At 41.6% G+C, this 60,826-nt stretch overlaps 1 protein-coding gene and 2 long non-coding RNA genes across 8 annotated transcripts; 1 reads left to right on the plus strand and 2 right to left on the minus strand.

The window, feature by feature from the left end:
* Positions 1-10,693: 10,693 nt before the first annotated feature.
* Positions 10,694-19,445, minus strand: HMGB1 (high mobility group box 1). The gene is made up of 5 exons (XM_057410398.1): positions 19,263-19,445; positions 16,273-16,435; positions 15,821-15,966; positions 14,676-14,850; positions 10,694-12,703 (listed from the first exon to the last, which is right to left on the minus strand). Exons 2-5 carry the CDS (start codon positions 16,420-16,422, stop codon positions 12,527-12,529), a joined length of 648 nt encoding a protein of 215 aa, XP_057266381.1. The 5' UTR covers positions 16,423-16,435; positions 19,263-19,445; the 3' UTR covers positions 10,694-12,526.
* A 4,185-nt stretch (positions 19,446-23,630) lies between these two features.
* On the plus strand, positions 23,631-26,579 carry LOC130599711 (uncharacterized). 2 transcript variants are annotated; one of them, XR_008972291.1, is made up of 3 exons: positions 23,631-24,266; positions 25,327-25,405; positions 26,328-26,579. It is a non-coding gene; the product is annotated as an uncharacterized LOC130599711 (long non-coding RNA). The 2 variants fall into 2 exon arrangements; XR_008972290.1 differs by lacking the exon at positions 23,631-24,266 and having other exon boundaries at positions 25,306-25,405.
* A 2,933-nt stretch (positions 26,580-29,512) lies between these two features.
* Positions 29,513-51,127, minus strand: LOC130599709 (uncharacterized). Of its 5 annotated transcripts, none has more exons than XR_008972289.1 (5): positions 50,951-51,127; positions 49,126-49,191; positions 48,736-48,806; positions 43,849-43,992; positions 29,513-30,302 (listed from the first exon to the last, which is right to left on the minus strand). It is a non-coding gene; the product is annotated as an uncharacterized LOC130599709 (long non-coding RNA). The 5 variants fall into 5 exon arrangements; XR_008972286.1 differs by having other exon boundaries at positions 49,126-49,212; XR_008972285.1 differs by having other exon boundaries at positions 49,126-49,215.
* Positions 51,128-60,826: the final 9,699 nt, after the last annotated feature.

Below are 60,826 nucleotides of genomic sequence, written 5' to 3' on the forward strand. Positions count from 1 at the left end.
TGAACGCGGCATTGCGTGGTGCTCCCCACACTGATTTCTTTGGAAGCCTGGGCCCATAATGTGGCGCAGCCCTAGCAGCAGGGAGGTACTCTATCTTTCAGGGTGACATCATCTATTCTTGCCATGGCTTTAAATCACAGCCAATATCTCTTCCTGATTTCCCAGGCAATCAGAAGTCAGAGAATCAATGTTGTGCTTGGGAACAGCAGCATTGCGAGGTGTGAACATGCCTGCCCTGCCGCTGGTGTCGGGGGTCCTTTGGGAACAAGCCCTACCTCTGTTTTGGTGAATGCCCTGTCTTTCCTTCAGGAGCACCTACAAGCACTCGGCAGTGTGGTGCCACACTGGGACATGATGGATCCATCCTCCCCCCATGCACTTTGGGGTTGGAAGCTATTTTGGGGGCTTTGATGCTTTTGTCCCCATTCCCCTGGAGAAGGCAGGGCCAGTGGGAGGGAAGGTTGGGTTCCAGTGGCACCGGAGTATCCCTCGGGGTATTGGTGGTTCATGGGCATCCCTTGGGGTACCAGCAGTACTAGGGCACCCTTTGTTGTGCTTTCCGCTCCCCTTTTCCTGTGCCACTCACGCACTCCCATTTTTGGAAGGTGGCATACCTGAAAGCAAAGGTCAGGAGCAGCCCTGAGAGGTGCAGGGCTCTGCATCCCATTAGGGCTGCCCAGAGGAAGCCGGACAGAGCTTTTACTAAATCAGGCTCTGAGTAAATGCTTAAAAAAGGGCTTTTTGAACTAGGAGCTGAACCTCATGTTTGGTGCCCTGCCAAGCTCAGGATAGCGCAAGGAGGAAAAGGAGATGTATTTTTGGACTGCATGTCTGCGAACAGGCTGTTAGATGAAATTAAAGAGGCTGTTTATAAAGAATCCTCTGGTGGTGAAGCAGATGTGGGGGCCCGGGTTTATGACAAGATATATTTCTGGTGTTGGCATGAACAATCATTTTCACTCGGGGCTTTCCTCATGCTGCAATAATTTGTTGGTTTGGGGTTGTTGGGTTTTTATTACTATTATTCTATTATTAACCGAAACTGGCACTTTACCCTCATCACTTGTGATGAGCTTGTTTTTTTACTTACGTAGTGGTAACCAGAGAGCTGGGCTCAGGCTCTGCTTCCTCGGATGCTGGTTGTTACCTACCAGAGCACTCAGGGCCATCTGACCCATGTAGTGAAACACAAAACCAGCGTTTTCCTATTTCTTGCCATGTTGCTGGTGGATGATGAAGACTTCGTCTTCTGCAGGCCACTGAGCGGGTGCCCATAGGACTTCCTCTTCCTCAAACCCTGAGGCACAAGGACGCCCAGACCCGCTTGTGCCTAGCCTAACACAAAAGCAATACAGTTTTGCAGGGGGCTATGGAGTTACTTTATAGAATCACAGATTGTTGGGGTGGGAAGGGGCCTTTAAAGATCACCCAGTCCAACCCCCTGCCATAGCAGGGCCAGCCCCAGCAAACCCAACCTTGACTGTTTCCAGGGATGAGGCACCACAGCCTCTCTGGGCAGATTCCCAGAGCAAAACAGGAGCCGAGTTTTCTTCTGAACCAATGTCATTCTTCACTGAGCTATGTTTAGCATCCAAGAAAATACTTCGGTTTACGCTTAATGTGATATAAATACACGGGACGTGTTTAATAGCTACTCCTGCAGCTCTACATGTGTTTTAAACCGCGCTGCTTTCCCGAGTGTTGCAGGCAGCAAAGGCATTGCTGTGCTTTTATAAGACAAACCAAGAGCGCAAGCGCACATTTTTAAGTGGAGACACATTATCATTAATTATACATGGCTTGGGTTAGTGCTGACTTGCCATCCTCCTTGGATCCTGCACCGAGCCCTGGCTTTCTTATGGCAGATAATAACTTAAAAGAAAGAAGACCAACAGAATTGCCGTGATCTGTATCTACAGCAGGGCATCGCATGTGGAAGACGTAATCTTTGATGGTAAATTTTTGCTTTGACATTATAGTAGAAGTTAAGCAAAAAGGTGTCATCCTTGGCCTAGAGTTTCACAAGTGCCACAGGCAGAACACGCTTCTCTGGACTCTTTTAAACCTTCTCCTCCACTTCCAAAAGGAGAAACTCACAATCTGCACTCAATTGAACCTTAAAGCCATAAAATTCCAGGTTCTAATAAATCTTCATTCTATAAAAACACATCCAGCACATATCAAAACAGAGACTGTAAAAGAAATTAAACATGTGTGGGTCACCTACACTGATGGATGCTCCTTAGCAGGATTGCAAAATGGATGGAATAACGAGGTGCAGTTTTGCTGTGAAGTTTCGGTACCTCCCTGTAGCACCATGGGGCTGCCCAGGGAGCAAAATGTGCAGCGGCTCTGCTGCCACATCCCTTCCACGAGCCGTGTTCTAGCCAGCATCCCCATGGGCCCAATGCTTGCTTGGCTTCGGATTCTTCAGTGATGGGATGCACCCGCTGCAGGATGCGGCCCACAGACGTCCCACACCACTTCCCTTCAGGATGGGTCTGGCAAAGCAAGGCCTTCTCCCCAGTGAGTGCTGAGGCCGCGGTGAGCAAAGGCACTGTAAATCAAAGGGAGAGCAAAGTAAAGCAGTGTTTGGGGGAGGATTTGCCTAAAAAGTCAAAATGCGAAGCAAAACCGAAAGCAGCTGGGACCGCACTGCAGAGGAACGGCCCTTAACAAGCACTCCAAAAGAACTCTGCCTGTGATGTAATCTGGACATTTCCTGGCTTACTGGTGGTTTCCTCGGATCAAACACCCGGAATGCTGGGGAGCCGTCACCACCGCACAGCTCCTATCACTCACACAGTCACAAGGGACGCAGGAGAGGAGCGGGGTGCCAGGCAGCTGGGATGTGGGGCAGGAACTTGCATCCCTCTGCCTGCACTCTTCTCACCCCAGTGGGGTGAGACACTGAGCACGCACCTTCCCTTGAATTACCCTTAGTTTGAGGGGTGAGGTTTAAGGCTCCTGGCTGGGGTCCTACACCCCGCAGCCTTGGCAGGGAGGCTGAAGCCTGTGAGACCTGCAGGGACAGAGCCCCAGCCTTTGTGACAAGATAGAATCCATTTTATTTTTTAAGCTATTGTATTATGGATACTTTTTGAAGTTCTGGTGACTTGCTAGAGCAGTCGTGACTGAGTACACAAAGCAGGCAAAGCCCTATAGGCTTCAGGAGCCTTCTCATGAAGATTCATTGAGTTTCTGCTAACAGGGTGCTCAAACCAGAAAGCTGGGAGTAAAGGGAGAAAAACCCCAGCACACTTTCTAGATTAGCATTCTACAGAAGTGTTTCTGATCATATTCAGAGCACATTTAACATCTCCCATTCCCATGAATTCAAGTGACCCCTGGAAAAATGCCTGTGAAAGCACTGGGATGTCTGTCTGGGAGGTCGAAACCATGGGACCCAGCAGCTCTTACTCATTATGGCATGCAACATGTTTGCTATGGAATAATAACACTGGGATGAGCAGCAGGCAGGCAGGCAGCACATCCCGGGTTTCCAAAAGGAGCATAGATGCCAAGAGCACCTGTCTGTACCTGCCACCCATGGGGACATGAGGATAATGGAGCTGTGGGGACAATGGGGTCTTAGGGACGGCAGGGACGCAGAGGGCAGAGGCGCAGGAACTGGTTTGTTTCTCATTGTCATCTCTTTGCAGGCTCCTCAGTACCCAGCACCATCAACACCCATGGAAAAGGCACAGGTTCTAAATCTTCCTGAAGGAGCGGAGGGGTTTGGTTTTTATAGGGATGAACTATTCAGACAACCTCAGTATTTCACTGCCTTGAGGAACTGCAGCTTTTGGGAAGAGCATCTTTTGAACTGCGTTGACAGCAGCAGGGTCAAGAGGGAGCCCAGCAGGGCACAGCAGCAACCCCCATTCTGACCTGAGCTCATCCAACCTCCACTGTAGCAGGTGGAAGGAGAAGAAAAACAGACCCTTCCCAAAGTTTATTATCTGGATCCCCAAAGACTGTCCAAATTTGGGTTGCTCAGGAGCTCTCTATTACCAGTTACCCTAAAATACGTAAAATCAAAGGCAGGCAATGAAGGACCCATCTGGGAAGCACTCATACCATGACCAGAGACCCCAGGCGGCTCTTCCTCACCTCTTTCTCCTCACCAGGGAATTACTGGCATATCAAGCGTTGGAGATATGTTACCTGGAGTGGCAGGGGCTCGGAGTGGTGGGAGCCACAGGGGTCTCCCAGCCAGGGGTACCTGCCTTTGCTGTGTTTAAATTATACCTCTCGAAAGGTATTTAGAAAGGGCATTTAAAAGGGTATCACTGACTGATTTAATGCAGCACCAGCGTGGCCTTAGCAGTAGTATTAAAAATATATATTCTCATATTAAAAAGTATACATATTTCTTTGTGATTTCTGTGCAAGCAGTGTAAATAATCGATGGAGGCTATTGCAACCCGGCCAGCCCTGCAAAGCAGAAAGAGAAAGCAAAGCTGCGAAACCCTTGGGCAAGGGGAAGGCAAGGCCAGGATGAGCCCTCAGCAGGGCTCGGTGGTCCCAGCAGGGCAGAGGCTTGGTAGCAGGGTTATGGCAGGGATGAGTTCAGCAGCACCAGAGCTTTGGCGATCTCGACTTTGATTCGCATAATCCTCCAAGTCTTCCATTAACACGCATTGGTTTGGTTTGGGTTTTATCTTAATTGTACCACATGCTCCAGCTTTTTTACTCACTTACAGGCACATCCTGGTATTTTCAGGCTTAGGTTACTTCAGTTTTATTATTGCAGGTGGCCCAAATAAATTTTCATTAACTTCTTCATGTCTGTTTCCTAAAGAGAGCTATAAAATGAGCAATTCTGAGGTTTGCCTGGATTTGCGAGTGAGGACCGGGAGCAATGTCTCTATCAGCTTTACTGTGTTCTCTGCTTCACCTCAGCCCTCACATTGAATGCCAGAAATGCATTAAAGGCCAGAAAAGTCAGCAGCAGCTCCCTGTCAGGTGCAGATATTCAGATAACAGAAACCAGCTTTTCATTAAAGACATTTCAGGCGGTTTGAGCTGTGTCACCCATCCCCGTTTTCATGTTTCTTCCCAAAGTTTTGCTTCACTGAAGACCTTCACTGAACTGCATGGGGGCAATCGGCCTCACACAAACAGCCTGCTTGAGGACCAAGGTTAACTTATTACTAATTAACTTGGGGTGCTCAACACCTTTGCACAGGCTGGTGTGAACACTCTACATGTGCAGCTGAAAGCCAAATACAGGCACGGGTCTGATTTAAAAAAAAACCCAAACAAATGAGGAATGGGATCAGTGCTTGGACACCAACCCAAAGGCAAAGAGAAAAGGGGAGTGAGCCTAACGCCCACAACCTCTAGCGGGAGCAAAGCTACGCAACCGTGCAGGACAGGAGCTTGTCTGTGAAGCATTTTTAGAAGCCTTCTGTAGGATGGTGGAGTTATCCCAAACTTTTATTGTTTTAACACAGAAAAATGGGAAAAAAAGGGAGTTTCCTCCTCAAGAGTCACAGGCTGACGGTTAAGCATCTGGGATATCACCTTGAACTCAAGTTTGGAGAGTGCTGAACAGGAAAATCCACATAAAATCCACATTTTGCATGTTGGCCTTTGAAACTCTGCCGGTGGAGTCTCCTCTGCCTTTTGCCTGTTGTCATTGGACCCGGGAGGCCTCGCTGCTGTGGGGTTTCTGCAGGCAGTGGGTACGAGCCATTGCTCAGAGCACTGCTCTGGGACTTGCAGTCCCCGTGTTTATATTTCAGTGCTACGTGTGATTAATCCTCCATTTCATTCATTGTCTTTCTACTTCTCTGCTACTGGGAACAGTAAATAAGAGGGAAGTTGTAACAAGAGCCTCCCTCTTATTGAGAGACCTTCTGTTTCCTGCAGGCTGGTGGCTTTGAAAAAAATCACAGCCCCATTGTGCTCCAGAGTCACGTTAAATGATTCAGATGGAAAGAAAAACCGACGTCAGTAGGAACAAGGGACAAAGCAAAGAGGAGCATCAAGGCCGGCAGACCAGGGACACCAAAGGCAGCCAGCAGCACATCCTGAGGATGCTGCACCATGTGGCAACAGAGTGGGTTTTTTTTCCCCTGTTATGCGGGTCTGTCTCCCAGCATTCAGGATGGTTTGGTGGGTGTCCCTGGACACCTCTGGCACCACAGGAATGGCACTGATTGCCTGGGGGTTGTGGGGCTGCAGGACAACCCTCCTGTCCAACCTGGGAACAGGGATCCAGCCCCCAGCAGCCGGGGGGGAGGCAGACTCACTCCTACCCCAGAGTGGGGCTGATAGTGGTGGCTGCAGGGCAGAGGCAGGGAGGCAGAGCCTGGGTGCTCCTGCACAGAGGCAGCGCACACAGCGCTCGAGATGACGCTGCCGCCACTGAACATCTGGTACAAAGGCTCCCCCAGAATAGATCATTTCCTTCTTCCACCTCAAAGGAAACGGTGCTGGAAGAAGGCTCAGTCACGGCCACACTGGTGCAAGGAGGGGTCCCTATCACAGGCAGCCTCCCCCTGGGAGCCAGGTATACATTGCCTGTAGAGAGTGCGACTATGGGACAAGCCATCAGCACCAGGCAGGACCTAAGGAGTCTGGCCTGTAAAACACCCAAACGCCAACACAGGTGCTGCGCCCCACCAAAAGAAACCCACCAGCATTTTGCCACCAAACCCAAACTCTCCCATCCCCCAAACCTGCTGCTGAAGCTGCTCCTGTGCTGAAGGGCTCAGGCTGGGATCAATCCTCACCTGCATTTCCAGCGTTGGATTTACAATGCAGTGCTTGTTCACGGCATCTTCCTTGTTGGAAGGCGTCAGTAGGAATGTGTGTCAACAAAACTAGAACAAGTGTAAGCGCCACTACAGACAAGTCTGATAATGAAACATGAGTCACTGTTATTCAATCATTTGCTAACGCACGTTTTGCAGGGAAGTTCTCTCCCCTAGGAATCGGCACCACACAAACTTCTGAGCTTTTTTAAGAAGAGCACTGTGATTCTGCTTGTCTTCCCAGGGCTGGTGCCTGTGATCCCATTCTGCAGCCCGCCGCTCCGCTCCCTTCACGCCTCCATTCCAAACTCCAGGCATCAGCCCCTCACCCTGGGATGACCCACCACTTACACTCTGCATGGTATGCCTGTGAACGGGCGCCTGCCAGCTCTTCAATGCCGTCCTTCCTCACAGTGGTTTTCATTCTCAGCGTCTCCCCAGCCCTAGGAGTGAGCTGGCAGCAGGGAAGGGGCTCTCAGAGCCCCTGAACCATTGTCAGTACCCCAACATTGCTGCAAGCCTGCACCATCCAGAGTGCAACTGGCTGGTGTTAGTTTAAAGAACGGTCATTTTCCCCTTGGGCTGGGCTAAGAAAAAGTACGGTCAACCCCAGCACTTCAGCAAGGGAGGCTTTTCCCCATAAAGTTATTATTTGCATTCTTACATTTTGATTTGGGAAGGAGCAGGAGGTGTCTGGGATGTTACACCTCGGCTGGAGTTTCTTCCAAGAGATTTGTTTGACAATGTTATTCTTACTCCTGCTAACAAACACACCCGCCAAAGATTGCAGCACATCCTCAGTTTCCCCTTGAGAAGCCAATTTTTTGAGCAGCATCTTGCAATAAGCATTTAAAGGGTGACCTCTTGCTGCTGTAAGGTGTGTGGGGAGCTGGGTCCTTTCCAGGCCTTTGAGCTACAGCGTTTGGCCTTTCCTGCTTTGATTGAGGAACTTTGAGGAGGTCAGAAATGTGTGATTTGAGCTTCTGCCACTTTAATAAATGAAAGGCTGCGGGAAGCATTCCTTTATGGAACTCCCTTTATGCCGAATGTTCATTTAATTCAAACATGATTTAGTAATATAAATAAGATTTCAAAAGGCGTAGCTGAACATCCCACTTGCCCATCTTGCTCCTCCAACTTCTCATTGCTTAGCCTGAGCTCAAGCACTGCTGCTGCAGGGAGGGCTTCAGCTTCTGACATAGTGAACAGGTAGACTAAGCTAATTTATAGCTTTGGTCTTTTTATTCCATCCCAAAGTGACAAAAGGAAAGGCCTGTCTCTCTTGCGGGTCACCTTTAATAGTAATTGCTTCAGCCAGATTGATTTCAAAATTAGGTGCTCTCGAAGCAGAAGCCACGCTGTATTTTTCAAGAGCACAAAGCAGTCCTAAGAGCAATCTGACCTTCATTCTTAATAATAAATTCACTGGAGGAAAAAAAAAAACGTCTTTTTCTGCTTGAAGCACTGTCAAAAGAAAAGCCAAAGCATGACATACAGAGAAATGCAAGACATCTTCTGAAAAACATTACAAACCTCTCGGAGATTTACTTTTCTTGGGTTTTTACTCCGACATTGGAAGAAAATCTGACAGTTTGTCCACAAGTACATTACTTTGGAGCAAAGGCTGGTGTGAATTTAAAGTGAACCTATGCTAGACTAAACTGAAACCATCTTGGAGTGGTTTTCAATGTAGGGTGCAATTCTGTAGCAAATGCTGGGGAGAATTTATCAATAAATATCTACATTCAGGCACTGCATTAGACTGGCACCTTTGTAAAAAAAAAACCTTGAGGTATTCCAGGGGCTAAAACATTGTCTATAGCACCTTCCAAAGGAAAATGCCACACACCAGTGTTTTCTTCTACAGCATCTCCCAAACGATGTTATCTGTAGGGTCTAGTCAAGTCCAGGCGATGGTAAGCTGAAGAGCATAAGGAAGGAATGTTATTTGAAGATACTGGGCACTTCACTGCTGTTGACAAAACAATCAGCACATTTGTGTCCCAAAAGCCTGTAGCTGCTCAGCTGCTATAGGCAGAGCCTGGAAATAGTGAATGTTAATTGTCTCTTGTATTAATTATGTTTGTATCTTGCCATGTTGCTGATACACTTGATATTGAATAATGTATTCTAACTCAATGCTATCCATCCGCTTTATTCCTTTCATCTTCTGTCAGGCGTAGCTGGGAAGGCAGAACAGGAATGTTTATTCTAACAGGTTTAACCCTTAGGCTAGCAAGAATTAGGAGAGGCTTTTTTTCAAGCTTGGCTTATCACCCATCTAGAGAACCTGAAGGTGTGGCTGCAATCCACCCAGCTCCTCTTCTGGTGAAGTTCCTCAAACTCATCTCCCTGCTTTCCAGCATGCCTAAACCCAGCTATTATTCAGCCTTTTCTCCTTCACAGTGGGTTTGATACACTGGTAAAAGGAGCTGTAAAGGGGTTCTGGGCCAGCATCACCCTAAATAAGCTGCAGGAATCCTTTCAGCCACTGGTTAGCTGTTCCTTCAGGCTTCTAGCAGCCCATCTGCTGGGACAGATTCACTTTATTAAGTAAGCTCAACTTTTTGCTGGAGCCGGTGTGATTACTGAACACACAGCAGAAGGGATGAACACCATCTGTACACTTAGTTAAACCAGTTTAAAACTACAGAGCATACCTAGAAAGCAGGTGGCTGCAATTGCAGCTCTGTTCAGAACCAACTTCAGATAAACCACCATGAAATCATTATAACTTCATTTGGCACTGAAGGCATTACTACCACTAACATTCAAGTTATCTCCAAACCAATCTTTTTTTTTTGTTTAGAAAAGGAAAGGCCTCCTTTTTTTTGTTCTACATCAAGCATTTATGTGACGGTTAAAGCTGCAGGAAATGTTTTTCATGTTGACAGTGATGCCAGTGCTACCCAGTTCCCTCGTAGGGAATCACTGCAAAACGGTTGCGGTTTCACCATTCATCATCCCTCAGCGATCACCAGCTTTTACAAATCACAGAGGTAGATTCAATGTCAGCAATAACTGACCTCAGATCAAGCAATCCCACAGCAGTCAAGTTGGACACATGGGTGCTCAGAATGAGGTAGAATTTCAACCAAGAGGAGTAACAGCTGTAACTCACAGAGGACCACAGATGGAGAAAGGGGAGGTCCCTTCCAGCATCAATTCTGAACTCTTGATTTTATAAGAATTAATTTACCCGTGATATTTCCCCTTTAGAAATAGGAGCTTCATTGTTTCAAAACAGCTTTCTGGAAGACACAAGACTTCAGTCCAATACACATGTGCAAGCTCAGATGATTTAGACAGGTATCAACTGCTCATGAGAAAGCAACAGCTGTTCTGGAGAGGTCCAGTCTTTGGTGCACCTCCCAGCCACCATCCACCCCTGCAGCATAGCACTGGGTGGGTCTCATAGTCACAAAGTAGAGTTTGTAATGATTGTATTACCTACCCTCTCCAGCCTTGAGCACACTGTTTGTTATCAATGTGCTAACCCCAACAGTCGATGCAAACACCACGCCTGGCTGCTGGGGAAGTGCTTGCTACTCATCTTTTAACATCAGCTGAGTCCTCTAGGTTACTTCTGTCAGCATCAAGCACCGAGAACAAAGGCACAACATTACAGGGATCTCATTAAGCATGTTTGTTCCAAGAACAAGGAACGCGTCTACTTTCCTCTGACGACCTGGGGAAACAAAAAAACCCTTCAGCACAGAAAATTTATTTGCAATTAGTTATGAGCATTTAAACGGTCGATATGCAGTTTAAGGAGAAAAAAACAAACTCTGTCCTAAGCTTTCTATCCCAAGACCTCATGGATAGCATTGTTCTGCCTTGAACAGAAAGCAGGGATGTGCATAGCTGCAAACACCAACACACACACAAAAAAGCCCCTTAGAATATTAAGTGAGCCATTTAACTAAGTATTTAAAACCTCTGCAATTATTAGTTTATTAGTATCATCCAGGATTCAGATGTTCAATATTTCTCCTGAAGTTATACATAAATGCAAATTGAAATAAGAATCTGAAAGTCAAAATTGTATAACAAAACAATACTCCATCACAAAAGCGTGTAAAATTACAAGAATGCCTTTTTTTTTTTTTTGCCTTTTTTTGTTTTTTTTTTAAACACTGGCACTTAAGAGAACCATAATTTTGTAACCACAAAATTGCCAAATTGTCCCCCAGACTGGTAAGCAGGTATATGTGAAAATAGTTACAGTTGCCAGCACTTGAAGTTTTACTAAATATGCAAAAAACCCCTTAGCTTTGGTTTTGGAAGAGAACTATAGTTGACCAAATTAGACATTGTTGGTATACCATAAACATTTCATTTTTTAATGCAAAATTTAATAAAATGTACTTTTCCATACAGCTATATTTAACTTAAAAATGGGCAAACATCAAGAGTGCGGTATAAAACCTAACAGGAAAAATACATCTTATCTCATTTTCAATTTGAGACAATATACAGCTTTGTTTAAAGGGCTAAAACTAGAATTTCAAGAATACAAATATGAATTTACATAGATTTAACAAATAATAATGGTACCATTTATAGAAATCTTAGAAAGAAAATTCATTTCTCGTGGGCCATTTGCTACCAGGAGAGTTTCATGGTATAAAGCCCGTGGCCATCACCAGACCTGTCACCAAAAAATAATATGGTAGTTTCATGCTTTTAACTTTACACATTTTAGGTATGGTCATCGCTCGCAAGTGTCCAGAGATTTACAAATCCAACTTCCATTACACGGTAACGGAATCACACCTGTAAATGCCTCCACACCAGACGGGCATACGCTCTTCCTATGGGTCCTTCGAGGACAAAATTGAACATTCCCTCCCTCCCCGCCCTCCCTCGCCCCCCAAGTATTCCATTCCTGTAAAATTGAACTCTATACTTCTCAACTCTCCAAGACTGGTAAACTCATGCAACTCACTAGAATATTACATTTCACAAAAATCTGAGCAAGTTTCAGGTTGTTGAGATTGAATTTTTTTGTTGGTTTGTTTCCAGTTATGGAAGAATGTTCATTCATTACATGCCTACATATTTCTTTTCTTACCCTATCCCGATTATGCAGGGTATGCAGATCAAAGCTTTGTTTATCAGCTGGTTATATTAAAGATGAAAACTGTAATATTCCCGTGATCCCATACGGGCATTCAATAAAGCAAAAGATGAGTTCCCCTCAAAAAAAAAAAAAAAAAAGAGAAAAGAAAAAGGATGATTTTTCCAAGGGCACCTATTGAAAGGACAACAATACTAATAAAAAAAAAATTGTATTTACTTAGAAGCATTCAGAATGTCAACAAAACAGCTGCAACTTTTCTTGTTTCTCCTTTTCGCAATTACAGAGTGGTATTCAGTTAACAGAACAACAATTATTTTTTATGATGCAGAGACAACTGAAGATGAAAAAGGAACTACATCCCCATGTAGAACTAATTTGTGCTGTGCACCAACAAGAACCTGCTTTAAAACTCCCATGCCAATTTACAACCCCCACACTGTACCAGGCAAGGTTAGTGGCCGTTGAAATACCACTAAGGACAGGGCTATCTAAAGACACATTCGGTAGTGTGTTAACTATACAAAAAAAGAGACACTGTACAGTTTAAAAACAAATCTTACACAGCCTTACATTTCAATTTTGTTTTGTTTTTGTTTTTTTTTTTTCTTTAAAAGGAGTGAGTTGTGTACAGGGGGGTTAAATGCTTTATAGACAAGAAAGAAATTGCTCTAAAAGAGACTTATTCATCATCATCATCATCTTCATCCTCCTCCTCTTCCTCTTCTTCATCATCTTCATCCTCTTCATCCTCATCCTCATCTTCCTCCTCCTCCTTCTTCTTCTTGCTCTTCTCAGCCTTGGCAACTACTTTTTTGCCTGCATCAACCTTCCCTTTGGCCCGGTATGCAGCAATATCCTTGGAGGAGAAAAGCAGGAAGAATCTCTCAAAGATGTAACCAGCCAAGTGCTCTGAGCAACTGCTAAACGAAGCCCCCCACCCCCAGGTATCTGCCCCTTCTCCACATCCACAGGGGTAGGACTGGGCACTGTAGCTGCAGTTACAAAGGGAGCTGAGGCCCAAGGCTGGAAAAAGGGGAACCCTCTAACACAGAAATGATACCGGCAAGCTGGAACACACTGAGAAGCCTCTGCTATTAAACTTCTGGGAAAGCTGCTGCCTCAGATTGTAAAACCACAGCTGAGCCCACTGTCCCATAAGGAAATGAAGTAGGGAGACCTCTTAAGGTCCCTTTGTAGCCCTAAATTCTACAATGCCTAAGGAAAGGCACAGGAAAATCCTTGTTTGAGGCACAAGATTGTAATTAGCCATCAAGAACACCTTGGAATGACATGTCCTAATATTCACAATGTTACGCCCCAGTGAAGAGCAGTTATACAGAATTCTGCCTAACTGAAGTTTACAAAATAAAAGGTATAACTTGATTAAAGGGTAGACAGTGCCACCTTCTGCATGCAATAAATTTATTTCAGTCATTTATAATGCATAAAATTCAGTTCCTGTTACAGGGAAGTCAAAACTGTACCTGGAAGGCCAGGTCAGAAAAACAGTGATTCCCAACTTTGTGCCAAAGTAACAAAAACAATTATGTAACAGAATCAATCTACAGGACTGAAACATACCAGCAACAGAGAAACATCAACACACTTATGCAGATGGCCCAAACCTTCCAGTATTCCCCACCCAGCAAACATTACACCACTAATCTCAGTTCCTGCAGACTCTCTCAAAGCTCAGCATGGAATCTGTAGAAGATACGATATCCACCAAATCAAGCAGTGAAATCCCATTTGTAATTCTAAGAAATACAGGCAGTACTAGTGGAGATCAGTACCTGGGAACAAAGATTAATAATTCTACCACTTAAAAAGTCTCTTCTGAGTTGCCTTGGCTGTACATACAAACAATTGCCATGCTGAAGAGTTTAAGCTGCACAGGAAGGACAATGTGAGAAAGCTTTGAGACCTGCAATTCCTCTCCAGCACATAATTAGGACTCAAAGGAGCCACCTTGATCACTAAAATGCTGTAATTTTAAAGTGGTTTTGTTTGCCAACAGGAGAAATACCAGAGGAAGGTCACAGCACACAAATGGCTATATATATATATATGTGGTATACATTAGTTATAGGTAGCTGCTGATCCATTGTAAAGCATCATCTGGGGATGCTAACATGGATCTCCTCCTCCCTTAAGTTTCCTTGTGCTAGGATGGGAATCTGCCTCTGGAAATAAAACCACAAAGTGCTACCCTGGGTGTGCAAAGCAGTTCCACAGCTCCCATCATGGTGGGGGGATTTAGCTTTAATAATCAAAGAAATTATATGACATGCTGCTTCGTATGTTTATTAACTATGCTTAATTACTAGAAAGTAGCTGGGTACAAACCAGGTACTGGGAAAAACATGTCTAAAACTAGTATCTCGTTAGTGCTTTGACATTATCCCAAGAATATATTTAAGAAAGCTGTGTATTGGTAATCTTAACATTCAGGGATGCTCATCAGTCCCTCCAAAATTAGGGAGAATCAGTTTATTCTTCACTTGTGTTACTTAATACTAACAACTGAACTCAGATACTGCTGTGACCTGTGGTTCCAATAATGAGAGACACCATGGCATCCGGCAAGCCATCACTAATGGTCTTGAACTACAGATGAATGCAAACAGCTGAACACAAGGGACTGCAACTTAGTGTTACGGTAACAAACTTCAGGCCTCCTTATTCTGAGGGTATTTTCCAATAAATACGATCAAATTTGTCACTGACATACTATAATTTGCAGCATCAGAGTATGTAAGAAGGGGAAAAAAAAAAGTCTAAATTAAGGCTTGACCTCCCCAAAACATCTCCATAAATGTCAATGTTACCTTTTCATACTTCTCCTTCAGTTTGGCAGCCTTTTTTTCATAAGGCTGTTTATCATCTGCAGCAGTGTTGTTCCACATCTCTCCCAGTTTCTTTGCAACATCCCCAATGGACAGACCAGGATGTTCTCCTTTGATTTTTGGACGAAACTCAGAGCAAAACAAGAAAAAAGCCGAACTAAAGAGTTAAAAAAAGAAAACATTATTTTAATTTTAGACTCAAAGTTTTATGAACCTAGCTGCTTTTTCTTAAAGAGTGTCTTGGAAAAGCTCCTTCAAGCGAGACAAACATTAATGACAACGGAAAGCATTAAAACTGAACAAACTACTTCGAAAACTTAACGCATCCTTGTTTCTTAAGTAATGCCACACATCTGGTCCGATTTTCAGCAGGACCCTCAGAAGGGCAAATTTTGCATACCATCTGCTGACAACATCTCAAAAAACAAGTGCATGATGCCAGAGGAGAAAATTTTAAGTCAGAACTGTTAAAAGATGGAGAAGCTGCATTATTTATTACAAAACTTAGTATTTTCAGATGACAGCATCAGCCCAAGTAAGAACATTCACTTCTACTGGAACTTCCCTGTTCCCTTCAGCATTAGCTCCACTTAATACATACACAGACGAAAACTGTATTGCTACCAAGTACTGATGTTGAGTAGGAGGTGAATCCGAAGTCAGTTGTCGTTTTGTAGTGACTGAAGTTTTAATTCTCCAAGCTGGTTTTGTCAAGATCATCCCTCTAATCTGTTCTGTGTAAAAGGCTGTAATTTTAAGTGAGCTGCCAATCAAAAACTTTGCTCAAGCAGGTGACGAGAGTAGGGCTTGAAGTATTTCATTGCCATTTTACACTAGAATTTATGCTCTTAACAGAAATCGAAAAAAATCTGAACTACACGTTGTTGGTTTTTTGTACCTACTTTCAGAGGCTGACATTATTCCAGCTCTGATAACATATGAGCCTGGAAATAAAGACCTAGTATTTCTAACTAAAATTTCAACCCATCTTTATGCTACTGGTCAGGAAAATCAATGTCATCTTTGTATTTCTGAAGTTCCTAAACCGGGGTAACATGATCATCTTACAGATACACTCCAGTATGATGGTCCTGAACTAGATAAGCTAAAACTAGAAATCTACTTACGGAGGCCTCTTCGGTGCATTTGGATCCTTGAACTTCTTTTTTGTTTCCCCCTTAGGTGGTACATAGTTTTTCATTTCTTTTTCATAACGAAGCTTGTCGGCCTTTGCCATATCTTCAAACTTCCCTTTCTCCTTAGAAGACATAGTCTGGAAGGCAATTACAATCACAAAGTATGTCAACTTGGAAAGAACCCATAAGGATCGGAATGGTATGTTAAGATTCATAAGCATATCCAAGTCCATTCAAAAATATGAGTTGTGGGAGCTAAAGGTAAGGCAAGAACAGTGGACTGTTACCACTCATCTTGTAACTGCACTTCATACTTATCTAAAACCTGAACTTTAAAGAGATCATTTACAGTCTCGGATAGTTTCACACAAAGCAGTCACTTAGGGTTTTGATTAAAATAATCATCGGGGGTACCAACACGGATCCCCAGTGGTTATTCCTACCTTCCACCGTTCTGAGCACTTTTTTGAGAACTCTGAAAAGTTCACTGAAGCATCTGGATGTTTCTTCTTGTGCTCCTCCCGGCAGGTTTGCACAAAGAAGGCATATGAAGACATTTTACCTCTCGGCTTCTTAGGATCGCCTTTGCCCATTTTGGATGATTTTCTGTAACAAAGTGAAAAAAAGACACCTTTAAAACCTGTACTTGCTACAAACCAAGGTGGGAAGAATAAGCCACAATGAAGGATCAGACCAAACACAACCCGTTGGGGCAGTATTCAGAGATCGTACGATGGGAAGAAGTTTCTCTTATGGATAATTTATGGCAGATTTCTGCCACCACTGGTTGAGGTGACCTAGACACAAGAAACTTCACATCTCAAACAGCCTTCAAAACATGCAGGTCTGATCCCCTGCAAATAAAAATGCCCCTTCTAAGCAATCTGAAGGCAACTACTGCAGTGGAGACTGCAGTTAGTGGTGATCACTGCTAGTGTATCAATCATATGCTTGAAAAGAATAAGTTGTAATGAAAGGAAGGAAAAAGTACCAGACTACCGTGTCTCAGCTGGTCCTCTGGGTTACCGAATTCTCTCTTCCTACAGCCCGTGTTTCTGTCCCCCTCCCCTGAAAGCCTTGGATGCTCATTTACTAAATACGTGTATTATTTTTTTTAAATGTTGTATGCCATAAATTATCACCCTTCTTTTCCGTATACTGCAAAAGCCTATTCTCCCTTTGTGTGCGTACCTAGAAATACAGGAATGAAACACCACTCAGTCAAACATGTTATAACCAAGCCAGGGATGCTGAAAGTACGACATTTACATACGAATGGCAGAGCTGCTCCCCACAATGACTATCTGACTCTTTCAGGGTCTGAGAGGGAATGAAAAACACCTTCCTGAAACTTTCACACCCGAGTCAGACATTCAGAGTATTTCTTCATAGCTCCCTGGAAAAAGCCACTTGCACACTGACAAACTCAGCTCTTCAGCAGGAATTGAAAGAAACGCTTGAGAAAAGACAGAAACGAGTGGCACGCACCGCCTGCCCATGTTGCCACAGAAGCAGTATTTCCTATCGGTTTGGCGGATAGACAGAAACAGATTTCTGCTCTGTGACTAAACACGTCCGGTTTGAAGTTTCTATCAAGTAAACAAGAGGGCTGAAGAACCAGGAGCGGCTCCTGCGTGCCATGGAGATGTTTCCAGAGCCAACCGGCATCCCGGGCTTGCCTAGCGGCCGGGGGGCAGGCAGGAGGGCCGGGGCAGGGGTGTTCCACAGGCTGTGGGAAGGAGTAAGCACCGCAACGCCGGCGCTGCGACAGTGAGTTGGCGTTTAAAAGCCTCCTTCCCGCCATTTTGGACGCTTCCCCTGCGAGGGGGGCTCAGAAAACTTCTCAAGTCCCTTAAAAGACCTGCTGGAGGTGGGGGAAGAAGACAAAATGAAGAAAAATAGAAGAAAAGGGGAAAAAAAGGAGTCTGGTTATGCCAAAGGAGCTGTGGAAGTTTTATTCTGCGTTCACACGAGGGCCCCCAGCCGACGGGCAGCGAGCACATGTCCAGCGCTGGCAGCCGAGGCTGCGGCTGCCCGCAGGCGGCGACCCCCTCTCCCGGCCACCGCTCGCAGCCCCGGGACAAAGCGCCCTCCCGGCCGCCGTCCCCGTGCCCCCACAGCTGGGCGCGCCGCCCCAGGCCTGCCCCGCTCTCCGCCGCCATGAGGCCTGCCCGTTGAGGCGAGGCCTGCGCCGCCGCAGCAGCGGTGGCGGCCGCCATGGCGCAGGCTCCTGGCGGAGGAGGTCACCCGCCGCCGAGTCTCCTTCCATTTTGTACGCTGAGGAGACGGAGCAGCCCGCCCCCCCCTCCCCGCCACCACACCCCCCCGCGGCCCGGCGGGCAGGCCACGCCGCGGGACCCCCGCTGAGGGACAGCGGCGGGGCAGGGCGGCGACCCCCGTCCCGCGGGGGCGTCGGCAGCGGCTGGGCGGTGCGGAATGGCCGCTGCTGGCGTCGCCCGCGCTCGCCGCCGCGCAGAGAACATGGCTCCTTCCTCCCTTCCCTTTGTGTGAGCGCGCCCGCTACCCTGGCGCACACACTCAGCCATTGCAGCCGGGGGAGGGCGGGCGGGGGGTAGACGGGGAGAGGTGGGTGGGAGCGGGGAGCTGAGGGGGGCGAGGCCGGCGCGCTTCCAGCGCCTGCCCGAGCCCCGGCGACGCGAGCAGAGCCCCGGCGGGGACCCCCGCTCGCTCCGTTCCCCGCAGAGCCGCGCAGCCCCTGGGCCGCGGGCCGCGGGCCCCGCGCTCCGGAGAGCGGCGGCGGCTGCAGAAAAAAAAGTTCCCCCGAACTGCGCCCCCGCCCGCCCGAGCGCCTCTCTGCTCCGCCGCCGCTCGCCTTGTTTTCTCGCTCGCGGCTCCCGTCAGCCATGTTACAGCCGGGCGGCCGAGGGGCCAGCGGCTCCCCGACCCGCGCCCCGCTGCCCCCGCGCTCCCCGCTGGCTCGCCGAGGGCCGGCAGCGCGGCGTGGCCCGCCCGAAGCCCCCCGCCGCCTCGCCGCGCCTGTGCCCGCCAGCTGCCCCGCCGCCGCAGCGATGGCTACGGCGAGGTACCGTAAGCGGCTTACGGCGGGGCACGGCGCGGCCCGCGCCCCCCGCGGCGGGCGACCCTTGGTCACCACGGCTCCCCGCCCGGGCAGCTGCGTTCGCCCGTCTCCCTTTCCTCCTTTCCTCCCTCCCGCCGCCCCGCTTCCGAAGTCGCCAGCCGCCCGCGCCCCTCGCGCCCCCGCCCCGCCCCGGCCGGGGGGCTCTCCGCCAGGGAAGGGTCTCCTGGGCACAGCTCGGCTCGCCTTTGTGTGCCGGAGCCAGAGCCAGCGCTGCCCCGCGCTCCGCGGCCAGGCAGCTGCGGCGGCACGGCGGCCAGCACCGGCTCACCGCCCGGCTGCGAGCGAGCGAGCGAGCGCGCCCGGCCAGCCCAGCGGCCCCCGGCGCGTACTCACCGGTGTCACAGTCGGCACGCAGCCCTAGCTCGGTCCCGAGCCCCAGAGACGCTACCCCGGCCGCCCGCCCGGCCCCAGCGCTGCCTGGGTCCCTGTGTAGCCCGGTGCACCGCAATGGCTGTGAGAGCGGGATCGATACGCAGCCTCCTCACACTCTCAACGCTGGTAACATTACTCTCAACACAGCCCCATCCCCATTGGCTGCCGCCAAGCCAGCCGCCGCGCCGATTGGCCGAAGCCCTTCCATTGTCCTGACCAGAGAGCTCAGCCGATTGGGAGCGGCGCGGGACACGTCACTGAAGATTGAAAGGGCGCGCAAATATAAAAGTGAGCTGAGGGAGCCGGGCGGCGGCGGGAGTTGGAGTTCTGAGGTAGCGGCTTGGTGCTGCGCCGCCGACCGGGAGCAGCACGGGCCGGCACTGCCCTGCCAGCCGCGCCACGGCCCCCCGCCTCCAGGGCAGCACCCCGCTGCCTTGCTGGGATCCCCGCACGGCCCCGGAGGTAGCGGAGCACCGGAGCGGCGGGCGCTTTCCGCGCCCCTCCCCTCTAGCTTCGTGCCGTCCAGTTTCACGGACGCGGAAAAGGAGGCGCAGCGGGGCTCGAGGAACCGAGCCCGCGTTTCCCCGCGCCTCTCACCCGGCTTTGCAGTCTCATGGCGCGGGCCAGCACATGAGCTGCTGCGTGCGCTGCTCTGCCCGCTTGCACGGCGCTGTGGGGTGGGTCGGGGTTTTTGCTCCCCGCAATGAGTAAGAACGAGTCGGAAGGTGCTTGCTGTCTTCATGACCCCCGGGGTGCAAGGAGCGGGGGCGGCAGGCAGGCAGTCTCCCGGGTCCTCAGAGCTTCTGGAGCCATGCCCCAGCAAGAGGCAGGCTGGGCCGGGGAAAGGTTGGTAACCTGGGCCACATCTCACTGTCCTCCACTTGCACCCTGCTCCTTTGTTATAGTCGCTTGCATTGCACGAGTCAGATGTAGAAAACTCGAGCAGAAGGAATAACCCTTCACATCTGCATCACTCATCACTGGTGCAAACAGCCTTGTGAGGAGCACTGCTATGACGTATCAGAAACCACTGTGCTCCCCTGAAGGGCATTATCAGTGCACTTACTGAGTAACAAAATTGAATGAAGAGAGGGGTATATGGTCACAAATGTTCATGTGCAAACAGTCCATTTTTACTATCTACATAATTACCATGTTCTCTTTAAGTCCTCTCTTATCCATGAAGTTTCAAAGGGTTTGTGGTCTGGCGCACACAGATTTGTCCTATTTTCATGTTTAGGTGGCCTACAAAATTTTTAAGGATTGTACAGAGCATCTCTTAATGTGACCTGATACTGATATCACCAGCATAACAGCCGTTACAAGGGAAGAATGACTTTTAAGATGTATTCATCTGATCAGAGTCCAGTAATTTCTGTTCTGGATCCAAAGCCTGAGCCACTTGCTGTTGCTGCTTGGTTTATGATTGTCGCCTCCTAACATTTCCCCACCTCAAGCTGGTGCTTCTTTCAAGATCTTGCTCTTGAGAAGACAAATGAATTCAAAGTCTTCCTTCACAATTATCAATCATTTGGCAAGGTACCCTAGAGAAGTCAAAGAGCCTTCTATGTAATGACTCTAAAACTGCCTCATTTGTGAAGTGCCGATGGACACATGAAGAGAGCAGCTCTGCATTGTGAAATCATGCGAAAATACATGAACAACAAGAAGCACTAATGTTGCTGTCTTAGGGAAAGGTTTTTCTGGCTGGTTTGTCTCAAAGTTGAAACCTTTACATAGAGATGGAACAGAGGAAAACTGCAACAAGCACAAGTGGTTCCATGGCCTGGTACGGAGGAGCTGATAGCCTGGCACATACTGAACTTCTTTAAAGTTCCTTCCATCAAAACCAGACCCAAAAGGCAGGAAAAGGCAGGCATTTATTCCCACTTGTTGTCTAGAGCTAAGAATTTAGCAAAATGCAAGTGATGAGGAGGTTCTGATTATATGACATTCATGTAATGTTGTGCCATATCCCTTCTGATACCTTACAAACATTCCTCCTTCTGCAAACCTTACTCAAGTCCAAATCTGTTTTACATTACGCTCCAGATGACAGGTGCAAATCACTGAGATCACTTGGATAACATGAGCCACCTTTGACTTGACGCACAGAGGCTTTGCCCACAGAATACTCGGGTCAAAATGTAACAGCCTACTGTGAGTCCTCCAGAAACAATAATAATAAAAAAGTACATAGCTGCACAGGAAGTTTCAAAACCCCTATTTAGTAATTTTGGTGTTCTGCAAACTAGAGCATACTTTGGGAAAAGTCACAAGGATTGGACATCTTATTGCAAAGCAAGAATGAGACCGATTTCTATTAGATAACGTATCTTCAAATACCTCAATTTTTACGATACACTTTGTGGCTACTTACAAAAACTAATAGAAATGTTTGTAAGGAGCCTTTTGGTTCAATTTCTTTTCCACACAAAGCAAGCTGAACTTGGATGGAAACATCAGCTATGTATTCTCAACCTCTTTTTAAAGCATCCTTTTGGTTTGCATTTGCTTTAGAAGTAACAGAGAAGGCCTCTCCAAAGACAGACCTATTCTTCTAACCAGTGTATTGCTGAGTAGAAACAGAGAAGTTCCAACTGAATGATGAAAACAGAGTTTTACTGTATTTAAAATGATCCTCTCACTTCACCTCATTCCCGGTACAGCTCACAGCTGAAGACTTCCAGCAAAAACAAACAAGGATGGAGATCCCAAGAAGTACAAACCACCTGGCTGGCAGTGAAGCCTATCAAGAGCGAGATGCAGCTCCCAAAATAACCTTGTGAAATGCCTTGGTGAGACTCCTTCAGCAGAATTTAAGTCACAGTATATAAGGAGCCAGACCTTGGAAAGTCTGCCTACTTCATTGCTGTGGTTGCTGACAGAGGTGAGAAAAGAAGCTTGCATCAATTCCAGGAGATGCAGGAGACCCAAGATGTGGGGCAGCACACATCCCCTGGGCAAGAAGGTTGCTGTTCCACACCACCACCTTCTCTTACAGATTTTGCTTTCTGTGAAAGACACTGCTTACTCCCAGTGGTTTTGGCTGGAAAGCAGAAGACTTCATAGCTTGCTTTGACAATGAAGAGGTACGGTGCCTCCAGATTTTGTCACTCCATCCTCCCTCCCAAGAAGAAGATCATTGTTTCTTCAGGTCAAAATTGAGGGAATATTACAGTGAAACAGGCACAATGAAAACTAGCTTTATAGTCAAATCCAAAGCTACTGTTAGGCTATTTTTAATGAGATCTGAAAACCTTTCTCAATAAAATTGTTACATTTCCAGCTCAAAATGAGAGCAAAACATCTGCAGAGACAGGGCCCCTGGGCACATGCTGGAACTGCTGGTGATTCGGGTTCTCACTGCTGTTTTCCAACACTTCCAGCCATACAGCAGGCAGGTTGTTCACAGTGCATTTGGAAAAAGCACTGGCTGTTATTTGCCCTTTTCCTGAGGCTGCAGTGCCAGCCTCTACACACCCCAGATGAACACGATTTTCAATTGCTCATTAGGTGTAGACTTGTAACCATTTTTTTTCCTCTGGTGTCTTATTTAAAATCCTCAGGAGATACTTCAAATATTTCCTTAAAATAATTTCTGGAAGAGAAAGACTCCATTCAAAGAAATGAGACTTAGCATGTCTGCAAATAGTAACAATGCATGGAATGTGCTTTGCTTTACCTTTCTGGATGGATTTGCCCAGACTGTGTCAAGTAATCCACATATATTGCTGGCTCCCTTCTATTAGCAAGCATTACCTAGTGAACAGGGCATCAGAAGGCCATTTTTCCTTTCAGCATGGATGACTGTCTGGCTAGGCTATATGTGTGAGCGTTAACTGCGGAGTGTTAACAGCAGCCAGACAAGGTTGCCTCAGCTGACTAAAGGAAAGGGTCTGGGAGAGGCAGGCAGGGAGCAGAGATGGCAAATGTGCCACTGCAGTAATTTCCTCGCCAGGCTTCATGTGTGAACCAGCTGATTTTTGTTGACATATGAGCCCTGCAGACAATTCCATCGTTTCTAGAGCTGACGTGCTCTTAAATCAGGCTCAGCACTTATGCGGTGCTTTTACCTGTATAATTGATAACATTAGAATTTGTACTCTTTTTGAGGAATTAGCTGTTATAAAGTATCCAAGAAAACTTATTTCCATAGCAAAAGTGTATACTGTACATGCTGTTCAGCTCATAAAGTGGGAAAAACTGATGAAGATACGTCAATGTGGACTTTTCTTCTGAGGATCAGTATGCCATGAACATTTTCTTACAGTGAAAATGTGTATAGAAAGTAACTGTTTCATGGTAACAGTAATGTAAATTATTTACTATTATGACATTTATGATTCCTTTAGCATCATATTCCTTATCTACAAGTACATAACTTCTTTAAGTGCCTCCAGAATTTCAGACAGATGGGAACTGTGTTCAGCTTCAACAGCAAAAAGGAGTTGAAGAAATGCTCTTCCAGAACTGCACTATTTCTGAAGTCATTGACCTGTTGAGATGTTTGATTTGCTGAGAGCACAACATGCAGTGTAAGGTCTACTTATCCCTTCAATTTTCTGGAAACATTGATTCAAATATTCCATTCCTCTCCAAAATCTCCAGACTATTTATGTGATTGCACACTCAAGTCCACCACCAAGTAACAGTTATCAGCTGCTTCTAATAACCTCACAATGTTGCTGCCCACCTCCATAGACACTCTCTTCTAGAGGCATTAGTACACAGCTTCTCTCACTTCAGTCTAGAGGCAGGTAAGTTTCTGAAGCTGACACCACTATTAGACTTCTACACCTGAACAGACAGAATCCAACCAGGCCTAAAATGATGAAAAATATCTGAGATTCCATTCTTCCTATTTTATCCAGCCCAGAAGATTCAACAAGTTATGTTGCCTCATATCCAGGGACAGATAGCCCTCAATGCTGCATGCTAAATTGAAAAGATTCCTTGAGCCAGGTATAGCACTGGGACAGAGCTTCTATTCCCATCAGTTTTCTGAAAATACACAATATACAAACATCGCTCTGACCTGAACTCTGATCCTTTATACAGGACTCCATCCGTACCTGCAACACAGGCTAAACCACTTGCTTCTGAATATGTAGAACACACCTTAACACCAACACAGACCCTGATATTAGAAGTCCTAACACAGTATTATCTCCACAAAACAGGAAAATAATGTGAATTTATGGGATGTGGATATCCACAGAAATAGGGGATGCAGTATGCAACGCTCTACCTGGTAGATCCTACACAGGATCTACTATGACATCTATACTGCATACAAGCAGTTACACGAACTCCTGGAGGAAACAGAGCTTCAAAAAGTAACTTGCATAGTTTGATAGGACAGTCTTGACCTTTGAATGAATACAGCCCAGTGTATATGTTTGTCAGAGTAGTGTCTGTCTCATCCCTGACAATGCAATGGCAGACAATGGAGAGCTTCTCATTCATTCGGGGAATTGTCCACATATTCAGCAACTTCATTAACTTGCTAACTTCCCAATGTGATAAGGTGCTCAAGGAAGGTTATAAGTACTAAAAGTTTTCAGAGTGAATCACTTAAGGAGGGCAAAGAACGTATCATGGAAGAGCAGAAGAAGCCTCAAAAATTCTACCCTTTCTCCATCTCTCTCCTTTCTGTCCCCTTTCTCTCCTCTTTTTCCCCATACTCTGGTGAGAAGATAAGCTGGAAAATGCACTGTGGCGGCTGTGCCTGCTCACCAAATACTGATCAGTAGCACTATTTAATGGCAAAGTATTTTTCTAGCCACCACATCTCTCTCCACACCCCCAGAATAGTTATCCAGTGTATGTTATACTCCAGTGGGTGCTGCATTGGTTAAACAAAAATTATATGCAGCCATCCCAGTTTATTACTGGTTCAGGAAAGAGGATCGCCTCTTAAATGGACATTCAGAGAACTGAAGTCATGCTAATATTCTTACAGACTGTGTCCAGCTTCTATCATAATTAACCATCCTGCTCCTTCTATTGTCTTCTTTCCCAGTGCTGTCATCTCCCTTTATTTAAGGACTCTACTTCAGGACTTGAGAGACCCCAGAGAAGAAACTGAGGCAACCTAGGATGTAAGAAATTACATACTTCGTATTGACTAAGCCTGTGATACCAAAAGGCATTCAAGGGAATGCACACTTCTCTCATCTCTTTCCAACAATAGACAGTTGTTTTGAAAAGAGCTCTGTCAGGTCATCATTGCAGGGAGACAACTTCCCCAAGCAGAATCTTGGTATTGAACTTTTTCATTAACACACACTTGTAGTCTAAATTTATTTAGATTGGTGCTTTCTTAACTAGAGGCCACTTGGCTTTCTATTCTTTCCTTATTCACCTTCACTCCTTTCTCAGGAGTCTTAGAGGACTTTAAGTCTTTTACATTCTCTTAATTCCCCTCTTTTTCTCATTTACCATGTTTCTATAAACTTAAATTTTGCTGAAGCAAATTTAAGTCCCTTACTGAATATGCCCAAGTTTCACTGAGTGAATACTGCCACAATGAAAGGCATCATTTTTTTTCAAAGTCAAAAAGCAAGACAGTTCGGATAGAAAGTCAATGTGGTGACCTCAAATTTGTGTCAGATGCAAAGTTAGACAAACTTGCACTAAACAGATCTGCAGCACTGAGAGTTTAAATACTCTGTAGTTCAATGTAACAAAAACTTGATGGTTTCCATGGATCTGGGAGTGTGGATTCCATTCAGATGTTAATATGCATGTTATGTATAAAAAGTCACTGGGTAGGCTGAGATGCTTTGACCATGCAGGTATCTCCTTAGTCTCCTTAGGGTAAATTTAACTCACCCTTGTCCTACAGCATGGATAAAAATCAAAGCGAATAGCCACTCCTTTGGTAAGAAATACTGAAGCAGTAAAACTTTCAAGAGCCTCTTTGAAGCTCTGGATTTTGATTATTTGAACTCATATGACTTAATGATGACAGCTTTTATAACAAAAGATATTCTTGATACTGTGTTATTTTTTCTTTTACAGCATAACAGATCACATAACTATTCCAGGGTTTCAAAATATAAGCAAGTGGCTACTTACGGGATTAAACAGATATAAGGGATGTGTATATTCATGTCCATTCAGTCTCTCTTTCCAAGACCCACACAGTCTGTTACTAACAAAGATTTTCCATTCAAACCTACAAAATTTTGGCAAGTACTTATTACTGTGTTGTCCATTAACACTTTGGGTTTTGATGTATTCTTGTTGCTTTACTATAAAGATTATTAGTTTTATTTCGCTTCTGTCTCCTTAAAAACTTCAACACAAATACTTTTGCAACCTCTCCTGCACACCCACTGTTGCTGGTCTGATAGCCCTTCTGAAGCTTATGAAGCAGTTAAATGTTTTTTTAAGTGATCCAGCCTTTTCTGTCACTAATAATTACATACTCAGATGTGTTGAAGTCCTAGTAAGTAGTTGTTTATTTTATCTGATCATGCAAAACCATCAGTTTCTGACCATGCTAGCACAGGCATAACTAGTGAAGAAATTAAGTATGTGACTAGAAAAATACAGGTTTATGTCTCTTTTTTAAATAGAAAAAAACAGAGAAGGAATAGAAAAGAGCCACAAAAATGATTTGAGAATGTGAAAAAAAATAATGAAAACTATAAAAAGCTCAATCTGTTTATCTTAAAAAGAGGGGGGAAGAGGGAGATTGAGAAGTAACATGATTACAGGATAAAAGCACCTTCCTGGGGAGAAAATAGTGAGTACTAAAGAGCTCTTTAATCCATCAGAGAAAGGCATAACAAGAATCAATGACTGGAAGCTGAAGGCAAACAAATGCAAATGAAAATAAGGCAGAAAATGTTTAGCAGCAGGTATGATTACTACTTGTATTATCCTAGTACCTGGAAGCCAAGTCAAGGATCAGAGCTCCCTCACACTAGGTGCTCGGGGGAAAAATAAACACAACAATGCAACCCAAAAAAACCCAAACCAACAACCCCACCCTAAACCAACAAATAGCAACCAGAAAAGGAAAACAATCCCTGCAAAAGGTTAGAAACAATACATAAGATGAAGTGACATAATAAATCCAAGTATAATATTATCTGATATGACAGGCAGTAGTTTCAGGCCATGGTTTCATGATACAAAATGTTGAGTTAAGATACCAGCTTAAGGTGATTCTGCCCTACGCAGGCTGATTCCTCCTGCTTCTACAATTTCTCTGCAGCTGTGAAACTCTGATCCTCATTTTAAGAAAGGGTTAAAAGGAGGGTTTTCATTTTTTCTTTACATCAGAACACCAGTGGAACTGATGTACTTTTGCAAATGTTTTGACTTCTATGAATTTCAGTGAATGGCTCGACCAAAATCTTCCTAACTACCCATATATCTCAGTATCATCTCCAGTGCTGTTCACAGGACATCTGAATTTGCTGTGTTAATTGTGGGAAAAGACTGCATGACCCAGATTAAAAAAAAAGTATGCAAAAACAAAGCATGAGGTTTCTTTACTTTCTCCATAACAAATTGCTAGCCCAGTCATCAAATCTCAAGTGCCATCCATGGATAAAGTAGAACACTAACAAAAACTGAAACCTAGCCCATGGTCTGGCAAGATTTCTCTGGAAAGAAAAACAAAATATCAAACTAGCACCCTAATCAAGTCTAAAGATACAGAGATGAGCTTGTGATTCCCAGCACCACTGCTCTGGCTCTGGTGTCTACACACCATCCTTGGTAGCTTACAAACACAACAGGTCACTACAGTTTGACTGGGAAGAAAATTTAAAGGGGTAAGCCAAGAGTGGTATTTTCTACTTGAAAAGTTTTTGCTACCTATTTTTCAGACAAAGGATCACATGGGTTGCCCCTGAAATTCATCTGGAAGAAAATGGGGTGTCTTGAAGAGTGCTTCCTCTTATCTTCCAACAGAAAAATAGAGGAGAAAACACCACCTTTGATTTCCATTTCTTTGTTTACAGTAAGAGCAGACTACAGCAACACACCACACTCCCCCCAACATCTATTGCACTGAGAAACTCCAGAGGAGCTAATTTCTTGGGCTGGGAGTGCTGAAGAGAAAAAAAAAAAAACTAGGGCAAGCTCTCCCCAAACAGTCCCCAAGACTCGAAATCATACTGGGTATAGCCATGGCATTTACTACCCAGCCTTCTTCCTTCCCTTCCTTCCAGAGCCAGCCTCCTCCTACCGGCTGATGCTCTGTACTTCACTAAGCCGAATATTCACATTCCCATACTAGACAGGTAAATGGTTATAACCAGTTCTAAAAACATTAATTTTTCTTGCTCCTTGTTAAAAATACTTCAATCTCTGGCTATAATAAGCTACACTAGAAAAATTCTATTTTATTACAAAGTTTAAACACTTTATAGCCTTAGTATTTGCCCTCATAGTCTGCTGAATTGTTCCACATGACTGTGGCTGCCGTGTGTGCGCTGGACACACACTGCTCAGGAAATGAATCAGGGTTGTGCATCGAATTAGATTATTTATAGGCTGGTATATGTGTTTGCTCCAGAAGTTGTGCAGAGAACAAGACAGACAACTACAGGAAGAGAGCGATGGGCATATGGTTAAGGCAGCTGAATGCCACATAGCAACACTCAGTTCTGCCTCTGTGTTTGCCATCAGCTCCTGTGCAGAAGCAGCAAGTCAGACCAAGCACCCTGGCAGATGGCCACCAACCTTGGCTTCCTCATTTACTGGGAGTCCAAACTGAAACACCTTGGCCCCTTTACGTAGAAATGCAAAGCAGCTGATCAGAATGGAAGCTTTGGCTTTTGAGGGAGAATGGAGCTGGAGGCTCAAGGTTAAAAGGCAGGAGAACCCAATCAGTATCATCAACTTTACTACTGACTGAAGAAGTGGATTGGTTTTCTCCGTGGTCAAACAGGACAATGGTGCTTTTCTGTTGTTCTGGAAATACGCAAAAAGCCCCATCAAATACTGTGAAGCTCTTAAGATATCACTGTAATAAGCCTTCAAAAAAAAAAAAAATAAGGTATTTCTGATTCTTTATATACAGAGAAAGTTTTGGATCTTTTAATCTCTTAATTATTCTATATTGCTGCATACTTGCTTTAAAAAGTCTATACAATATAAACACTAATATGCACAGGGATGCAGCATTTCCATTTTCTCTCCTCAAACTCTTTAATGTCATTTTGAAAAGTGCTTTCCAGCTTCTATCAGACCTATCTAACTTTAGTACTCAGTGTAACTGCAACATGGTCATATGGAACAGGACAGGGAACAGTGCAAACAAAAGATATTCTCTGGTTCACAAAATACAAGATGTCCTCACTCTCAGCTGTATAGTATGTCATGTAACCACAGCCACAGAAACAGAAAAACAACAGGAGAGCTGGTAAAAGTTACTGCCTTTTCCTACTTATTTTATTGGTCTACATCACAGGATATCATCATACTGAAAGCTTTCTGCAGTAGTAGGCTACTAAGAAAACAGCACATTGCAAAATAAAATAAAGTAGATCTTATTTGTGTTCAGCAAATAAAACCAAGTCTACTAACACCTTTACAAGTGACCTGAATAGAGTTCCAACAGTTACTCTGACTTCCACATCTGAGTTAAGAGAAATACCACAATGACTGAAAACACAGGTGATGATCTCCATTTTTGGTAGGAAGCCACTGAATGTAAAAATGTAACACAATAGTCACAGCAATCATGAGGTTTTGGTACATGACACAACAGAAATACTTTAACAATCTGTGACAACATCCCAAGCACATGGTGTCTGAATGCTATTAAAGTAGGTGTGCAGGAGACTCAAAGACAATACCATTTTGTAGGATAATTTTCATGTATTAGAAGCCAATAGAGGAATAAAATAGAAATTTAGGTGGAGGCCTACAATCAGATCTTCAGAGTAGAAACCTGCAGTTATCCAGAGTCCCACCAACTCAGTCAGGCCCCTTGGCTATCGAGGTCCATTTGAACAAATCCAGCGGCAGGGCCTAAATATGTAAACAGAAAAAGGATGAAATCAGGTAACACAGCGCACAGCTCTAATTAAAGAGACACCAAACAAGTCTCAGAAAAAATAATCTGTTTAGATCATTACAAGATTTATATTTTTACAACAAAACACTGCAGCTACCGCAAAGTCTGTAGCGATACCTTTATACAGCATTAACTGATCACACCATATTCCCCTTCAGGCAAACATGAGAACCTGCAATGTGTTTGCTCACCTCTTGCATGCTGCTGCTTTTCTTGATATTTATATATATTTTGGTTTATTATTTAAATAAAAGAGTCTAAAATCAATTAAGGTGACATTTTTATCTTCATCAACTCTTCATTTCTACACGCGTAGATTTTTATCCTCTTAGTAACATGGTGGCAAAAATTAAAATTAGATAATCATACCATATTTTAAAACACTAAAACTGACAGAAAGTAGTATTATTTCTATAAAAACATGCACTGTTATGCCTATCTGAAAGCTTTGAGTAGTTCTAGCCTGGCACTGTGTTAAGTGAAGTAGCTTTTTATGCTGGTGTTTCTTCCTAACATACTGATAAGACCCTGTGGTAGCCCACACTAGTATCATATACAATTGCCAATAAGAAAATACACTGTCGCAAAAACCTGTCTACTTTATAAGGAGGTTTGCCCACTGAAATGTGCAACAGCAGTGAAGACACTACAGGAGTATCAGGTTTATGGTCAAAAAAGACGCAGAACCACAGGCTACACTGTGGAGTATTGTCATCCAAACTTCAGCAGCAGCATCTCTCATCCACCCCAGAAAGACAAATTAAAATAAACACACTTTCTGTTAACAAAAAAAATGTTCAGGAGAATCAACTCTCTCTGATTACTTTCATACTTCCTGTTTGATAGCTTAAGATGCAGCAAGACCCTTTACATAAAATAAATCAATAAGTTTAAAAAATATTCCAAGATACATGAGGACACAAACATCTGAAATTCATTGAAAGAGATGTTGATTTGCCTACAGCGCTGATGGAGAGGTAAGGACTCAAACTGCTATTATTGCTAGGTGGGGAAAAATACTATATACAAAGTTTTCTGTTCACTATGCATTAAATTACGGGCATTAAGATGCCCTTTTTGCTGAGATGAGATGCTAACTTTACTTAGACTGCTTATCTATGAGGCAACTCATAAAAATGCAAGGCAGAGGTGACCTCCAAAATTTGTGTGAGAAGGTAATGTTTGTCTTCTTAATGCTGGAGTTAGCTCAGGATAGGTATCAAAATCATGATTTCCGTTTGAATGTTGAATTCCCACTTGTACACCACATGCATGTCAGAAATCAGTACATGGTAAAGAACCTGCAACACCACACTTAGAATATAGTGTCATATTTTGATTATTTTATCTCAAGAGAGTTACAGCCTAAAACCTGGCTGTCACTCAGTTACATATATGTGGACAGGCAATTTTTAATTTCTCTTCCCTGAGCATGCTACATACTTTTTGTAATACTTTAATCTGGACACCTAACTACTAGACAGCACAGACAGCCTTTCTTCTTGCTCTTGCAAAAATGCATTAACAGTTTACATTTCAACAGCTGGTAGTAATGTATCTATTGTAAAAAATAACAAGAAAGAAAATAAAAAGGTGAGGTGGTGGGTTTTTTTTGCTTTGGGTTATGCCTCCCTGACACTAAAGTTGCCTCATCTCTGGTTTAAGTGAGAAAAACCTAGAAACAATTCTAATTCACTCCTCTTTGCTACCATGCCCATACAACTATGCACCAGTGGAAAAGTAGCCAAGAGCAGATGCTATTTCCTCTGCCCTTTCCCCAGTCCCCCTTCTCAGCCTGAGTTGTGGGACATGTTGAAGGGGAAGGAAAGGATGACTGTGGCTGAGTACGAGACCTGGCTACAAATGCCTTAAGCAAACTGAAGGCTTCCTCCTCCTACGGAGAATTCTTACATCATAGGGAAGGATCAGAATAAGGAACTGAATCAATTAATTGTATTATTGAAGTACTCTGGAGTATAGTTATTAGAAGACTTCATAATTTAATTGTAAAGAAATTACTGAACTCTATTGATTATTACTGTAAACCAATTCATTATTACTGTAAACCAACTAAAAAGATCAGCAAATGCAAAACACAACTTTTCATGCTAGACACCCCACTGCAACATTACAAATCAAACCCAACAATTAATGTCCAGTCTTTGGTGGCAGGTGGGGAAATATTCTAAGCAATATTACCTGGGAAGCAATCATAGGAGTGAAGAACTCCAAACAGTAAACAATACAGTTATATTTGAGAACAGATCTTTAAGGTTTCCATACAAATAACTTAATTGCTGATGACACACACAAAGCTGTGCAGCTACACCATCACCCTGCCTGTTCCTCGGATACAACTCCAGCATCACCTTAGATCCCAAATTTACTCCAAATCCTAAGATTCATATTCATAATTTTCAGATACTTTCAGTACATTTCCAAGATGGTATTTTTCGTAATTCTTCCAATCAACTGAAGCATTCAATCAGGTTATCATCATCATCATTATGTTTTCTTCTCTGCTTTTGATAAACACAACCTAATCTCACACTCATTCAGAAAACTGCTGCAAAGACCCTTTTCCTACTTGATCACTTGGAGAACACATTACTGTCTCCAAAGCTCTCCCTGACTTCTCCTGTAATACACTACTTGTCTTCACTTTCAAGGCCCTTCCTCACTTACCAGCACCACAACTATTGTTCCTCAACTGTGTCAGGAAGACAGCTGTGGTTTGCTAGCATTTGAAGCTGGGCCAACTTTTAGGAAACGTAAAGCTGAAAAGTTCGTTAGATCACACTGTCTGATCTGTTTTTTACTTTATGCTTGGCCAAAACACTTTCAAAACCCCTCACTTTTTACTGAAGAAAAAAAAAAAAGGTTTGAATTCTTGTCTCTCTGCCCTTCCTGTCTCCTACCTGTCATTCAGTGTCAGCAGTCCAGCTTCTAGCTCCTCTCTCATCCATGTTACATTTTCAAACAAACCTCTTGAGCCTTTTTCTGTTTTACACCTTACATTTTAGGGAAACTTCCTTAAATATTTGAAAACACACTTCACTACTGTCCTTCAAAGCTTTCTTTGAAACTAAGCTTACTAAAATGCCCCTACAACCCCCATGAGCAAATAAGATGTATACTCACCACCTATTTTAAAGTGTGTAAAGTAGGCAAGTGTGGGGTGGAGAAGGATCCTCCTACACAGCAAATAGAGACATTTCTGTTGAGAGGGATTTTGTTCACTCCTGAAATATTCCAAACTGTCCTTTGAAAGAGTCTCTGGATAAGCTGTGGAAATGATCTATCAGTCTTTTGATTTAGGTCTCCGAGTTGGATGCTTGAAGTATGAATACTCCCCCTCAATTCCTAGTACTTCCCTGCTCATCTATGTATATTTCCTCTTTTCAACAGGACTATATTTACACTGTAAGTATTTAGGACTGCATATAATCTTTTCAGCCCATGTTTGAGTGGTGCCTAGAAGCACAGGAACTTCAATGCCCAAGTAACACAGTAATACAAAACCAGTCTTACAATGCTCTGCTGTATTTTATTAATACCTGATATGTAATTATCATAGAACTATGCACACATGCCAAGTAGAAGATGCACAGCTATGCATCAACTTTAACTTTGTTATTTTCTAAGTTCCTGAATCCTATAACAAAGTGCTGGAACGTGTTCATGGCTGGCACCAGTTGTTTTTTTTTCCCCAGTCTGAATGATGGGCAAATCCTCAAGACAATTCAATACAGTGAAAGAGACGGGAGAGTAAGACTGATGGGAAGGTATATGTAGATCCAGGACACATACAGACCTTCTGGCAGAGAAAGCAGGGTAAGGGAAACAAAAACCATAGAAATCCTTGTCATGTGTGACACATGTCATTAGTTTTTTTCTGAAGTCATCCATGAGACAATAGTAAAATATAGGACTGGTAAGGTATGAAATATAAGGAACCCCTTACTATATGCTAAAAGTTCATGCCCCACAACACACACTTCTCACTGTTAAATTTATTGAACTTTAAATACACCCTATTAAAAAGATTTTAGTAACATGAAGAATATTCCTAAAGACCAAAATAAGGAAGTAAAGCCCCCAGCCATATCTTACATGCTAAGAAAATCTCTGAGTCTCCAGAAACATGATTATTGCTGGGGAAAAAAAGAGAATAAAACATTATGAAGGAACAATGAGCTTCAAGAAGTTACTTGAATCAAATAGGAGTCTCTCACAAATTTGAAAATAGCGCAAACAATAAGCAAAAGTCATACTAGGCATCATGTACAAAAGAAACGGAACAGAACAACTACTACTGCTGCTGGTCTAATTCTTGCTCCAGATCTATTCATCCAGGTAACAGAAGTTTTCAAAGCCAAAAGAGAAGATTTCCTCCTGAAGCAAGCAAACAAAAAACCTAAGACATAGACAGGCAGAGATCAAAACCTGATGAGAATAAAAAAAGCAAAATATTGGATTAATTGATCTATTTCATCATAATAAATTCAATCAATGGCAAAGAGTTAACTGCAAAGTGTCTCAAAAGAATGGATCCGGTTCTATGTTACGGTACAGTTGTTAATCATCCAGACATGGGGGTGAGGACTACGGCATAAAATCTGCAGTCATTTAGGTTACTATGAATCAGGGAAAAGTGCTATTAATAAGTGGACCCCAAAAATGCCAAATCAAGTTTAAATCATTATAGTTCTGTCCAAATGGCTAGCCAGGATAACTTATGTGCACAACAGAAAACAAGGGCCCCAGCTATTAAGTCCTCACTCCATTTCAGTTGTCCTTAACTATCAATAAAAACCTGTTTTTTGAGCAGATCTTTTAGGATATCCTTCAGGAATCAGCTGTGATAGTCCTTTGCCTCAGGATCTTGCTTACCTTGCCTCCCATAAATCTTAGGTCATATTGCTGCCCACTGTCTGTTTTTCCTAGTTTGAAATATAGGTCTTACATGTCTGCCTGCAGTTTCTTCTCATTTGGCTAACTGGAAAAACAACAGTGTGTGTAATACACTACAACCCTTGCCATCCTCCTGCTCTTAGGACGCAAGGTCTTTCTCTGCCATGTCCTCTGTGCTGTGGTACACAGATACTGCTGGAAATGGTGTTCTGGAAACAGCGTCCTTTCTTCATTATCAGTACAAGCCATTTCTTTAACCCTTTGTTTTGCTCTTTCATCTTATGCTTACAAATATATTTTCATCCATCCTGCATTTCTGCCAAACTCAATACTTCTGTTACCACTTACACAGTCTTAATCTAGTTAAACTGATCTGATGCAGATCAGTGCAGAAAGAACATATTATATACTTCTACCTCCTCCTTCCTTTGACATGTGCTCTTCTAATCTTGCCACAATAGCAGCAACCATCACTGGTGAGCTTGCTTAGGGAGAAAACTAGGAGAAAGATCAACCCTTTATTGGTAAGCCTAGAACTGCTTTTTAAACAGTGTAGTTCCATGCACTGGATCACTGGGGCAAGTGAATGTTAGTGTCAAGTGCAAGGGAGATGGTAGGCCTGCCTCTGTTTATTGGAAGTTGCTCATTCGAACATGCAGTAATGGGAAAGCACACCAGATGCTCTGGCCTCAGGAAAGAACCAGGGCACCACTTCAGCTGCTTAGTGAAAGTCTCTGCTCAGTATACCACTATAGTAAAAAAGACCAACCCAACCAACAATAAACCAGGCTGCTTAAACAATAGAGGATAAATAGAAGAAAGCCAATGTAATAGGATTATAAAAATCAATGCTGTGACCTTACCAGAAAAAAAAAAACAAAAACTAAAAACCCACACGAGCTACAGGTCACTCTTTATCCAAAAGGATACTAAAGACCCAGAAAAGGTTCAAATGTGAGCAATGATAAATACTGAAAGCATCCTATGAAAAGAAATTAGGAAGTTTAAAATCATGAGTATTATGCATGGACATATAAAACAACAACTGCTTTAGAGAGGTCAGGTCAGACATTTGTATGCTTGCTAACTTACAACACTAGGAAAAAAAATACACAGAAACACCCACAGTGCAGAAAATTCAAACCTGATCATGAGAAATGTTTTTCAGATCATGTGTCATTTCTTCATATTGATTATCAAGGAAATTCAGTTAAAAATATGAAAACAATGTCCCTATTAACAATAGCATAGCTCAAATTGGTTATTACATAAAGAAATCAGGAAGAAACTTATTTGGAGTTAACATCAGCTGAAGCACTGTGATGTATTTACTCATGAAACAGGAAACTGTTATGGTTTAAGCCAATATGATAGCTCCTACGTAAAAATGTCAACAAAAAGAATAGCAAGTTGATTTCATCATTGAACTTTTATGCACAATCTCACAGTAACTCTTCCTAAAGTTTGCATTAAATGCTATTAATTAGTCATTTTCAACAGGATGGTCAGAGAAGATTTTGAAACAACTAAAATTTGCCTACATTAAGCTCTTATGTATGCAGTAAAGTCAAATACATTAAAAACTAAAATCAGCATTATTATAAACTCATTTATCTGAATCACAGAAGGTTCCACCTAAAACATGGTTTTCCTCATTTCCAGTTTCCTAGAATTCTATTTTTCAAAGACCTAAAATAGAACATTTTCTCCCTTGCCATTTTTTGTAAAGGATTGTTTTAACAAGAATCCTCATCACAGAGCTTGCTGAAAACCACCCAAAAAGTGACTACTTACTGATCACCCGCAAACAAGGCAGTCAGAAATAGCATAAGCACTAACTCCTTAGTACACCACCACTATACTGTTTGTTATCTTGATTAGATCATCCTGTTTTAGTTTGAAATGCATATTGTACAGCAAAGGCTAGAAAATACATTACCCCATTGTATTAGTCATTACAAAAACATAGAGAAAATTATCATTCTTTCTTGAAAAGCAAAGAGTCTTAATTTCATTAAGATAGGCAAGGGAAAAAAATGAAAAGGAGCAAAAGGACGGGGCTTCATATGTTTTGAGGTTTTTTCCCCACTGTGTCTGGGAAGGCAAACAGAACATTATATTGCCTGGGGGTGGGAGACAGTGGGAGAACAGGAGGGAGAGACTGCCCACACTGCTAACACAAGGATGGGCCTTCGTGGCTTAGTCGGTGACTGGGTCCGGTGAACAGGGCAGAAGTAAATGGCTGAAGTATCATGCAATATGATAGAGGGTACAAACAAAGGTGCAAAAGATCAGTAATAGAGACAGCACAAAGAGCCAGAAAGATAGCCTGGGAACTCTTTCCTGGAAAGAGACAATGAAGCTAATACCAGTATGAGAGAAAACAAGAATTCAAAGAGCTACAGAAACTTTGTACAGTGACACTTCCATGTAGGCATGGGTACTGGTTCTGCTAGAGAAGGGAATTTCATGTACATGCTGTTCATGTACAGCTGTCAGTCTGAGAAGACCTTACTGTCTTGCAGTATTTCTCGCAATGACAGAAAAGCTGTCTGGCATAAAAGCGACCCAACAGGTTGCAGAAAGGCAATATATAATTTCTGAATCCAAAAGGCAATATACCTTATAACATTTATGTTCTGACAGCAGCTGACCGTTCACCACTGGAAAACTGGAACATAAAATTTACTCTCCTTGTTTAACTTACTCTTTGGGGGATGACACAGGCTGTGAATTTGTGAGTAGAACTGTCACCTGCCAGATTCACCTTTTACAAGTATAGATTTTGCCTGTGATCATTTTAATTACACAACCCATTGACAAATACTGATCACTTTCTAAAACGGACATTTTTCTTTTTTAAGGTATTTTATCATATGCTTGAAAACATGTACTGAATATACATAACTTGAAATATACTTCACTGTATGCTTACCTGCAAAGTTGCCCCACACACTTTTTTCCTTGGGCAATTGCAATAAACTAAACTTGTATGGGAGAAGGTATAAATTAACTTCATTTAGATGTGAAGGAATTTCTTGTTAAAGGCATTTCTTTGCTCATGCCAATAGCATGAAAGCTATTTGCTTGGTAGTAAAAGTTTCTGGGCTGAAACACACATTTCTGAACTTCTTGTTGGTGATTAATGTACAGTTTAAGAGAGCCATTACTTTGTGATACGCAGCCATAGAAGCCAAGTGTCAGATAATGTATCAGCTTCTGCTCCACTTTAATTCTTATTTAATGATGAGAGCTTTTATTCTTAATGTCTCATTTTAAATATTAAACTGCAAAGATTTCAGCAGGATACACAATAGTTGATTTAAGAGCACAGTACCTGTCTTGTATGAATATCATGTAGGCATTAAATGGAGGATATTTTAATATTAGCCAAAGCATGGTTTTGAACATCTGTCACAATCCACTGTATAGCCTTTAAAGGAAGATCTAATGTTACACTGTATGTATGTTACACTATATATGCACAAAGCTGACATAAGGCAATAAAACTACAACTAACACGGTAAGCTTTCAGGTTGTATTTATCATTTGGTCTGTATGTTGTGCAAATTATTTTCCTGGAATAATTAAAATAGCTCTCGTTGTGTTAAACACTTTCATCTATCATTATTTACACGTCTTTTCCCAGGGTACACAAAAGCTGCAGGCAAGAACCTGTCCCCCCTCTGGCATACAGCCCACAGTTGCACATGTAATTCCCCAGCACGAAACAAGTCAGCGCGCTCAAATCCGCGTTAGAAAGGCGTGCCATGGCATCAGCAGAAATACAGCAGCGGCACGAGGGTATCCCCAGCGCAATCCCGTTTGTGGCAGCGCAGTCCTCACGCACGGTAAGGGCAGCTCCAGGCGCGTGGAGCCGACAGCCACACCGCGCTGCACTGCGGGAGCGGTCAGGCAGCAGGCAGGGGACTGGAGCCCGCGGCAGCAGCGCCGCTGCCACAGGCAGGCAGCCGCCCGCCGGGATCGCCTCGGCCGCGGGGCGGACCGGGCCCGCTCGGAGGGGCGCACACCTCGGAGTCCCGCGCTGTCAGCCAATGGGGAGCGAGCAGCAGCTGTCGCGGCGGGAAAAGGTCCGCTCGGCGCCGCGCCCCCTCGCCCCCAGCTGCGGCGGGGAGGAGCCGCCCGCCCGGGTCCTAATGCGGCGGCGGCGCCGCGCTGCGGGTGAACGGCCCGGCCGCTGCAGCTGGCCCGAGGCACCGCGGCGAAGCCCTGCTCGCTCTGACGGAGGCAGCTTCCCCGATCGCGCTGCCGGCGGGATCAGGCAACGCTTGACTCGGGTGCGATGTCCCAGAGAAGCGGCTGAGCCCACCTGAGCCCACCCGTGTCCGGAGCCACGGGAGAAACCACCTCCCGAGGAGAAAGGGACGGAAGGACCCAACAGGAACGGGAACAGGCCAGGACCTTCAGCGCCTGACATCACGCCTGTCTGTGCTCATAGAAACCCCGATTAGACCTCAAAGCCCAGCCCCTCCGAACTGCCCATCTCCATCACACAGTACAGGAAGGGAGCAGGTGGTCAAGTGAAAGCAGGACTCAAAAGTGTACATGCTGCAGCATACACTATGAGATTCCAGGATCTCTCCTGACAAATGAAGGAAGGATCTTGACAAGCCAAAGACTCAGAAGACACACATGAAGAACAGGCTGCTGAGGCAGCTTTTACCCCTGTAGAGGTGGAATATACCAGTATGCCTCATTTCTGGCCTTTGCTGCTACCTGGGGTTATTAAAGGCACATGTGTACAGGAAGGCAGAGATATTGCCCTCTGCACGTACATACACCCCGTTCTCTCCAACACATCAGCCTGGCCAGAGCCACAATTTCTGATGTATTTTCACTTAGCTACCTCCTTCCTCTCCTTGCCTATACTTCAACACCACTTGCAGCTGCAGCAGTAGCATGGTCATTTTTTATACCTTTTATACTCTTTCAGTGAGGCATCCTTATGTGACCCAAGATGACTTGGTCTGGGGTGCTAGAAACAAGACTGAAGCGGCTACTTTATTGCCTTCCAGTGTTTCCTGTGGAAATTGTCATCACTTTTGTTAATAGTTACACATAGTTTTCATTAATGTGTCTACAGTCCTGCAGCCCCAAGCAGACAAGGGACAGACAGATAAGCTCCACATCAGTGGAAGCAGAGCTAGGTGAGCATCAAGAACCTCCTGAAAACGAGCCAGGAGACAGAAAACCTTGCACCCAGTGTACAGCCATGGGTAGTGTTAAGTGAAAAATTTATGGAAAAAGCACTTTAATATAAATATATCCGTTCACTTTGGCATAAACTACTCTGCTACGTATCATGCATGGCAAAACAGGACTGTTATTTAAAAGCCAGAGTACCTGACTCATGGTATGTTGTATCTAGTCTGTCACAGCAATCCATCTTACTCCTATCAAAACCACAGGTCTGTCATCCAGAGAACAAAAATTATGGAGTTATATACATATTTTCAGTACACAAATCAATGCAGGCTGTGAGTACACATCTGTCTCCATATTGCAGATACTCAGAAAATGTAGGACTAGAACCCTGAGCCAGTTTAAGACCTGCTTGTTACAGTGTTCTGGTATGAAACTTCTTTAGTGTAACTGTTAATGTGTGTGATGCTGTCAACAGGTAAATCTGTTTTGTCTTTCACATTTCTATTAAACAAGGAAAAACTAAATCGGTAAGAAAATAAAAATTCAAGGAGAGGTAAGATAACCAGAGGCCAACTGGTTCATTCTAATTACGGTTTTCACAATATGTAGGGCATTAGATGTGTGCTATCAACTTCCCAAATAAAAGCATTTCTGAGTCTGTCTAAATTATTAAAAAATACACAGGTGGCAATGCAAAGCAGGTTACTTCTGTAGTCTATCACCAAATAGTCCAGAAAAGAATACATTGAAACTATGCCATGTTATTAAATAAATGAATGTTTCTCCGTTCCAACTTAATGCTCACCAGACAAACGTAGCCTACAAACTCATCAGAACAGCAGTGTGAGAAAGAGCAAATGGACATGGTAAAACACAGCTTTTTGAAAGCAAGTACCCTGATGGAAAGCAAGTACACTAATTGATAGCACGTGTGTCCAATGTGCACCAAACTTACTGAGGATTCAAATGGGTCTGAGCATCTTCCAATTTTTATATGCAGTGGCATCAAGTTTCACTGTGGGCTGCACTATTGAGGGCATGCCTTTAAGCTGGCGTGTTCGTTTAACATATGAGTCATTTGGTGTGGAAACAACATAACAGAAACATCCACAAACTAATGAATTGTGAAAGAACTACAACATTTTCCCCCTCAGGCTTCCACCTACTAAAGTGTCAGAAATAAAGCTAATATGCCAAAAATGATTCAGCAAAAGAGGAATTAAACACTAAATGTCAGTCAACCCTTTCGTAAGTCAATCACTTGTTTTAACTGTTTTTATTTGAAACAATACCAGTCAGTACAGTCACCTTAGAAAAGATCAAGAGAAAAAGACACTCCAGCCTTGATTTTTATAACTACTGCAACTGCAGATAAGATACCTTTATGTCATGGAAACTGCAAACTAGGTTTTTCTTGATTGATATTGTCCTTCAGAATTTGAGGGGTTTTAAAACTTAAGAAGAGCTCACCCCTTCTTGTTTTTCCTCCCTAGAAGTTGGCTTAAAATCTAAACAGATCAAACAAAGAACTAAACACTTGCCATGCAGTGAACCAGAATGAAAGACTAGCCTGGCAAAAAATGTTGTGAACAGCCTAACTTCCTCATCCCAAGTTACTTCAATAGCCTACAGAATCATAGCAGTTTAAAAAACTACTTATAAATATATCTAGGTAGATATCTAAACTTACATTCACATATCTAGCATTCATACTTCTCTGGTGCAGCTAGAGGAACCTAGCATGCCCTTACATTACAGTTGCTGATTTGTGTTTTGCGTTTTGGCACTGAAATGAGTGCATAGCACTTTGAGGGCCAGATTTTGTCTCCCACCCACCTAGAAAGTAAAAATGAAAAGATGAGTGTTGCAGAAAGGGATATTACATAGAAGTCACTATTAGTCACTTCCGTACCAATCTGATTTCAAATGAGGAGACTGCTTACCTTAATCTTTTCAGGTCTAACTTGTACACTTGTTATCAGGCCTTTGGAATCTGGCCACAGACCTCTCTGGATTTCATCTACCAGGCACACTCTGTACTTTCCCAGTATCTTAGTGAGGAGGATACCCTTGTTCAATTACTGCTGGCTTAGGTACCTGTTAAGTTATGGTGCATGTATGTACCATGCAACTGAGTACAGCGCAGTTGGGTTCTGTCAGCTAGGCTGGCACTGCTCCCCCCCAACAGGATACACCACAGTTCTGCTGCTCTCATCAGGTGCCCATAGGAGGTATCTGTGTTTGCACAATGACATGCCTGAGCTCCTTATCCTTGCCTCTTCACAGGGCTAAGGCCTCCTGACAGGCACGCAGTGTACAAAACGCTGTTACTGCTCTCAGACATTAACTACCACCCCTCTAACCAATGTAGTCCATCTGATTAATGCCTAATCTGCTTGTGAATCAGCTCCTGAGCCACCACAGCTTTCAGCATGGCATAAGAAAATTAAGAGTTCTTGAGGTGTGTCAAAATCCTAATTTCACTGCTGGCACAGCTACCTCAGCTATGAAACTAGTTCATCAGAGGAATGCTCAGTCTCTGTGCTGCTTTTTACTACGTAGTATATACTCAGGACCTCAAAAATACCTTTAAGAAGAAGCTTTAGGAACTGCCAGCTATTACCGGAACAGTTCTACTGCAGTACTAACCACCAGCGCAATTCAAGGAGTAGAAAGGACAAATTCTTTGTGAATTTCAAGAAGTCAGTATACGCATGGATATGAACATAATTGGTTTTGGTGAAAACAAGAATTTTTGCTTAAGGAATTGTTGGCCTAAGCTGTTTCAAAGACTAAACTAAAAGGAACCACTTATACTGTAGTTACTGTAAAACTTCCACTGGTGTGAAGCTTCTAGCAAAGTAGTACCAGTGTAGTGACTTAGCATTCTGCTGTTATACTTTTTTTTAACCTATACAAGGATTAAAAGTTTCCTGCTATGAGTAATTTTTCAATAATGACAGAAGTATTTCATATCTCCTGCAAGTTGGATGCAATGCCTGTTAGAACAGTTACATGTATAACGGTGAAATATGCCACCAGAGGCTAGCTGTAACATACTCTGAATGCAAAAGAAAGCTGTTCTTTTTAAATGACAGTTCACAATATTAAATTTTAAATATTCAGAGAAACAGGCTCATTAACAATGGCCATAAATGGCCACTAACTACTTCTCTAAAATAACTTACTTTTCTAAAGACACTTAACCTTTTTTATATGCCAGAAATCACTAAGTAAACTAAAGTTGTTGTACACTGTTTCAGAATTTAAAATACTACACGATGCATAGTCATGCTCCTACTTTTCATATTTTAGAAGAAATTTTCATTGAACAATCAGGCAAATCTTCAGAGAGATATACAAACACATTTTACTGAGAACTATCACATACTGTTTAATACATTGCATGCAAATTCTTACCAAAATGAAACTGCTTTTGAAGATGCTGCATCCATTGTTATCCTGAAGATATCCATTCGTATCCATCATTAGTACCCTGCTTGCCTGGCATTCAAGCTTCGGAATGGATTTCTGACAAGCAACCCACACCTACCAAAATGGTTTCTAGAAAGCAAATTTAAAAGATGTAAAACACGGGAAACGAGCCAACATTTTACAAATCACTGCAAGTGCAATGCAAATAGTCAATATAAAATTAATTCTGAAAAGTTTATCATTTTATTCTGGACTATAATATAACCACAGTTGTAACATTATACTTTTAAATCACTAGTTCACCTATTGAAAAACAACAAAAGCAAAGTTCCTCTTATCCTGTTAAATCTCATCTACCTCATCTCATTAAGGGTAGTCATTTGTTGGGAAATAACTTCTTATAAAAAAGCAGGATAAAGGAATATTATTCTTAATCATATTTAAGGTCTTCTAAGGACTAATGAAAACTGAAGTTCCAGTTCTGCTGGACAGCGCATAAACACAGAGCAGTAAAAGGTCCCTGGTCATATAAAAACCAGCAGTCTGAACAGATAAGACAGCATGGGGGAAAAGTTCACACACAGCACAAACATTGTGATTGTAGTAAATGTAACACTAGTTCTGTTTTGGGGGTGGCTTTTGCTTCTGTTTCCAGGAAATGGAAGGATATACAGAGTAAGGAGGGCAGATTGGGTGGAGGGAATCAAATGAAGTAAGCAGTATTAAAGCAATAGAGGCGGAATGGACAGAGAGAAGGTGGAACAAATGCTCAATGAGCATAGGACAGAGAACAGCTAATTAAAGCTAGTGAATGTTCTCTGAATGGTCAAAGGTCCCCTAGGCTTTTGGCTCTTTCTGTTCCTGCTTGCTAGTCTCTGACTAGATCCTTTCTTTACTGCTCCCAGCCTTTGAGCAGAAGGGCTATAGTGATTTTCAGACTTTTCCCCATTAGGATCCACTCCCCTCCTTTTAATGTGGATCAAGATCTCTTCCTAACCTGTAGCTTTAAAACAGGAATCATCTGAATCTGCTCAACATTATCTTTACAGAATGAGCAAATGCAAATCATCCTTATTTGCAAGCGATCCAAGTTCTGATATTCTGACTTCAACTTTCTTAATTCATTGTTAGGCAACACATAATGGACAAGATTCATTTACACAGCAGAAAAGCAAGGCAATTCACTGTTACATAAAACAACAGCTGAAAGTGTGATTGGAGCATCTAAAACATCGTGTTCCTTGCTGAATAACAGAGTTAAGCTGGGATTCAGGTTAGGGACAGCTGCTCTATAGGCTCTGATGCGTGAAGCCAGATGGACATATTCTAACCGTTCACAGTATGCACTGTTCTTGTTCTAGTATTAACTGAATAGATTAGGCTTATATTAGAAAGGAAGATGCATTTTTATTGTCAAAACACCCATGGTTTCTAGCCTGTAGCACAGATGGAGGTAAGTCCGTGTAAAGGGCAAGTTTGCTCACAAAGTGAACCTATGAAACTGAAATGCTGTGACTTTTTATGGGGCTCTAAGGATAAAGGCAAATAAACTAGAACAAAGTCACTTTCTTCTGGTATAAGGTCTCCAATACAAACAGTTTATACAAGCATAGCAACTGCAATACAATTAAAAATTTCTGGAATGGGGCCAGCCCTAGGTTGTTTCCTTCTGTGCAGAAATAAGCTACCAATATATGCAGTTTTATACTGATACAGCTCTATTCACACTGTGGCAAAAGATGGCTGATACTTCAATTATGCCAGTACAGATAAAGTAGCAAAACGACTGATAGAGAACTTGGTGTCTCAGATAGAATTCATTTACCTATTGCAAGATAGCAGCAATAGTCCTAGTACAGGCAAAGCTTTAAAGCACTAATTCTTCACTTAAAAAATAATCCCTTCTGTGAAATTCCCAGAACATCACCCACCTTTGAAATGTTAATAGAATTACTAGAGACAAACCAGACTTTGAATTTCCGCCAGATTCTGTCAAGAGTTCAGCTGACAGGTTTTCTCTGTGCCACTCAGGTGTCACTATTCTTTTCATAACACTTTTTGTTTTAAAAATAACTTTTTTTTTCTTTTCAGCAACAATGCTGTGATGATTTTGGATCTTAGTAAAAACACTGGTAAAAACAAAGTGTGTGTTTTGGCTTGGAACATACACATAAAAGCAAATACTCCTCCTCAACCAGACTACAGCTTTGGAAATTATCTCTGACTTGCCAATGACAGTAACAGGCAGTAGTTATCCAGCAAAATCCCTTTAGTTCAGCTGCACAACTGTACTTCCACCACTATCTATAGTGGTGGCAGTACTATTCTGTAACTATCTCTATATATAGATAGTTCTCTATGTATATAGATATATACAGCCTATAACTATAGATAAAACCCCTATAAATATATATATATATATATCTATATATATACACACACACAATTTTCTATACTGTATTTGGTTGTTTCAAACAGCATCTGCAAATTCAGGCTACACTGTTAAAAAATCCCAATGTTTTTGCTTCTACAGGAACAAACTTCAGTTACTTCCTCAGGTGGTCCTTGAAGGAAAACAGAGCTAAAAATTATAATGTTTTAACCAGTGTGTTCCCATTAGGACACTATGAATAGTATCCTCAAGACAACTGAGTTGAGACACCAGAATCACCTGGTAAAACAAGAATGCATTTTCCTCCTTACTTATGACTTGTTTTACAGTAGCTTTCAAACCAGACTCAAGACAAACGCATGTATGCGTGCTTTTGTCTCCCCATCTGTCTCCCCGAAAATAAGACTCAAGCTCCCAGAAATCTTTGGATAAAGTAAAATATCTACAATAATAACTTGCTTATCAAAGGTGAACTGTATGTGCTTCATTAAGAATATGAACCAAAACCAGTATGTAAAAGATATTTTTCCATCTATGTCCACAAGCAATGGTAGATCCATTTTTTTTTTTGGCTGCCTTGAATAAGAATGTCAAAATGGTGGGAACCAAAACTGGCATAGTTGTTGGGTGGTATCCAGTCCTGCTATCATTGTTAAGCCCTAAGGTAAGCTATATATGAGTTCTCACAGCCAACGAGCCTTCTCTCAGACAGAGATCTCTTGGATCATGAGTCCCAAGAACAAGGTAAGAGACATCTCTTTTGCACTTTTGGACAAAGGAGAGGAAGCTAATTGTGTTCCAAGAGGAACGGAACAAATATATTCTGTAATACTAACATATCAATGTATTTGGCACAAAAAGAGGTATGTGCACAGCTTCTATATTGCTCAGATACCATGCTTCTACTTTTCAGTGCTAATGGCACATCCTTACCTACAGTGATACAGTCTGTCTCTTAAAATACATCACTACTATAAGACTGAATGTGCTGCCTGCTATGTGATTTCTTTCAACCAGCAAGAACTCTTAGTAACTGTTGCTCAGATTTTATGACCTTACAAATTGAAGAGGTGCAGAAATTCACTCCCAGTTGTTTAGTATACCTGTGACAAGAATTACAGGATCACTGAATTGTCAAGGACAAGAAAAAATATCTGTATTTTTTGTCATCTGTGAAGAAACATGCAACTTACTACAAGCACATATTTCTTCCATTAATTACTTAAATTAATTAGAGAGCTACTATGAAAATACTTGTATTTTAATAGTTTTGTTTAACCAATTGCTTGGCAGGAATAGTTGCTTATTTTCTTAAACCAGATAATCTACTTCAGATGCACCTGTTCTTCTCACAGTCTGCATCGTCTATAGAACTGAAAATAGAAACCTCATATCGCCTCATTGATGTTAATGGTTCACTGAAGTTGAATATTTCTTAAACTTAAGACATGTATCTCTGATTTGCTTAATCTGTTCTGTTAAACTACTCTCAATTTTTATTCTTGATCTCAAAATCCTCACCCTTTATATTATCTTTCTCTTTCTGAAGAAGGCAAAAAAGTAAGTCTATAATTGAAATTAGGTAACCCCTTAAAAAATATACTAAAAAAAAAAAATCCCCAAAGCTTTAATGTTTTCTCTTTGGAACACTATCATGCAGAAGCAAACTTTTTTAAACAGAAAAAAATTCTTGCTCTTTTTGTACCAATTACAGAACTATTTTCCACCTTTTCCTCCCCCTCTTCCCCAAAACAGAGAAGCAAAGTGGAAACTGGGTGATAAACTAGTACAGATTACTGGAGATGGCCGTAATGGCTCCTGTTCCCATTGCATACCCTGTTCTTCTCCAAGCTTCCTGCTTCCACTACTGAGGCAGCAGTACCCGCTGCACCACTGTGCTTTCTGAGATCAGAAATAAAGTGCAGAAGCACCAGTTCCAGGTGACTGCAAGGCTTAAGGTTACAAACTACACTGAGCTGTTGCAACACAAACTGAGCTACCCTTTCCCTTGGGAAAGTGGGGACCAGCTAGATGAGGGAACGAACCAAGTTAATCCCATGATCAGAACAGAGCCCCTAACACTTATTCCAATATAGAAGCTATTACATCTAAATTATGCATGCATTACCAAAAGACATCTCTGCCTTTGCAAAATGGAAATTGCAGTAGCTGAACTAGCTATGCACTCACAGCTACATGTTGGAAAACAAGATAAAAATGTGTCTGGGAATAGAACTAGAGATTCATGTTCTGTGCCAGTGAAAAAGTCCTCTTTAGAAACAGGACTGCTGAAATGTTATATGACTATATAATGCTTGAACTGTAACTAACAAAACCTCTCACAAATGTAGGCATATCTATTTTAAATGTAAATGTTAAGTGAAAAATATTTATAGTTTAAATTGCACTCTTTGGTACTTAATTATCTTAATTTTCAAAAGAAGGAACATCTAAGTTCCTCCTCCAAAGAAATTATTTACCTGAACTGTAGCTTGGGAGTCCCCAGTAGTCAGTCTGTTCTGAGATTCTCATCCCACTGAATGTCAAAGACCTAGTGTTTCAAGGATGAGATTTCAAAACCACTTAGTGATGACTTAACTTTGTCTCACTAAAGATAAACCAACCTTTATTCCCACTCAGGTCAGCTCACTGATTTCATGGAAAACACATTTATAAAGCAGAGCTGAATATTTTCAGAAATTCCACCCATGAGATAAAAAGGAAAAAAACAACAAACAGAAACTGATATAAACAATTTGAGACTTCTTGATGTATGATAAATCAAGTATTTATGTATATTTGTGTATGTTAAAAGTAATTGAAATTGCTTTTAACTGTTTGCTGGAATAATATAACCTCAAATACCTTACCTTCTCACCCTTCAGATACAGGACTCTCTTTGAGGAAACCCCAATTTTGACCACAAACAGGAGGTTCTACTAGAAACAATAATAGTTCTGCTGAAAGATTCAGATGAAAATATACTCACTGCTTTCAATATCCATATTACAGACATCATAAGCACTATTATTGAATAATCCTGAATTTGTTTTACGTTTTACCCTTGTCCTACTTTGGCTCCTATGGAACCATGTTCAGTAAAAGTTTGACTTCATGTACAGCTAGAATACATTCTCACCAACAGGAAAACCTAATATGCTTGAGAAAATTGTTCTTCAAATGTATTAAAAATAAAGTCAGATGTATCAAAGCCCTCAGTTTTTATAATTCTGTAGCATTTATAAAAAAATATTTTAAAATTGGTATCTGGTGAACACATAACATTCATACTGCAAAATAAACCCAGAACACTTAAGAAGTATCTCCAAAATTAATTCTCTTGTGTGATGATTTCATTGAAATGCACTTCAAGTTTTAGAACTTCATTGAAGGAACAGCCTCTTTTTCACTAGTGCTGTCCATGTTTGGAGGACTCTAACAGTTCAAAAGCTTTTCTTAACTAGTTTCTGAACTTTAATTGTCTGTTATGTTTGTAGAGATTTAAACAAGTATCTTCATGTTTTCTCTAAGGGGAGTAGAGGCCTACACTAAAATAGTACAGTTCTTTCTACTTCACTGAAGTTCTTCAGCATCATTACTGTACCAGCATAGCATTGATAAGAAGTTAGTGGCATTGATAAGAAACTAAGCAAGTGCACAAAACCAGGCAGAACAGGAGCCTATGGACCCAAAAGATACAACAGTATTAAATTTACCAAATCGAGTACTTTTCATTCTGTAGGACTTTTAGCAAGACAAATGGTATTGTAAAAGCTTCTCAGATAATATATACATCTATAGAGATATATTTTTATATATGCAAGTCATCTAGTAATTTAGCAACAAAGTAGACAGATATCATAAAAAGGTTCTAGATCTGTGTGCACCACTGTAAAGGCTGACAAAATCTACTCTGCCTTTCTGATAAGAAGCAATTTGATTGTGGGGGTTTGGGGTTTTTTGGTTTATGGGTTTCTTGTTTTTCTATATCATCACTTGTACACTGCAAACAGTTCTTATGCAGAATATGAGTATAAAGCAACTACTGCTGGGAAGTCATTATGTTATAAAAATAATTGGATGTCTAGAAAAAACGAACAAACAAAACCCACAACTTACAGTAACCATTCATCTAAAATTAAATCCTGATCCAGCATTAGCATGCCAAGATTTGAGGATCCATTTTAGAAAAAAATCTGACTCACAGAACATTAAAACCCAGATTTTTTTTAAGTGGAAAATTTGAAGGTATTTTGGGTTGTGAAAACTTGACCATAGCTTCCTTTTTATTTCCCCTGAATGATTTGAGACTTAATAATTAACACTTACATTCAAAACAGCAACTCTGGCTTAGCAGAATATTGAATTCAGAAAATAAACACATAAGAAAACTCTGAAAAAGAACTCGTAGCAGAAGGGAATCATGGCATTATGATCATCATAATCTCCATCCTGAATTACTCCACACATGATAAATTGTGCTAAAATAATTTTTCAGACAATTCCCCTCCACACATCTCATAAGTGCACATGCCACTGCATGTGTCTTTTCAGTTCAAGATCTTTATAAGTCAAATGACCAACACAAAGGCTGTCAGGCTCCGACATGACACTGCATGTAAGCTAATTTAAATGAAATGCCAGCCTACCAAACCAAATAAGTATAATAAAACCAAAACAAAACGAAGTACTAACCTGAACTTGACAAAGCACCTCTTAGCTGCATCGGAACTACTTCCCAAATGAAGACTCTTCTTTGCAAATAAGTGAGCTTTCTTCAGATCATTATTCTGTGGCACAGGCTCCTCCAAATGGCAGAATGAATGTATTGCCATTATTAAAAAATTCCAGTTTATTTGAGGAGATTGAACTGAAAGCAAGAAATACAGTGGCTTTGTTTTTGTAAACTTACTGAAAAGACTATACTTAGTTTTCAAGAACTTGTTATGTATCCATAACATTTTAAAACACACAAAGGATATGTATATGCACTGACTGATAAAGTAAGTGTAAATGACTTAACTAAACCAGATGGACATCCAGATAGTTCATTTGAGAAGAAATGCCCAGATAAAGAGCTTCTACATAAATACTACTATAAAGCACACTTTCAATAAATTTTAGGCCTATTTCTTGTACAGTGGGCACACAGCAAATAAGTTTTCACATAATCATACATGTATTGTTGCAGATGATTTACTTGTAATTTTAAATTATCTTCAAGTAATTCAAGTTATTCCTTCCAGTGTGAATTATTTTATAACCACAAATACCGAATGACATCTACCATTATTTACTAATATATCCAGCCCTCAAGTTCCCCACAACTTTCTCTGATTTTATAGAACATATACAGTATTTTACTTTGGATGTTTATTTGCAGACAAAACTAATCACTTCCAAAACAGATTCTAGAGGCATAATTTTGATGAACATCTATTTTGGTAAAAGTGCCAATTCAAACAGAGGTAACCCTTCTGCTCCTTATTCTCATGTTTGTGCCACAACCACATTTGTGCAGATATATCTGTTGGTGGAGCCACTCACTATTTTTTCGCCATATTAGGGAACTAACTTTGGTTAAAAATTGCTTCTTGCAATAAACTCTTGAAGTCCGGATCAATTTTCTGATCCAAGTCACTGCATTACAACACAAATGACTATGCTAATACAACAGGAGGGACAATAAGGAAACAAGCACATAGCTAATTGCAGCTACAAATGTCAGCACTTCAGGAACTACTGTTGTCACCTAAGTGTAAATTATGAGATAGAGGACAACTTTGCCACTAAAAGCAGTATAGGGTATTCTTGGACTATTTTAACTTTCCATCTCTGCATCACAGTTTGCTATGCCTGCAATTGCACAGGCTTGTACGGCCACACTAGCATTGCTTGGGTTATAGAGACAGTTTCCTGCCAGAAGCCATACATCGTAAATTTAAGAAGGTAGGATGAACTACATATGGCACGCAAGTACATAAATACATATGTGTGTATCTCTCTTCCACTAACAAAAGAAGCAATTTAGATCATTGTTTAGCCTGCTAAAGACAGGAGAGATTAATGCTTTTTAAGGTATCTCCCTAGGTTATGCCTGACCCTTCCTAACATTTGAACCCACTACCCAACTTCTGAAAGTTTTGTCAGAGATGAGGATTCACAAGTCATGTACAGTTTAATAAGAATTGAGAGATTTCAGAATTCCAAGTACTAGCAGGTGGATAAAGAAGACCTACCCCCAAACTGAAGTCAAGGCTGCAGTATATGCCCATGTTATTAGAGAACAAATACATGCCTAAGAGAGACACCTTGTAAGTACCCCAGCTGCAGGAGGTAGTTTTCATTTCCTCTAAGATACTACATAGAAAATGAGGCACTGTTAGAACTTTTGCTCACAGAACTACTTGACTATCCATTTAGTATTCAAATCTACTTATGTGGCATTAAAATACGAGTCCTTGGTCTGCAAATTCCAGATCTGCTCTTTGTGTTCAAAAGTACAGTATGCACAACAACTGATAGCTTCTGGACTTCTGGCACAACACCTCACACTACATGCATTCTATACATGCATTCCTATTAGCAGATCAGCCACTTCATCCTTCAGAACCACTGAATGAATGAATTACATCAAGTACTTATGACTTAGGGTTCTTTAGCACCTTATTCTAGCATTCAATCTTTTGATTCTGTAATCCGATAATCAGGCAATGTCCCATCAACACTATTTAGAAAGAATAAAATGTCCACAACATCTCTGTAGTGAAGAACAGCCTAAGGAAGTAACTCTGCTCTCTCTTGGTGCCTCTTACTCCTTTTAGTTGCTTTCTATACCCCTTGAAAGTCCGTAAGACCTGTCAAGCCCTTACACATTACTTGCTATGTTGCCATCCTCCTTTTCTTCTTATATAAAAGTGTACAAAACCCCAAGTACTTCCCTGAAACATGTTGCTACCAATAAGACATGACAACAGCTATATCCTGTTACCATGCTTAATTCACGTATTCGGAAGGGTTAAAAAGTTACATAAAAACATATCTGATAACATGCATGTGAAAGTGATTGGCCTTTTACAGCCAGTAATTTTTATATTTCCTCCCTCATCACCAATTTCTGGCTTAAAAGTAATTTATTAACAATATTAATTGAAAACAGTTGAAGTATCAACAGGTACAAATTTTATCCAAACACAGGAAGGAAATCCATATGAATTCCCCACACATTGTAATGAGAAGGGTGATACTACTGTTAATCAAAATACAATTTCTTAAATAATGATAAAGACTGTTCATCTTAATAGTCACCTAACGTGTCATTTATTAAACTCAACCAGTTGTGTCTCAACATCTACATATATTCAGAATCTACGGAGTACACTGTAACATTGGGGGGTTGTATTGGGGTTATTTTGGGGTGGTGGTGGGTTTGTTTGGTTGTTTTTTTAATGTAAATACGCCCTCTCATATTCCAAGTCCTTGCTTTGGGAAGTTCTTAGGGCTACAAGCCTTTCTTAGACTGCTAACCTGCATGGATGCTTTTGTTACTGTGGTCTCAGTGCTAGCGGTACATTAATTAGTCAGAGTAAGCTGAAGTCCATTCACACAGTTCAACTGCACACAAAGCATCAAATAGTCAGGCACTCAACTCTGGACTACTTCCAGATCTGGAACCATGTCAACTGTGTGCTAGGAAGGAATTCTTTTACAAGGAATTAAATCTGATACAAAACTGTATACAAGGAATTCAAAGCATTAGACAAAGGGCATGGGTGTATTTCTCTTACTGTTTTAAGTGTTAAACTTAGGTCAAATTTGCAACTCCATGCTACAACATGATGCAGTAGGTAAAATAATTGTGATGACTTGCCAGAGCTTAGTTTATTCAATTAATATGTTTTTAATAAATGAAATGTCTATCTGAATAATACAAGTGTGATAATAATGAAATTATTCCAGTTGGAACAGACCTCAGAGGTCATCTAGTTTAACCTGCTCTCAAAGCAGCATTACTACATGAATACTCATTAATGATACAGGTCGTACTCTTAACCTTGCAGACCACTAATCACTTGTAATCCTTAATCAAATGCACTCAACTGCCTTTGATAGGATTACTTATCTGCAGATGGGTTTGTGGGACGAGTTCCTTGTTGAACATTATTCCGAAGCACAGCACATTAGGGAAGTACTGTGTCACACTTTCATTTCACTTTCAACATCTTTCAAGCAGGTACTGTTTTGAGAGTGATTTTTGAAGTGGGCCTGCTGTACAAGAGTAGATTCTGATATACGAGAATAGGATGGAGTGAAGTAGGTGATAAACCAGTAAGTGAAGCAGGCATGGGGTCCTGGTTTCAGGCGTGTTTAACAGGTTGGTGAACATAGGCTAGAAGCCTTGCTCTCATAGATGCCAATAAAACCAGATAAATTAACACCACTGGCACCAACAGTCCTTCAGTAATCAATGCCAGTGAATGAACTTCAGCAGAGTAAGCCTGGGAATCTCTGTTTTAGTACTGTGGTTTTATTTTGTTCCTCCGATTTTGCTCTAATAAGGATCTCCATTTTGGATCTGTATTCAGATGTTTACACCTTTCTTTTGTGCACTTAGAAGTGACTTCATATGTACAGCACTGCTAATTAAAAAAAAAACAACAAACAAAACCAAAACCAACCCAAAACCCCACAACAGTGAAAAATCCAAATGTAAAAAGAAGAAAAAGATTAAATGTTTTATAAAACCATGATTACTCAGCACCACAATTAGAATTACAAAAGAAATTTGAATTTGCTTTATGTCAGTTCAGTAATGTCCCTCAGTTCTGAAGCATGAAATACAGTAAGAGTTTTATTAATGCTGTGGAGATACATGAACTCTGCAGCCCTAACTAATTAAGAGAAGAAAAACTCATCTTCTAAATAATCATAGAAACATAGAATGGTTTGGGTTGGAAAGGACCTTGAAGATCATTCAGTTCCAACTCCCTGTTGTGGGCAGAGACACCTTTCTCTAGACCAGGTTGCACCAAACCTTGTCCAGCCTGCCTTTGAACACTGCCGGGGATGTGGCAGCCACAACTTCTCTGACCAGCCTGTGCCAGTGTCTCACCAACCCCATAATGAGTAATTTTTTCCTAATATTTAATCTAAATCTACCTTCTTTTAGCCGGAAGCCATTATTTCTTGTCCTGTTACTACATGCTCTTGTAAATACTCCCTCTCCAGGTTTCTTGTAGGCCCCCTTTAAGCACTGGAAGCTGCTCTAAGGTTTCCCCAGAGCCTTCTCTTTCCCAGGCTGAACAAGCCCAACTCTCTTAAGCCTGTCTTCGTAGGAGACTCTGTTCCAGCCCCTGATCATCTTCATGGCCTCCTCTGGACTCATTCTAACAATATATATATGACATACATAACAGTATATATATAAAAGTATATACATGAAGTATATACTTTGAAAAAAGAATAATAATTTGAAACAGCCCAGTATCACACCCTCTTCAAAAATAACTCTGTGGCAGCCTTTTTATATCTGAATTTCATGCTTGCAGTCATTATCTTACTTCCCACATTACTACTGCTGCCAGTTCGTTCTGCCTTACTTTCCCGACTGAGATTTGCTTGTTTTCTCCTTTAAAAGCTTTATTTAGACTTGATACTGACTAAAGCAGTATCTTTGCTTACCTTCCCTTTTGCAGCTACTTGGCTGAAAAGGCAGCTTCTCCTGCTCTTAAAAAGCCCTTGATTTATGCAGTTACCACCACTATTTTCATTCTGCTTCTTTTTTGGTGGAAGAATTTAAAACCGTGTTGTACAACCAGGAAATAATTTGTTACCTGCTATTGTAAATAACTTCAGATATTAAAACAATATTAATTAAATCTATTTAATACAACTGAAAGAGAACAGAATATTTTATTTACTTGCTCTTTTATTAGGATTTCATGGTCATTTTTGTTTACTGTGGCCACTTTATGTAAACCATAAAAATGTGATTTAAGTGGTAACTACAGCAACAAGAAATAAACAGTAGTAGGATATATAGAAAAGAATTGACTTTAGCAGTTCTGATAACCTTGGTCTTAGGCGTATCTGAAAGGCATTTTTAAACACCAGTATTCTAAAAAAATACACTGAAAACCTTTCAAATTCTACAGCTCAAGCCATTATTTACGTGTCTTTCCCAAGCATTCATTAATAGCCACTGCCATATGCTAGGTTGCATAGAGGGCCTGTTCCTATTTGGCGTGATACATTAGCTCTTAAAGTACAGGGTATTGCAAGAATGTTACTCTTTATTATTCACAAAAAGAATTAAATTTAGACCTCTCAGCAGACTTTCTCACCCATGTATATGTAGCAGAAGTTATGTCACACGATGAGGTGTTGTCCAAACGCAGATGGACCAACCACATGGTCCTGAAAGGGACATGGCTGAAAGATGCAGGTGGGAAGCAACAAGAGACAGGAATCAAGCAAGCAACTCTGAAAGCAAAATAAGAAAACAGCTCCCCAAACTGACAGAATTTTTTCACCAGCAAAATTTCTACCTTAGATACCTTCCTTTTACAGTTTTACCATGAAACTTTAATATTTTTCTGGCTAATAAAGCTGAATAGTTGATTCTACTAAATATTTAAGCTCCCTTTTAACACCAAACTATATTGCTTTTGGTTTTAGAAGTAATAAAGAATACTTGTTTGCAACAAAACTAACTGCATTTCCATATTTGTGGTAACTTTGCATAGTAGTATATAGTACTTGGCATTCTAGTTGAGACAGAAGGCTCAGTACCTGACCACCACTGTAACAACTCAGTGTCGTGGCACCTTGTCTAAGGAAAGAGGGAACAAATTGCAAGGAGGTGCTCTCATGATATCTTACCAAGACAGATATACCCAAACCTTGCTAGATGCTGCTGCCATATAAAAAGCAGATGGTTTTCAGTTTGGCCAAGGTATAAAACTACTTCTCTGACAACTTAGACTAGAAAACAAACAAATGAAAAAGAAAAGAAGAGCTGAGTGTCAAGTATACCGTACTGTACATGGAGAACAACATCAGTATACAGATGACATGGCATCAGCACACCTCAAGAACTTCTGCATTAACACACCACAGGTTATATGAAAATTATCAGCATGGCTGCTTAGTAAAATTCCTGATATAAGGAAAAAGTACTATCAGACTGAAAAAGACAATTACAGCCATTCCCTTCTGTCCTAAAGACAAAATTAGAAATTATGCTTTATCTAGAACAATTACTGAACATTATCACAGCTTTGGAACATATTATCTCTAATTTTCAAGAAAAACTGGGAGATTGCCAGGGAAGAGAACATACAAGTAGATGTATTTAACATGCCAGTAAGTTGCAACACAGAAGAATGAGAGGTGATAAACTGACTTCAGCAAAACAAAGGTGGTAATAGGTCTCAGCTAGAAGTTGAACTATTGGTATTTTAGGCTACAGGGAAAAAAAACAATAGTTTTTTTTGTCACCACCATCACCCCCCCATGTCCACTCCCCACATCATCTGCCAGCACAGGACCTGAATTAGAGAAAAAACACTCTACAAACAGTTCAGGGATTTTTCTCAAACGTTTATTTATTTAGAGAAGGATAATGGTCTCCAGGCCCAAAATGTTTGCTTTTTGATGGTGAAGAACCACATGTATTCTTACCAACATAATGAAATTCAATCATGATGTGGCCTTTCAGCACCACCACAAAATAAAAGCTGACACATAAAAATATCTAAACCCTACACTTCATAAAGACAAATTCTTTTCATTGACTAACCCCACCTAAGGAATGAATTCATACCAAGAGATTTGCCAGCTGCTTTACAAATATGCATTAACTTCAAGCCTGATACCACATTTTTAGACATTAAAAAAAAAAAACACCAAATGATAATTCAAACAGGAAAGATTTTGCAAAGGCTGTAAGTTCACACAGAATTAGTCTCACCAAGTTGAACAGACCATCTAGACTCATGCAATTGTGTGAAAAATCAGGGAAGCATGCAGTATGTTGGCACTTCAAGAAAGAGATGGGACAGGTATTTTCAGAATAAGAATTAGTCCTTCTTTGCATTTATACAGCACTTATTAGAAAGAGATGACAGCAACTGGAGCCTCTGCTCACATGTGGTGTTCGTGGCTATAACACTACTAGCACCCTTACACAGGATGTTTTCCTAAATGGGACTGTACAGAGCAAAAAATCCAAGACTGAATAAGAAAAGGACCACAAGATAACAGTGATAAAACTTAGAAAAAGTATCAGTAAGTACTGGAGGGAAAGTCTCTAACGGATAGGTAATAATATGTCAATATAAGTTTACCTAGATAAGCAAGAATATATAAACAGTCACTTTTAAACTTTCCATGACATATATCATTGCTCCTTCTTTCTCAGGATGGACTACCATCTTGCAGTACAAAATCAGTTTACTTGAAGAGACCCCTTGCTTTTGAAAGCACCAGAAACGAAGAGATGAAAAATGTTGAGGCATGTTAATAGAGTCTAACAAGAACTGGTTAATTTCTTGGACAGTGAGTGTGTTACTTAATATGCTTCGTTCTGCTAACAGCTGAACCAAGGTCTGCAGGCAAGATATTTAGAAACATTTTCCCAAAGTCACAATGGTTTGACTTTAATTAATGTTTGATTACCACTTGTCTTCAAGAAAACAGACCAGGCAGTCTTCAAAGTCACTTCACAACCAGAATGAAGCAATTAAACTTTTTAAGAGGGTCATGTGTTGCATCAAATATTGCATACTTGCGTGGATGTAACTCGGAGTTGATTTCCCTTTTAGAAATACAAAAGAGAAATAGCACATTTTACATCACCCCAACAAGTTTTGTAAAACACTGCCTTCAGTTACTATTGCTGAAAATCATACTCTCAAAGCTAAAGAATCACCTTACTGTCATTGAATTCTGCCATAAGTCAATCATGTAAAACTATAATCGTAACTAAGAAAAAAAAGACAACAAACCCCAAAAACTTAGAAATCTCAGACTTACATGCAGAAGAACAGAAAGCCAGTATAAAGACCAAACAAAAATAAGAGTCAGATATAAGCTGCCTTTAAAGGGCAACATTGATTGAAGAAAACCAATATGAGACCAGAAACCAACATAACGTATCAGGGCATCAAATACTATCTATGATTTGTTCACTTAACTTCAAAACACTTGACTTGATCTAATACTTTTTATTTTGTATGTTTTTTAACCACAACATCTTCAAACTTTCATATCACGTTTTAAAGTCCTTGTCATCATAATCAAGCCAGACAAGATCTGTACCCACACAGAGACATGAATTTTGTTTGACTAACCTCATGTTGGGTCCTATTCAATTTCTTTCATCAATGTGAAAATATATTTCCTATTTATGCTGACTTACACTAAGAGAAGCAATGCAATACCACAATGCCACAGGAATATAACCTAACTACTGGAAGTATCTTAAGGACACAAGTGCACAACACAGCAATCATGATCATACCAAACATCACCCATCTTTACAGGGGTTTCTGAAGCAACATTTTTATCACTGAGACTTTCCTACAAGAAATATTCCTGAGAATAATTAATTTCTGAAAACACAAAGCCAGTAAGTTTTGGCTATTGTTCCCTACTGGAATGAGGTCAGAAGTCTACAGGCTGCAGGACAGGAAGTTAAAATAACTCAAATAATAAAATGAAAATTAAGAAGTATTTTGAAGGCCAGGTGCAATTCCCAACTGGAAATCTTTGCAACAATTTCTGAGAACCCAGCATCAGGCCTGAAGTGTTTGGTTTCTCTCTTTGCTACAGAACAAAGAACATGCTCCTCTTAAGGATGACAAAATAAGAGCTACCCTTAAGAACCAAGGGAAAAAAAATAAGTCTGCCTTTAACTCGGAGTAGTGAATGGGTTCCTCCTACTCCAGCAAGGCTACAGACTCCATAGTAGGGAAACAACTAGTTCCTTTATCCTTCTTACATTTCCAAAATGGTACTTTGCAAGTTTAAATGTTAATGTTCTTTTGTTAGTTCTTGGAAAAAGGAGAAGGAAAGCTAAGCAAACAAAAGCTGAGAAACAAAACCTTCAGAGCAAAGGTTTTCAGTCAGTACCTCCCACTCCATGTTCAGTTTCTCAGGGACCTTCATGCAGTGACAATCTGGTTTGAAGGAAGCAGCCAATGGGTGTGTAATTTGCATGTGAAAGTATTTTTAGAAGACACACATGAATAGCATATGTTCTCAGCCTGAGTACAGTCTTCTAAATATATGACCTGAATATTATTTCCCCAACATTCAGAATTATTTTCCAGATAATGATTCCTGGTACAGATACATTACTCTTTGGAAACAACATCTATACATATAGATAGATAGATATCTATCTCAACAACACACACATATATGTGTGTGCATGTACATGTTGATATATATATATGTGTGTATGTGTGGGTATATATCAAGGCTTAGGCAACACCCATTTTAGAGCTTGCCCTGGTGGAAGCCGCTATATGATTAATTCTTCTCCTCTGTATCTGAACATACTAATGA

Source organism: Pezoporus wallicus, unplaced genomic scaffold (genome assembly GCF_028554395.1).
Source record: "Pezoporus wallicus isolate ANWC-B61680 ecotype Strahan unplaced genomic scaffold, APGP_CSIRO_Pwel_v1 contig_1876, whole genome shotgun sequence".
In the NCBI taxonomy this organism is placed as follows: Eukaryota; Metazoa; Chordata; class Aves; order Psittaciformes; family Psittacidae; genus Pezoporus; species Pezoporus wallicus.

Excerpts from the sequence above, each read along its gene's own strand:
- HMGB1 (XM_057410398.1), bottom strand. The coding sequence starts at position 16,422 with ATGGGCAAAGGCGATCCTAAGAAGCCGAGAGGTAAAATGTCTTCATAT. Across the intron at positions 15,967-16,272 it reads AGTGCTCAGAACGGTGGAAG|ACTATGTCTTCTAAGGAGAA; the intron begins GTAGGAATAACC and ends ATTGCCTTCCAG. Across the intron at positions 12,704-14,675 it reads TGAAGGAGAAGTATGAAAAG|GATATTGCTGCATACCGGGC; the intron begins GTAACATTGACA and ends TTCTCCTCCAAG.